Raw genomic sequence first — 72,089 nt, 5'->3', positions numbered from 1 at the left:
ATGCTTTCATAGATGCCGAGGAAGCTTTTCAAATGACTCGTAGGCAACACCTGGAAAATCATCACCCATACTCCTTTCACTAGGAAACTAGGCTACAAGAACACCCCTTATGCGGGGATCAGCAAGCATCTCATCAGGAGGCTGCAGAACTACCAGAATTCCGCAGCCAGAATCATTCTCAACCTCAACAAAATAAGTGTTGGGCAAATTGCAAGGAATGAATAGCCAATCTTCCTAATGAGAAGATGTCAAGGCTTGAGTGTGGTAACATGGACCTCTTTAAGATTATTGCACTGATATTACAACCTGCTTGGTATCCAGATGCTTGTGTTGATGTCTGGCTCGCTGGAAATTATGAAGTTTGAGGCCGACGAGTATAGACATCAGCTCTTTCTCTCAAATAACACTCTATATGCTCTGTACGCCTATTAAGAAGACTTAACAAAAATTTGCCCCATATTGGCCCACCCGAACACACTTTTGGTCCATCCAGATAAAAATGCTTAGAACCAAGACTGTTTGTAGGTGATCACAATAGTCAGATGACTTGTTCTGATGAGACCCTATAAATGACTTTAGGGTCAGAACAATTACATAAAGATCCCTTGTTCCACACTTCAGATTATGTATAGTGATTAACTGTAAATTGTAACAGGATTCAAAAGATTGTTGTTCAGACCAAGGATTCTGTGATAAGAATTGTTGTTTTATTTGCATACAGTCACTTCTTGGACCTTACGTGCGCACTCCATAGTTTGCACTATTGTCACTAAAATGCAGTTGGTTGTATGCACCTACTTGATGATAGATATTGGAATTGTGAATACAAACAACCAACTTTCAATATAGACGTCTCGTTGTCAGTATTACATTTGATCACTAAATGGTTTGAATGGCTTGATTGATTTAGGATACTTCTGATAGGCACATAATGGTCCATACATAAAGAAAGTCTCAAAGGACCATTGTTTCAGAAATATATAGACCTAGGTTCCTGGAGGGCATATTGGGTTGGTTTTTGTTTTGAATTATAGGTTTAATTTCAGTGCAGTGGGAATAACTGGAGAGACTGTTGATTTTCTGTACTATTTACATGGGAATAAAACTTTTGCCTAGTCTTTGACATAGTTGGGGTAATCTGTGTTTTACAAATAACAGACGAACTGTCCCATTTGTGTTCTTTGCTGACCTCCACTCAGTGGAACTGATACCAACAAAACCGTATGCAGTACTGTGAGAGTTGCAAGCCGTGATAAAAAAAATAAAATGCAAAAATATTGTTTACAAAAATATTGTTCCCAGTGTTAGACCATTTTATCAAGCAGTTTTGCACTCTGGCACTGCCAGATGGGCCAGCCTAAAAGGATCAGTGTTTGGGACTTGTGCTTTGAGCCTGCCACAGCCCAAAAGACCCCCCCCCCCCACACTGCTTCTTTCTATCTGGCCTATCTGGCATTGCCAGAGTGCCAGACTGCCCAGCAATCCAGTCCCACACTGCCCGCTCTAGTAGGTGCACATTTACTAATATGAATTCAGATGGGTGATATTTCAGCAAGCGACCTTTAGGACACAATATTTTTGTCAGGCAGTATTTAGTCCACAACATTTTAGTAGCAAACCATTGCGGGAGCTGCTTTTTGGTCTCTTACAGTCCATGCTTTTATTGCAACTCCTTTTGTGGTTAGTTAAGAAACTGCAGCTCCCTGGCTGGTCGCTGAAGGGGGTGTGTCAAGGCTTTCTCCTCACAGAACAACAGCTCACTGTGACTCATCGAGGATGTTGTTGACTTTCTCCTGTGCCTGCCAAACGCCTCTTCCTCGCGGCTGATGCCGTGAATGGAATGATTAGTACTCGATGGGCGTGGAGGCAAAACAAGATTTCTATTGGTCAGTTGTTATGTCAACAGAAGCAAGAACACTTGTAATGTGTTCATCCTTGAGGAGGATGACTGAGCACGCTATGCTATCAGCTCTCTAAACATGCAGCAGAGCGGACAGAATTACACGATGCGTGATTTGCAGCAGTACGATTAATTAAAAACATTGTTCACATTTAGTTCACGTTACATAGCGCATCTCTACCGAGAAATAGGTGTCAGATCGCTTTACAGACAGCCAAAAACGGAGAAGGTGGATTACCTTTTTAAAGAAGAACAAGCAAGATTTTAAAAAAATCAATAAACCGGTAAGAAAAATGGCAATAAGCCTATGTCATAACAAAAACAAAGGAGGACTGGGAGATTGACTGGTCCAGTGCACGTTCTCCCAATACTTAATGTAGAAAATATGAGTGCACTGTTCCAGAATGTAGTGGGTATTAACCCCTCTAAGAAGCAAACACACATTCAGAAGCATTCATTAAACATTTTCCCTCATTGAAGAGGTACCCTAGCCAATTTTGTTTTTTGTTTTTTTGTATCTCTCCAGCTGTTTTTTGGTAACCTGAGATCTTTGTTACTGAGACACAATCAATTTTTTAATGGCTAGATGGTCCCATGTAGGACCCCGTCAGACATTGCAATGCCAGTCTGACGTGGAGCAGAGCCGAATGATGATGCATGAGGGCTTTAGCTTCTGAATATGTGTGTGCTTCTTAGAGGGGTTAATACCCACTACATTCTGGAACAGCACAGTCATATTTTCTACAATGGGCCTCTGTCAACACACTAAATATAAAGAAGTACGGGTAAAGATTTTCCATTTATCTCACCCCAATGATCCTCCCAGGCTATGACTTTTTTCTAGTTAAACTCTCTTTAACAAGTCACAGGCAAGACATTTCTTTGAGAGCATGGGGTTTCAATGATGTCCATGCAAATAGTGACTCCAACCCAGTGTTTTAAATGGAAAAATTGAAGTTCTGATACTCCTTGCCAAGAGTATCACCTCTTTGCTGCTAAAAAGTGGTGGTACGCTCCCATTAAATGCATTGGCGCAGTGCTGAGAAGTGCCAGTACTTTCCCTTCCAAGTTAAGGAAGTGCAGGTACTGAGTACCCGATAGTGCCTGCTCATTTAAATCACTGCTCTAATAGTTTTGCCTGATCATTCGTCTACTGAAATGACCAAAAAGAAGTTAAGGTCCTGCACCAACACAAAATTGATTGACCAGGGTGAGGGAGCTACCGGCCAGGTGAGAGTGGGAGGGAAGCTAAAAGCTTAGCTGGATTCACTTTGTTGGCTCAAGATGGTGCTCAAAACAAATGCTTGACTGTTAAGCTAACATCTTACTTCTCCTAGAAAGCTTTGCTGTCATTTTATTATCATTTTGCATATTTTCACAATCATACAAGATTTGTTGGATCCTCACACGGTGAAAGAACATGCCTCAGCTACTGATGTTGTATTTAATGTGTTCTAAGTTATTCCTCCACTAAGTGAAGTGTTTACACACTCTGTGCTGGTATTTTTGGAGACACTGAGACCCTCATTATGTGTTGGTCGGATGTAGGTACAGGGATATCAGGAACCCAAATCTCCAATTCCAGAGTGTACCCCTGCCCAGGTCACTATCAGTGCATTGTACCCCAGTATAAAGACTAACTGTGCGGACCTAGAACTACTGGTCTCTGGCCAGGCTGGGCGAGCACTGTTTGGTGGTACTAGTGGGACCCGGCTGTACCTGTGCCCACACCGGAAACCCCTCTCAAGCTGAAGTTTTACTGAGTGCTAACCCGCACCAGGTAAAATCAGGTGAGTGTTTTTAAATCTGGTAATTTCCGGTCTATTAACTCCAGAGAAGTCATAATATGCCCAACACTCTTCGGCATACTTATGCTTCTCAGGAAGGACAAATGAGAAGGAATCTGCTCAGAGTAACACATTAGTAACTACAGCCAGCATGTCCACACACTTTTCTCTCACTCTCAAGGACTCCCATCCCTAGCCAGAGCAAGGATGTAGAAGTAATTGTCAAATATTAAAAAAACAAATCTAGTATTAGGTCTTCTCACTAGCCTCAAGAATTAACATCCTTCTCAGATCTGGAAATTGGAAATGTACTGATAGTCCAAGATAATAATATACGTTTTATATCAGCAGGCATTCTTTGGCATCATTGTACTTTATTATTTTAATTTATTTATTTTTGGCACTCGGCTAATGTATGTGATTAAGTTCTGTTTATCACGTTATTGCAAATTCGTGAATGAGGCAATATTCAGCTTCTGATTAAATTAGTATAGCTACCAGTGCAGGTGCAAAAACATCTTGGCACAAATTACATTGGCGCAGTGGTATAAAACAAGGGCTAGTAAGTCATATAAACATGCGTTTGCAATGCAATAAGTCTTGCATTTTCTTGAGTTAGAGCTGTTGGCATTGTAAAAACATAACTGGACTTTTCTTGTCAGATAAATTGGTCAACCCTGCCTCATAATTTGTCTTTTCCTGCCTTATAATTCCAGTGGTCCAGCATTTAACTAAAGCACTTCCATTTACCTTCTTCCTCTATCTTAAAACATATACAATTATCATATAAACCTTTAACAGCAATAAACTTTTGGCATTAGAGTGTAATGCTCAGAACACCATTACAAAAAATAATCTGGGACGCATTAGAGGGTGAAAGGAAAGAGGGAGACGAATGTAAAGATGGAGAGGACAATTGGCGTAGTAACGGTGTCATGGGCACTGGAGTAAGACGGGAAAATGGTTGACTGGAATTTTGGTAGGAAAATAGAGCAGTAATTAGAGTTGCGTGAGGTCCATAGGTCTCTGGGTCCTGGTGCCACTGCACCCCTTGCTCCATTGATAACTGTGCTTCAGGAGAGAAAGTGGATGGGGCAGAGAAAGAGACACGAAAGGAATACAACAGACAAAGGGAAGAAAGAGAAGGGGTCGCAAAGAAATAAAAGAAAGAAGGGAAAGAAAGAATGAGAAAATGAAAGCACAACTACAAGTAGAAATAGAGCACACGTGAGACAAAAGGGAAAGAAGCTAGCGAACAAAAGATAAAGAGAAAAAAATGAAAGAAGTATGAAAAGAAAGAGAAAAATTAACATTGGAGAAAAAAGAGAGATGGTGAGAGAAACACGCAGTGAAAGAACCAGGGCATGTATGTACTGACACATTTCCCACAAACACAGAATTAAAAAAATACTTTGGGTCCCCATAAGTAACTTGTGGCTTCCACATAAATACAAGAAAAAGAGAGATTTATAGTAAAACATGAATTGACAGATAAAGATAAGAAAAATACCAGAGACAGGAAGGAAGATCTAAAAAAAAAAAGTGAAAGGATGCATACCGAGTCAAAGGAAAGAGCAAATAAAAAAGACTAAGAAAGCATAAGAGGAAAAAATAGTGAAAAAAAAGAACACCTGATGAAGAAAAAAGAGAGGAACGAAACAAGGAAAGAAATAACCAAGTTTTTGCAAGTTTGAAAGATGAGGTAGCAAGAGGAAGAGGGAAATAAAAAAAAGAGAGTTGGTAGAAATAAACAGTTGAAAGAAAGAGCAAATCTGTTCAAGTGTGGATTTGAAGAGCTGGAAAGAAGAAAGTGGGGGAGAAAAATAACATTGAGAGTAAACAGAGTAAAGGAAAGAACAGCATGAGACAGGGGAAACAGACTCTCCCGAATAAAGATGGCAGCTAAGAATAGATTTAAGTGTCCCCCCACATCCTCAAACAGAAGTCAGAGTGTGGAACAGGAAGGGGCACTGCAGGACAGGGGGAGGTGCATTAGCAGAGTTGTATGTGAACCCCAAAACAGCAATATGGGGGCGCTTCAGATCAGGATTGGGGGTAATTAGACAGAGCTGTGTCCTAGCCCAGTGCTGGAATAACAGAAAGGCAACAGGTGAGGAATGAGAAATGGAGCGCCATGTAATTCCTGGTATTGGAATAATGGGGCGCTGCAGGTTAGGGTTGAGGTGCATTGACAGAGTTGTATGCGGGCTGCAGTACTGGAATAGTAACGGGCACACAAGGTTAGAAGTGAGGTATGTTAATGGAGCTATGTGTGGAACCTTGTATTGGCGTGCCAGTGTTCCTGAGTGTTAGCCTGGAGGTGCCCTGGTGAAGCTGCGAGTGGGGCCCAGCATGGGGAGTGGATTTGCCCCTGAACCACAGAAGTAAGGGGCATGTTTGTGAGCCTTGGTACTGAGAAGAAACACGCACTGAATGTTAGAATTGATGGATTTTGGCAGAGCTGTGGTAGTTCTCATCAACAGTGGCGTTGGGTGTCAGAGTTGAGGTACACTGGCTGAGCTGTGTTTTCAATCAATCAATCATTTCTAAAGTGCAGCTAATCACCTGCCACTCTTTTGGGTCCAGTATTGGCAAGCATTGGGACTGAATATTAGAATTGAGCTGCTGTAACTGAACTGTATGTGAGCGGGGTGCCAGTATAGGGAAAGTAAGTGACCTCACTGGGGTAGAACTGATGTTCAGTGATGGAGCTGCACTGGAGGTCCCAGTACTGGAAACACAGAGTGTACTGACTGTAAGAACTGAGGTGCTCTGGCAGACAGCGTGTGTGTGGTTGTGGCATGGCTGAGGGGCTTGGGGTGTGTGAACTGAGGTGCACAGATGAAGCTGCGTCCGTGGTCCCAGTACTGGAATAGCAGTGTGCACTGACTGTAAGAACTGAGGTGTTCTTTCGGACAGCGTGTGTGGGGTTCTGGCACAGGCACGGCTGAGGGACTTGGGGTGTGTGGACTGAAGTGCACTGATGGAGCTGCGCCTGAGGTCCAGTACTGGAACAGCAGTGTGTACTGACTGTAAGAACTGAGGTGCTCTGGCGGACAGCGTGTGTGGGGTTCTAGCATGGGCACGGCTGAGGGGCTTAGAGTGTATGAACTGAGGTGCACAGATGGAGCTGCGCCCGAGGTCCCAGTACTGGAACAGCAGTGTGTGCTGAATGTAAGAACTGAGGTGCTCTGGCAGACACCGTGTGTGGAGTTCTGGCACAGCTGATGGGCTTGGAGTGTGTCAACTGAGGTGCACTGATGAATCTGTACCTGAGGTCCCAGTACTGGAACAGCCGTGTGTACTGACTGTAATAACTGAGGTGATCTGGCAGACAGCATGTGTGGGATTCTGGCACAGCTGAGGGGTCTGGAGTGTGTGAACTGAGGTGCACTGATGAACCTGCGCCTGAGGTCCCAGTACAGGAGCAGCAAAGTGTACTGACTGCAAGAAATGAGGTGCTCTGGCAGACAGCGCTTGTGGGGTTCTGGCATTGGCACAGCTGAGGGCTTTGAGTGTGTGAACTGAGGTGCACTGATGGAGCTGCGAGTAGGATCCTAGTACGGACCAGAAGTGGGCATTGTCTCTAAGGATTGCTGAGCCCTGGTAGAGCTGTGTGCCTAGGCTATAACTAATTAGGGACCACAGGCAGGCACACTTGATAAAGAAAATCCAAGCCAAGGAAGGGCATGAGCCAGGCAGCTGAGAGAGAGCCCACATAGATTAAGACCCATATTTATACTTTTCCATGCACAACTGCGCTAATGCAGTTTTGCGTGAAAATGTTTACAGCCGGCTAGCGCCATTTTAAAACACCGGCGGGGCATCTTATTTATGGAATGGCGCAAGCTGGCGCAAAGGGTGGGCTAAAGTCAAAGAAAAGGACGTTAGCCGGGTGGGGGAGGCGGTATAGGAGAAGGGGGCTTTGCACCAGAAAATGACATTAGGCTAGTTAGAGTAAAAAAAAAAAGATTACTCTAAACAGGTTAGCATCATTTCTGGTCACTAAACCTACCATACCACATGATTCCTGTCTTATAAAAGACAGGAGTCATGCCCACCACCCCAATGGCCAGCACAGGGGACAAGGGTCCCCTGACATGGCCACTGCACCCAGCACCATGTAGGGGGTCCTATTTCAGGCCCCCCAATGGCACTTTAAAAAATGTAACAAAATACTTACCTGTACTTGCCTATGCTTACCTGGGATGGGGTCTCACATCCTCCGCTGTCTCTCTGGTGGGGGTGTCCCTGGGGCTTGGGGAGGGCACCTGTGGGCTCTTTCTATGGTGTTCCACCATGGAAATGGCCCACAGGTCCCCTAAAGCCTGCCCTGACCCAGGCGTTAAATAATGGCGCTAAGCAAGCTTAGTGCCATTAGTTAGGCCCCGCCTACCTCCTGGGCACCATTTTTGCACGAGAGGATAAATAACGCGCCTGGGCCTTAGAGTCATTTTTTGCCCGGGAACACCTACTTTGCATCTCATTGATGCAAGGTAGTTTCCCGCTAGCAAAAAATGACTTTAACTCCAAAACTTTGGCGCTAGAAGTTTGCGCTGAATTAGAGTAAAAAAATGAGCTAATTCAGCGCAAACAGAGTCTAAATATGTCCCCAAATGTGACCAAGATAACAGGCTGATTTATAGCCTTGTTGACATCTAAGCTCAGAGCAAGAATGCTCTGCAAATGAAAAGACAAGCTTCCCTGGACAGGAGCAGGAAACAAAGTAAAAACAAAATCCCTACAGACCAGATAAACAGGACAAAGGGTAATTATACAGTGGTTGGTTCCTGCTCCCACGCAGAAGAAGGAGGGACAAAGAGGCATGAATAACCAATAGCAAGCAAGGTTTTTTAAATGACTCTGAAACTAACAAATAACATTGCTGGCAGCCCACAGAAAAAGTATACTTAAAAGTATACAATAAGTTGTGAGCTTATGCTCAACCTAAAAAGGGCCTGAAACATGTTCCAAGGTGTTTGCAGCTATTAATTATACATATGCAAGATTTTTAAATATTTTCTGTGTGATGTTCCCATCACTGGAAAGCTGGTGGTAGCTGCATGTACAAGAGGCAAACAAGAAAAATGTGTGTTCTTCTCTTAATCGGTTGTAAGGTAAAAAAAGACAAAAGCTCTGTTTTCTCCATTTTCACAGTCGTACTAGAACTGAGGTCTTAATGATTCCATTTGTTTCTGTTAACAATTATATCCATATTGATGATTCATCTAAACTTGCAATTGTGTGACAATGGAAATAGGGGTGATGCACACCATTCATTGATGGGTGCAGCTCAATCAGTGAATAATTAAATATGCTTTCATCAACTGATATGTTGACAGAGTAAGAGCTGAAAGCATACTACAGATGTAATAACAAGCATTGGCAAAGCTAGTATGTCTGGTGTTGGCCCCCACCTTTCTGCTTTATCATAACTAGTTTTTTCCTCATGGTTCTGGCAAAACATTATTGTTGGGGAAGCTGTTACTCCTGGTTAATCTTAAAAAACAACACTGGCTAAAAGCAAAAATATTTTTGGGTCTCAAAAAGTGCATAGTGCCATAATAGTCCTTGACACTTAAGGTAGCTAAATTGTGTACAGATGTGCTTCTTAAGAATGGGCAGAATGCCATCATTCACAGTGAAGTTAGCAAGTGGTTGAAGTTGGCTGACCTGTAGCCCCATGCAGTTTTCTGTTGTGGGCAGAAAAACATGCAAAATACACAATAACAGACCAATGAATGAAGAGGGACAGCTGAAAGTATCTATCAGTAAGTATAGTATAGATGTACACTTAAGAAAATCAGGTGGTCTTGGCTGACACCTGACCTAAAAAGGAGTAGTCCAATGTTGATTGAGGTTTGAGAGTAGTAATTTGAATACTTCTGTTTAATTTCTTTCTGTGCCAACAATCAATTTTATCAAAAAGAACAACTAAAAGAATTGGTCAGTAGACATGTTTTTCTCTCTGGCAACATAAACACTTTATCTATCATAGGATTCAAGAAAATGAGAAGAATGTCAAAATGAGTGCCAGGAAAGAGAGAATGAATGTGACAATTTCTTCCCTTTGAGTTTTGAAAAGTCACTTTGGTCGCTTCATATAGTGCTTTTGTCAGAGTCCAATATTTCTGATTAGACAGAATCAGGTAGACACACTGTAGAAATGTTAATGGCACCATCCATAAGAAAGGCCAGAAATCAGTTGATTGTAGAAACAGGAGATGTTTATTTCCAACAAGACACATCACACACCTTAATACTCCCACTTGAATCTCCTCTGCAGATGCTACTGTTCAACACTTCAAAAGATGTTCCATAACTTTCTCAACATCGACACATTGTACCCTAAATTTCTGCACCTCAATGGCAAGTCCAAATATTGGTTGGATTGGGGATGGTGTTAACCTCGAATCACGATGCAATGTGTCCTAGAAACAAGTTTCAAAACAGCATTTAAAAATGTAGTCAAATAAAGAACGGACTGACTCAAAAGTGAGCTCTAACAGCGGATTTATAAAAATCATGAATGTTTATTACCAAATTCAAAAAGTACAATACAGAAATGGAAGTGCAGATGCAGCAAATCTCATTTAAATGCACAAAAACATTATCATCAAGGCTCTCAGAAATAGGAACAATGTAAAATAATAGGCAAAATCAATAATAGTGTCAAATGTGAAGAAAATTAAGTACGAAATCTGGCAGCATCCCTAGTGTAGACCAAAAAGATCTGTCTCAACCCCAAATTCAAGGGTTTCATCTTGAAAAGAAATGTATTTGGCTTTTTAAAAAACATCAAAATATGCAAAAGATCTTAGAGACAATATAACAAGTTAAAACAGACTTGTACTAGATACATTTGCATTAGCTTCATAATATCTTGTTGGTGATAGCTTGTTGTGATAATTTACTACATATGAACAATTCATTGTTGCAAAAACCGTCTCAAATAAAATATACACAGCTAAAAACAATTGTATAAAAAAAAATCAATCAATGATCTGCAGCCACAATATTTGAGTGCTGTACCTTTCAAAAATACTAAGTCCACTGTGCATTGGAGAGACTAACATCTGGAAGTCAAAGATGAAGAAGCTAAATTCAAATCAGTTGTCTTATAAAACCATCAGGTAAAATCTATTACAAAATAAAACCAAGTCATCAGTCATGTGCAGGAAAAGCAAGGGATGGTGCACTTCTGCACTGTTGGGGCATAATCTTTAGGCATGTGACCCAAACGTTTAATAAAAAGCGATTTACTGCAAAAACAGTCAGGCCTGAGGTGTCTGTCTTTAATAATCTGTATACAACCAAATAGCATTTAACATTTAAATTCAAGCATGCTGGGCATATCCATCTCCTGTTGGGATAGTGATACTCAGTGCAGAAGAACAGAATATGTTCCTCCGTCTCCAAGACCAAACCGCATGCAGGGCACTTGCCTTAAGCTTGATCTCTGGTCCAATTACTAAAAGTCCTTAGCCGTAAGCAGCCAAAACGAAATCTCACGTACAAGCTTTTGGCTAATAGTGGCGAAATCATATCTAGGAAAAGTTAAAACTTTAGGGTTGGTTTAAAACTAAGGGACTGGTTAGTTAAGCGTCCTGAAGTTGCAATTGTAACGTATTGATCATACATGAGTGCCCAGCTTTTATGCTGGCTACCTCTGTTTTACTTATTTCTGTGGGGTGGTCCCACAATCTAGACAGCCCAAGTGACCTGCACCAAGTTGCAACATGCTTCAGTCCGGGAATTTTTGTAGCACTATTCATCTTCAACAGTTCCCTCATTGCCTCTTGATTATTAATTAACTCAGGGGTGGACCATAACCAATACATCAGAGGTTTTAATGAAGCCACATCAGCGATTCTTTTGGTACCTAAATCAAAATACAAAGGAATAGGAAGTGTGCTTGTCAGAACTGAACTAGGGATCTGTCAAAGTTGTTCTTGCCCACCGCTAGTTTATGAGAATCAGCATAACTCCAGATTTCAGCTCCAAAGAGCGAGGCACTTCGGGCCTTGGCATGATAGACCTCTAGGAATTCAACTGGGTCTATTTATGGAGTCGCAATATGGCTTTAGATCTTTGAACTATTAACAAGTAGCTTTTACAGAGCTATGATTCCCAACACAGCTTATCAGTCAGTCTGACCCCCAGATAGTCAAAGTTGTGGGCCCTCTCAAGAGGTTTGTCGGTAATTTTAACTTTACTGCTTCTGGATTGCCCTTCCAAAATACCATGAATTTAGTCTTGGCTGCATTAAGTTCTAGACCCATAGAAGCACAAAAATCACAGAAACTTTTCTAATAAATTCTGAAGGCCTATAGAAGTCTTTGAGGTGAGTAGAGAATCATCAGCAAACAACAGGATCTGTATTTTCCTCTCATTCAAGACAAGGGAATTGCTCCTGCAATCTATGAGTTCGTTGACTACATTGTTTACATACAAGTGCCAGGATGCACCCCAGATGCGCCCCATGTTGAATGGGGATTCTGCTGGTTAGTTCTCCCTGTTTCCCCCATCAGACCTAAGAGTAATTGTCTTGTTGCAATCTTGCTATCAAATTACCAGATTTGCAGGGGACCCCATTCCTGTTAATACGTCCCTCAGGTTCTTGCAAGGCACAAGATCAAACACTGCTCTTGAATCAACGACTCCTATATACAATGTCTGGTTATTTAGCAGCACATATTTCCAATGTAGTAATACGAACCTGAAAACGTGATCATGTGTGCTAGTTTTGGCAAGGAAACTCTCTTGGACAGAATTAGATTATCATCCATCCAAGCTTGCATTTTGTCAAGTACTTTCCTAGCAAACAGTTTTTGTATGTCATCTATTAGGTTTATTGACCCGTAATTCAAAGGGCTAGAGGCACCTCCTTTCTTATAAACTGCAACTATCACCCCCTTTCTCCATGTATCAGGGATGTCAACCCCAGCAGCAATTGCATTTGTTAAGAGATTGATGTACGGGGCCCAGATTGAGGGTTCTGACTTTTACAGATCTCCAAGTATATGATCCAGGCCAGGGGCTTTTGCTGCTTTTAATCGGTTAATGGCTATAAAAGTATTTTCTAAGCTAAAAACTCAATATTATTTGTAGCAGATTTTTGTCAGAATTTGGGGCACTTCACTTCGGAGCACAAAGCAGGGCCGTGACAGTTTCGCTTTTAGCATGTGGTGTGTAGAAGTGATCAACCCATTTCTCTGGCTGGATATAATATCATGGAGTGCTAACGCTCTCTAGGCTCCCATGTGAAACAATGTGCCAAAAGGATTGGTTGTCTTGGACCTTGCAGCAGCAAGCTGGTCCTGCTAGTTCTTATCAACCCATTCTTTTTTAGCTTTGGGGAGAGCAGCCTTATATCTGAGTAATACTACTGATATAGCTAGATGGCTGCACTCTCTAGTGGTCCTCTTCGGTTCTCTTTTTAGTGATTTACACTCTGCATTGTACCATTTGTGTCCCCTCTCAAGAGCAAGTTTATTCTAAGCTGTTTCCTTGTAAAAAAAAAAAAAACGTGCATTATGAACAGCTAATATCAGCACTAGAGATGAAGAAGTATTTTCATAATCAGAAAGAAAGTGCACAAACAAATGATAGATATTTGAATACAGTTCATGATCGTCTAAAACCCGAGGCTATGAGATTCTTCTGAATTTATTAGCTAAAATAGGCTCCAGGACTATAGTATGATACACTGACGAGCCTCTTTTAGGGGAGTCACCTTCCAAATATGAAAGAAAGGGTTACGGTCACTGTTATGGTCACTATCTAAACGAAAGACAATTGCCATGTTCTTAAGCAATGACCAAATCCTTACATCTAATAGCATAAATCAATGACGCTTCTACTGGGTCCCCTCTTGAAAGTAGGCTGGGTCGAAGCAAGCCTGGCTGTTACAAGCCCTTAGGCTCCTCCCAACCACCAAGGATGCAAGCTGAAGAGCAGTGTTGGAAAAAAAGCACTGGACTTTGCTCACAAGTTGGAGATACTCCAGAGCTCATCTTCCTCCTCTGTCAATGCATTGATTAGGAGAGATGGCTCAAACGAAACATTGAAGTACCCTGCAGCCACAATTCTTGCCTGCTGCTGTTAAGTACTGTTAACGCATCCATCTATGTCAATTTATACACATCAGGACTCGTTTTAGGACGATGAATCTTTGGGCCCAGTGGTGAGACACCGTAGGACGAGATAACTGATCAATATATCAGTCAATATATCAATAACATTGTCAATAGTTAACACCAAAACATATCTCAATTTAGTCATTAATAAACCTTTGGCGCAATCATGACCTTTCAGTCACGAATAACCACACCTTAATGGAGTTTTATGAATTTTATTCCCTAATGATTACAATCTAATAGCAAAAGCATCAATCTCAAAACCAGGAAGCAAATAAACATAATCACAAGATGACAATCATAATATGCTTTCAATAATGCAAAGATCAGAAGCATAGACAATCAGTTAACTATAAGCAAATCGTAGTACTTAGAACCTTCTAGAGATATTAGTTCAGCATTGCACTATGTCAGTCACGTCAGGTTGTCAGTCGGGACGAATGTCTCATCTAACCTCTAATTAGCATTGGCATGTTGGGCTTCATGCAAAACAATTTTGAACACCAATTTAGAAAACATCTAACTAAGGTCTCTAATCAAAAACGTACAGCAGTTGGTACCTAGAAAGAAAAGGCATATGAATGCATTTCCATTATCAATAATTATATTTACCCTCCTCAGAATAGGACAGCGTACAGAATCAGTCTTCGTCTTCAGGACATCAGTTAGTTCACCATCAGTCTATCTTAGTTAGAGGCAAGGGACACTCTCCTCATAAGGAGAAAAGTGTAATGGGGCAGTCTATGGATGAGGATGGTTTTGTCTAAATCTCAATCACCAAATAAAGTGACAGAGTTTCTGGATGCAATCGATATCATTCCCTACCTAATGCTGCTTGTCTCTTGTGTCATGAGTTTTTAAACCTTTGTCGTAATACATTCCCCCAAAATTCTATTGGTCAGTCACTACACCCCACTATCGGTAGCCTATTAAATGATACATTAAGTAATGCATTTGTCATTTCACGATAATTCCTTAGTTCCTAATTGGTCTTCATAATTGACGTTTTTCGTAGGTGGCACATCCGGGGTTACTTCATCGTCTTTTGTACATATGAGGTCAAAAGTTCTCTTCTTCTCGCTTCACCGTCCTTGGAAGTGTCTATTATTGTTTCGAAGCACATATCTTTTATATGAAAGCTACTAGCATGCGGATGGGAAAGATGGGTGATGTTGCAAACTAGTAAGAGAAAAGAACAATCGCTGGGTCATGGTCTTTTGCAAGTCAGCACACTGGAGAAACAGAAAAATATGCTTTAATATGAGAGTTACACAGCTAGTTTTCGACTCACGCTAACTTAGGATATATGGTTCCAATGAATGCAATTTTATACGTGTTAGTGTGCTCAGTTAGGCAAACTATAAACGATTATTTCTTACAGTCGACATTAGTTTATACATGTGAACAATTCTCCACGTTTTATGAATACGCTTCAATGAATATTTTATTAACACAGCATTGTTAGACATAAGCATTTCACGTCTATAATATGTAATATTTAAACTACGCTCTCTCAGTACCAATCAGATCATCCAGCATGGGCAATACTGGTGAGTCAGTACCCGAAGGAACAGATCTAGCATTGACATTAAATACAAGAAAGGGTAGTCCTGAAGGAAACTTAAGCTGAAGCCCTATTAAATCTGGGGAGTAATTTTTTAACTGCTCGTGGGTATAGGCAATAGCGTGTTTGACTATAATTATCAAACCCCTAACCGCTGTCACTGCTACCTTTGGGGTGTGAGCTCCAACGCTGCTATTGGTAGAGTAGCCATTGACAAACACTTTACCCACAGATCATGTCTCCTGAAAAACACAGACATCATTTTTCCCAATAAAGGTAGTCCACTCCAAGTCAGAAAGTTTAGAGTTACCGCCAAGTTCCGTTAGATCATAGCCAGGCCCTCTTACACATCATTACTTTCCTCAGCTATACACCCAGCAACCCCCTCTATGGGCAGAGAGTGTCCGAATTAAAAGTGTTCTTTCTTGACTCTGTCTCTGGGCTCAGAGCCTCCTCTGGGCATTAGGGACATGATGGGTAGTAACAAAAGTATCAGCACACTTGACCTTATGGTCATGGAGAAGTCAGTCAACCAAATTCGAGCCACAGTCCTAGTCATGGCTCAAGCTCGCAGGTACTAGGCCTCTGTATAATCTGATGGGCAGTCTGCTTCTGGGCAGATTGGTGAGCAGTGGTGACTAAGTGCAAAGGTGGAGGAGAAAGTTTTAACTGAATTGCGGAGGCTGTAGGACCCTTAAGATTACTTGTGCGGAGCTCGAAATTAATTAGGCTACCTATCAGTGATGTTTTACAAAATTACACCATTATGTAATCGGAGTTAGATGATCCATTATTGCATCTTTTAACATAATCAATGTTGGATCGCACCACAGATGTATACCCACACTTGACCCTGATCCATTGACTGACCTTATAAGTTAGCAATGTTATTGGCACTCACAATATGCCCGATTGCTCCCAGATGGGGGGGTGTTGATATAATGGCAGCAGCACGTGATATTAGCAGAGTTACTGTGACCCAGATTGCTCTTCTCGACTAATATAGTAACCAGGTGCAAGGGCATACTTTCATCAGCAGCCACTTGGTGGGGGAAATTATTCTTACTGGATGTAACAGGGCTGGGAGCAGCAGTCGTTTTTTTGACAAAGATGAAGCTGGGGTCAGAGTCTCAGTGGCAGCAGGAATGTTGCCATGTCTCAAATACCACTGGGGAAAATCTATTGGTACAAGGGAAATTTAAGGCGAACACAATTGTAGGTGACAGAGACAACTCAGCAGCATGCTGTAAGACACCATCAACATGAGCTGGAGTTGTTGTTATTTTCGGGGTGGTTTTAGCTTTCGATAAATTCTTTTGAAACCATTTTCGGATTTTTCTCTGATGCTGCAATTCAGCATAAGAAAGTATACTGCTGGCCAGCGCCATCCCAGGACGCCTGCCCGGCATCATATTTATGGTATGACGTTATCCGGCGGTAAGGCCCGGCTAGCGTCTTGAAAAAGGACACTAGCCGTGTGGGGGAGGCGTAAGGGGAACAGGGGGTTTAGCGTCAAAGGATGCCGCCAGTATGAGCAGAGACATAAATAATGCCTCTACCCAGACTAATGTCATTTATTGTAGTTAAAACCATATGGACACGACTATTTTCTTAGTTAAGACAGGAGTCATGCCCCCCAGCCCACTGACCATGCCCAGAGGACTCAGTGCTGAATTAGCATTAAAAAAATGACGCTATTTCAGCGCAAACGAAGGATAAATATGCCCCTCAGCATAGTTACAACCTCTTATATTAAATGGTCTATGGCCTCCATTGTACTTGTCCATCTAGCGTTGCTGTACATGATCCTCCCTCGCTAGGCCTTTTTGACTTTTTGACAATTTTATTGAGTGTCTCTGAGGCTTTACGCTTTCCCATACCAACCTCGAAGTTCTGAGCCGTTGTAGGCCAGCTTAATGAAAAGCGCTTAACTTGAAATTAAAAGGGCAGTTAAACCAAGTTAAAAGTATTCACAATGATCCAGGTGGCAGCAATCATAGAGTGTAGGTGTTAGAGAGTGGGCCCAGCCTCTACCAGGCGATGGCCAGTGAAGACGGACCCGGTCTGCAGTCAGTGGGAGCGCTTTTGTAGGGCTTCAATGATGTGGCCCCTCCTTCTGGAACTGGGGCAGAGTCAGGTACTGGAAAAAAGGCCTGCTGGGGGTCGAAGTCCCACCCCAGCAGGTCAGGAGTCCCAAAGTGCACATCCTGCGGGAGCACTTTCAAAGCACTTCAATGATGTGACCCACCCTCTGCCACTCGGGCAGAGTGAGGCACTGACAGCAAGGCCTGATGGAAGATGTAGTTCCACCTCAGCAAATCAGGTGCCCCAAAGTGCGCATCGCAGGCTGCAGTCAGTGAGAGAGCTTTTGTCGAGCTTCAATGATTTGGCCCCTCCTCCTGGTACTGGGGGAGAGTTAGGAACTGGCTGCAAGGCCTGCTTGTGTCGCAGGCCCACCCCAGCAGGTCAAGAGTCCCAAAGTACGCGTTCTGCGCTGCGGTCAGTGGGAGCGCTTTTGTAGCACTTCAAAGATGTAGCCCCTCCTCCTGGCACTGGGGCAGAGTCAATCACTGGCAACAAGGATGGGTCTGTGAGGGTTTGAAGATGAAGATAACTGCACAGACAGAGGGCGGGGGAAGTCCTCCTCTGCAGCAGCAAAGGTTTATATAGCCATTTCTCCATAGGAGAGCATTAGAACTGCAAACTCATTGTATGAGTGAAGAATTACATTTTCTTCAAATCAACTTACGGAATTATAAATCATTATATACACCTACAACCTTAGCACTAAAAACTACATGAATATTGATTCAACTCCTCTGACCTAATGTGATCTGGAGGCGCCGGTGAACTTTTGTGAATAATGCACTACTGCATGCAAACGGAAGATCCTTTAGAAACGTACAGTAGGCCCTCTAGCGGGCTTTCCTCGAGAACAGTGCAATTCAGAAATAAACAATTCCATAATTTACTGCATGTAGTGTCAGGCAGAAACATAAAAAGAGAGTTAACATTATGATGAGCCATCCATTTTGGACAAGATGGTATCAAGGCCTAACTGAGGGCTAGTTCGCATAAGCCAGGAAATACACTTTAACAATTTATAGCAACTTTGTTTCAGTTGAATCAGGCCCATTCCATTATGCATGTTAATTTGAGCATAGCTTAATTGTTCTGCATCCTGTCAATAATGCACATTTTGATTTAAAAGCACAAAATCTCTATCATAATAACATCACTACATTCTCTTTGTGAATGATCCAGTACTCAAGGTCCAGATTACCACATAGCTCCCTCCTATAAAGACAGCAGGCTATATTACTGAGCATACATTGTGTGAAGAATATTTGGGAAATTTATTGTACAAAAAGAAGAAAAATAAGCATAATTGGGACTGCTCTCAGGATTTTCATTTGTTCAACTCCAATACACCCTATAATCTTGTAGGAACAGAGGAGCTTTTTGACTTTCTGCTGCTCTTCAATTTCGTACCCATTTCCAAATCTGTGTTGATTGCAGGAACAAGAGAGGTAGATCCCAATAAAATGCCTCATCCACTGTAACGCTTCTATTTAAAGCAGCCCTCCAGATGCTACTGCCAGGGCTTTAAGTGAGCCGGGTCCCTCCAGGTCTCAAGGCATGGTAGTATTTTAGAACGTACATTGAAAAGGGTCCCTTTCGGGCCAGTATTCATGTCCTCGACTTTTCAAGCAAATACACAGACCAAATTCTTATCAATGAGTGCAATAAAAGGTCAAGGTAATGCATGTGATTCCTACTTATATTTCACATGGTTTACTTAATCTTGCATTCACTATGAGTGTTTGCTCTTCTCTGGTGCATAATTGAAATTGAGTGTCATCTCGTTTTTTTTAACGGGGAGCAATTGAGTAGTGGCTGAAGGCAGTGCGAATTTCTCTCAGTGCCATTCAGAGGCAAAAAGGTGTTTAGAATATGTGGTCATCTAATCCTTGGCTTCCCAACAAAGTGCCCAGTGCCAAGGTGCCCAGTGCCAAGGCCACGTATTCTTGTTGCACTTGAGACTCTATGCAAATGTGGGGGGGTAGGGTGACACTATGCAAATATTAGTTGACATGTTTAAGCCATAATTGTATAGGCCCGGCTTTATACACACTTCTCAGATGGGACTTTGAAGGATCAAGGCTGTTTGTCCTGTGGTAGCTTCCTTGTGTGTGGATCAACGCCGTGACTTATTTCCCTGTGCTCTAGGACTACGTAAAGGCGTCACAACTCTCCCATATTTTGTTTTTATCTCTTTTTCTCTGCCCACCTGCGAGTTTTGTCTGTGTTTCTTTCAGGCTGCACGGAAATATGGAAGGGAAGATTATTTCCAAATAAAGGGTAGCAGGCTAGCTGTGAATTAAAGGAATTTTACAAATGGAAATCACATTCTATCTAGCTACTTATAAAGACCCTTTGATTACCAAAGTTATTAACCTAATATAATTCCGATTTGCTTTCTCCACAGCATACATATATTGTTCGTACACCCTCAGAGCTCGAAGCAGAAAAGAAACCAAGAGCTGTACTGGGACACTTCCCTCGTGAGCATGTCTCTTAGGATTCCCGACCAGATTCCATCGTATCTAAATGTCCTTGTTCTGCACATCACGAGCAGCCTGCTGGCAGAAGGTTGAAAGCATGGCTATCAGTCTTTGGCAAGTTAACGATACAGTTACTAGGAGACTCTAGGGCACGGAAGAGAGCTTATTTTATTTAACTCCTAGGTATCTTGTTGCACTTCTCGAAGGAAAGGCCACATTTCACACTGTAAGCAGGGCTGCCGGTCTCAGGTTTTATACGCAGCACGAGCTGCTGTGTTACTTGGGACGGCTGTCACGAACCCCTGGGGACTTCTGGGGAAGCCATAACTCACTGTGACGCATTTACCGACGGGGGCCCCGCTGAAGCTGTGACCTTCGCGATGACGTATTATTACGTTCCACTACCTTTGTGGCCCCAGGTGTTAGTTATAAACCATCGCAGTGTCATATTTGTTATCGGCCACGCAACAATTAAATATTAGATGGACCAGGCAAATTCAAACCTGTGTTTTCTAGTTACTTGCATATCTCTACAATGGATGCATTAATCCACTGAGGTAATATGACGTAATGGCATCTTATCAACTAATTGTTTGTGACATAGTGCTTTAAATGGGAAAAAATAAGTGCAGGTACTCATGAACATGAGCTTGTAGTGTGGTGGGTGGGGCAAGGGGCGGGTCTAAGAGCAAGACATGAGGATACTTATGACTTGTATACCAGTTGCAGCACATACCAAGACATATGAGAAATGTGTTTAAATAAAACAAGTTAACTCGTTACACAAAATGAAAGCGAAACACAATTATATTTTAACATTTTTTTTGTTTTGTAATATTTGCAGCTTCCTAATGCCATACTGTTATTTGCTGTCGTTTTACACAATACTATACATTCTTGAGCAAACACACACACACACACACAAAGAAACAAGCAGACACGCACTCACAAAGCATTCCACACAGTCCTCCTTAAAGTGTCCCGATTCTCTCCTTCTTTCATTCGCTTTTCTCTCACAGAAGAACACATGCATACAAGCAGGCACACACACAGACATAAGCAGACCCTCGTTCAAAAGACTCAGAAGGAATTAAAGCCATTTTAAACTTCTTTCCTCCCATAGCTTTCTTAAATGTCGCTGTTAGCGGGGATCCCTCCATTCCTGTGTTTGCAGAAATGCATACAGTAGTGTGAATGTGATTGACAGCACAGGGCCTGAATGGGCCCTGTTCTGTCAAACACAGCGTGATGGTGAATACCCGGACTTTAGGCAGATAATCCCTGCTGAATAGCTCAGCGGGGTCGGCTCAGGGCTAGAGCAGCACCTTAGGTGTCAGAGACAGGTTCAACTCTGACAGCCTAGTGCTCAGCAGCACTAGCAGCTAATGAGACTACCTTTCATGAGTACCAGTACTCTACTTGGCAGCAGAGAAGTGCCGGTACTCAGAGTGAGAAAAATAAGAAGTGTCGGTACTCAGTACCTGTGAGTACTGGCCCATTTAAAGCACTGGACATAGTGTAAATTAAAATAATGTATTTTTTTCTTTAAACCAAACGTATGTGACATATTTTTCAAGAAGGGTGTCCACGTGTGAGGTAACTGGGCTTCTGGCACTTTTTCAAGAGCTTTGGGCATGCTCGTATTTTTATTAAGCACAAGGCCTGTTTGGTTGCCCACTGCTGAAGGGTCTTGACTGGAAGACTGAAAAGCAGTGGTGGCTGGCAACTATGGCAGAGGAGGAGTGGGTACGTAAAATATATACTTTAAAAAAAGAAAAACTAATAAAAAGTCACTTACCTACTTGCGCACACATGTCCTCCTCGCTCTGGTTCTCTTCTTTTCCTTAGCTCACGTCCTGAGCCACAGATAACCTACTTAACCAATCATGGTGCTGCTTTCATGCTGTTAACCAGCATGAGAGAAGTGGCAGGATTGGAGAAAGTGGCCTCTCTCGGTGCTCCTGAGGGTGCTGTAGGCTTCTGCAAGCTCTCAACCCAGCTGTCTGGGTAAGCCCACCACTGCTGCCACTCAGCAGGCCCGGCCCTGTCCTGACACTCAATTAAGGACGGGTTGCCGAAAAATAAAATGGTAATGCATTAACTTAATTTCCATTTTATTTTTTGTCTCTGGGGTGCCTCTGGGGTATCTCTAGGGGCATTTTAGTGGGGCGCTGCTCCCTGGCTCAAATGGAGGAGCCACCCCTGCTGAAAAGGCCTCTATTTTAGTGTCTGTGGCAGAGCGCTACATGAATATTGGCCTTTGGGAAGCAACCTTCAGGTATATTTGGCCTGAGGCCCCCTTGAATAAAAACATTTTTCCATGGGACCCTCAACTGATGTGACTTATGAAAATGTTTCACATTGTACAATTAAATATACGAGCGTATCATGGGAATGAAATGCATAGAAGCCTGGCATAATTGAGCACCCGTAGGACACTGTGCAGCCATGATACACATGATAAACTCGCTTCTGTAGTGGCTTGAGTAACAATTCAGGGAGATGTGACCTTGCAGTAATAGGTGTAATATGCCCTTTGAGCGTGGACCACAAATGATTTGCATATGCCTTCTCCCTCTCTGTAACAGCAGAGTGACTAAAAACCTATGGAGTGCAAGGCTACACAGAGCAATGCCATAGGTTCTGATTGATTCATTTATTCAGTCTATCATGTTTTGGGGCTGGTATGATAGTACAGATATCTGCATCTCCAATATACAGAGAGACATTTCCTTATTTGGTTCAGTCCCCATCATCTATTGCTTGAAGTTTTTGACACTCACATATTGGATCAGCCTATTGGCTGCCCACATCTCACAACTTATGCTGTTGGGTGTTCAGCAAGTCATTCTGCTTCCTAAGAAATATTTCTCCTGCGAAGCATGAGAGACTATTTTACATCTGAATAGTACACACTTTTTGTTTCGTTCAATCATTTATCTCATACAGCCATTTTATACAGAAAGCAATCATATATTTTTATTTCAACTGAAGCAGAGTTTTCATTTCTTTTGTCAGGACTAATGTTCCAGCCTGGTCAGGACATGACCTCCTATTTGCTTTTTATCATATCCGGACAACCTGACCCCAAAATAATGATCTTAGGCCAAATTCACAAACTGCACTTTGTAGTTCTACAAAAAGTACTACAAAATGCAATTCACAAACTATGTGCAGAGTTTTACAACTCTATCTGCCATGTCTTTATATGTGCAGAGATCTCCGTATACGCCGCGGTCAGGGCGGAGATCTCCAGACACAAAAAGACAGGACACGTGGAGTTGTAAAACTCCTAATGTAGTTGTGAGTTGTACTTAAAGTGTAAACTTATACAAAGTGTAAGTTTACCTTTGTGAATCAACCAAGTCTTGCAAAAAGTGTGCACACGCACAAACCCACAACAATCAACTCCCCAACTGATGTACTACAACAGTTGCAAAGAGATGACATGTTAATATGTGCTCTAAATTCCAGGTCCATTTATTACTCGAGTTATGAAATGTAATATTAGACAGAAGACTAAGAGAGCCATTCTGTGAATAGAGCTTATGTCCTCTTTCCAACACCTCGCATTTTGCCAGCAGAGTAGTTTCAGCTCTGAGCCATCCTATTGGCTCACAGACCACACCATCATTTCAGCAGGAGAATCTGAGAGGGGTGCACTTGGGATTGCAAGGGCCACATTGTCGACTTTGTTACCTATGCTGGTTCAAAACTAAAATAAGTCTGTTTGCTACACAATCTGCCATTTAAACATGCCTTGGAAAAACCTGTGTCTGTGGCGACATTTCCGCCGATTTACTGAAGCGTGAGGCATTTTGGGTACACATTGTAACCACTTAACTATACTCAGCCCAGCGAAGCTGCTATTGTGTGTTGTCAGACAAGAATAGCCATGCCTTGCCCTTCTCTTTGAGATTCTGGAGACCGTAATGTACAGAACCCCTGCATGCGGAATCTGAACACAGAACGCCGACCGCAGTGCTCTTGCCGCCGGATTCAAGCCGAGCTCTTCAGAATGCAAGTTTTCAATAGTTTGTGCGATCTGAACCAGCTACAAACAGCATGTGTTTGTGTACTGTAAACAGTTGTGACCCATTTGAAGGTAGTGGCTGTAATTTCACCCCGTGACGTCATAAGTCATGGTAACAATTGGAGCCATTGCTGTGTCGACGAGCACTGTAAACATTTACAAATGAGCTCTCAAATTATTAAACACACGTGGAACTACTGGAACTTATCCAGTTGAAGGAATTGTGAAATCAAGCAAATCAACTATGTGTGCAGGTGGCCGTGGGGCGGGGGTGTTGGCAAAGTTAATATGTCTAGTTTTAAACTATAACTAGCTACTATAGTCAAGTAAAGGCTTGGGCAAAAACTATTTGCATTTTTTAGCTCACTGTACCCTGTTGGCTTTGCAAATGGTTATTTAGACTGATGAGTCTTTTCCTTGGCAATGTTATGGTGCAAGGACTATGAACCAAAGAAGCAGTCAGCAGTTTAGCATACAAACAGGCATGGGAGGGAGGAGCCAGTTGGAGAGGCCTGGCTCAATAAAAGGAGTTTCTCTGGGGGATTCACTAAGGAGCCTACCAAGCCTTCAAGATGTTCCCATATGCAGCATTGGATTGCCTTGCAGAAATCTTCAACGCTTGTCTCGAGCACCAGCATTTCCCTAAATTCTGGAAAGAAGCAAGAGTCATTGTATTCCCTAAGGCTGGGAAGTCACTAAGATATCTTGCAAACTACAGCCCTATAAGTCTGCTATCTGGACTATCAAAGCTCTTCGAAAAGGCAATTCTTGCATGTCCCAGTAACTTTGCATCAAGCAAAAACGTTCTTGCCAAAGAGCAGTTTGGGTTCCAGAAAGAACACTTCTCAGAGTTGTGGACATTATTAGTCATGGATTCAACATCAACAAATCAACTGGAGTGGTCAAGGGTCTATACATCTTTTTGAGATGTGTTATGTGTTTCATGATTGGTTACCAGATGTCATTTCTTTTGAAACAATTGCAGCCCTGACAAAGTCATTGGGGTATCCCCCAGATGAAACACGTGTTGGCTGTGGAATCAAGTTGGATCAACATCTCTGGTTATCTCTTCGAAAAAAAAGAACCCATTGGAATGGATTTGGACATTGACACTTGATTGTGGGTTCGAATTGGAGTATTACCCATGGCACTAAAACTTTCATTTGATTGAACTCACTTTCTTGGATGGAGATATTGCCATTAAATCATAATTATTCGTGGAATATAATAGTGACTGTCTCGCCTCTTAACTTTGCATATTGATACTTCACACACTGTGACTTGGCATCAAGATACACCGTATAGGATAAATGTGATAATTTTCTGCATAACACAATACTTTCTGATATGTCATTGTTGATTTAACGAGTGCCTCTTGTTTGTTTTCATATTGTAGCTGTTTGGATCTCCACACAGTTGGGGAATAAGGGTGTAGTCCCCTTAGAGTGCACCGTATTGTTAATTGTTTTGCAGTTTTATTCGCCTTATGGTCTAGAGCGCCACTTCATCCCACAAGCAACACCCTCACAAGACAAAGGTAACGTTTTTATTTTGCTCAGTAGTTGAAAAACACAAGGACCTATTGAGCAATATACTATAACAATGAGTCTCGCAAACATATTTGTGCAGAACCACTAATTGATAGGGCCATCCTATCCTTTATCAACAGCATCCTTATGCTTAAAGGAGCCATGGTACGTTTGAGCACCAGCTGTCCTATTGTAATAGGCTCATTGGCATGGGCACCTACTCTCTGATCCCTCAGGGCACTTTAGCATTAAAGAAGGGGTAGCAGATGCTTGCAAGGCCCCTCCTGCAATACAGATGGACCTGGTGTATATGTAACACCAGCACTATGCCAAACGGGCATTTCCTCATTTGCATAGGGGCATGGCCCATGAAAATGAGGGAAACACTTTGACTCTGCACCTCTGCACACAAGTTGTATTATGGATGCAGATGCATAGACAATGCGGTCTGCAAGAGATGCACTGATTGCACACCATAAAGAGTTGTTGCTCAGTCAGTGCATCCCCTTAGGGAGCCCCTGAAAGGGGACAAGTGGGGTCCCTTAGACCCCACCAGATATCTCCCTGTGGGTGGTGGAGTCATTTACTGCACCCTTCCTGCAGGGGACTCGCTCTTTCCTTTGAAAGTGCAGGCGGGGTGTCAACTGCACTGTGAAAGTCCGACTGACTCCTTAAATCATCTGGTCCATCTTTCACTATTTCACTGTCCCAGAGCAGCATAAGTTAATGGATTACCTCTGGTCAATGCATTATCAGTGAAATAGTGCACGGTCCCTGTTTGCAACCGGCACACAGCTTTGCAAACAGAGCAGTGCATCCTTACTGTAATATGATCCTGAGGCTGTCTCATGATGTGATTTTCTGGCGCAGCAAAGCGCAAGTCACCTATTTTATCTGCCTGCAATGCTTGAAGTGAATCAGTTTAACCTTATATTCATCAGAGTAGAGCACTGGAACAGTGAGTAGGTTTTACCTCTTTCTGTTTTTGAGCGGTGATGAAATAACTTACGCCCTTGTCATGCACAGTGTTGTCTTAAATGTAATTTCAGATGTCATCAGTGAGGCTAATGATGACATAGGACATGTCTTGAGTGAAGTAATATGTGAGGTCATAGCAGTGCATGGCAAGGGAGCGACCTATAGTTACTTCAGTTAACTATGACTAGTGAATTTAAGTGGTTAAGTGGTTTTTAGAGTTTGAAACATTATGTCACCTAACTATAACAACACTTTAACCCTTTTTTCATTGAATTTCTGAGTTTAAAAAAAAGTAAAGTTAGATATTATTAGCAAATCTAACTATAAGTTCACTTTAACCTTTGTTTTTAGTGAATAACAGAGAATTTATTTTAATGTAAGGTAACAATATAAAGGTGTGTCATTTTAAGTAAGGCAAATCTACTGGTTTTGTCTAAAGGTCAGAATGCCAAAATATAGAAAGCAAGTCAATTGGCTTTATCAGGAGTTGAGCACATCAACATATGTAAAACAAACCTATTGACTGTGTCAAAAAGCTGTCAATACCTACAATCAAATAAATATTTCATAAATATGCACACTGCAATGTTTAATAATATTTATTATCACAAACTATTTTCAATAAAGCATTTCTAAAACAACCATAGACATATCTTTGTGTTTAAAAAAAAAACTTTTCAGGCCAGGAAGTGTAGCCGTAAAACAAACCAGAAGAGGCCCATGCACTCCAGTTGAAGAGCATAGAGCTCTATCTTGGAGTGCTTTAAAAACATGATAAGCTCTCCTGGGTTTATGAATTCAATAACAGAGTAAATTATTAAGCGGCTGCTGTTCTTTGCAGCCTCCTCACTGTATTTAAAGCAATGCTTGGTGGTGCCCTGTCCCTTCTAGGGGCATCACCATCACCATGACCAATAACATAACTTAAAAGCCCTCTCAGGACATTATAGGGGTGCTTCTTGCCTGAAACAGTAAATATTATTTTTGTCGGTGTCCCATTCCCACAAGGGTGGTATACAATTGGGAGCTACAGGGGAACCCCCCATAGCCTGCCAGTTCCCCAGCCTGCACCCATCTTGTGGCGTGAGCATGAGACAGAGACTTTTAAAATAATTTTTGGGGTACTCACAGCTATTCTGGCCGTTGCCATCTCAGGTGCCAGTGGGAGCCAGCTTTGACCTTGCCCGGCAGAAGCAGCTTTTCTATCTGCTTCTGCTGTGTAGATGCAAAACCATGTTCCCTGCCTGCAAGAGGTCGGGCAGGGAGTTGAAGTGCTTCTTGCCCACGCTCTTGTGGACAGGGAACATCACAGTATTCCAGGCAGTAGGGTCTCTGGGACACTGCTGCCATTGAACCCTAGGGAATGGGGACCCCAGCGCCACTAGATGGCTCGGGTAGGGGGTCCCCATGCTCCTCTTCCCCCAACAAATATTGCTGCCCTTAGTGATGGGGACTTCAGGTTGCTTACGAGGCCCGGGAAAGGGAGCACCCTTGTCCCCCCCCCCACAGAAATGCTCAGCCACAGGGGATGGGTTCCTCCCCAAAATAATACAAGCCTGCAGGGCTGTGATTCATGGATACTTCACAAGGCTTGGTGATGGGGGCCGCATACCTCCACCCGTTTAATAATTGAATAGGCCCTGGGTGATGGGGCCCGAGGGGCCTTTTAATGGCTAGTGGAGATGTGGTGAACACCCCCTCCCCTTTAATACTGTAATTGGCACTGGGGTGTGGGGGTCCCTGGGGCCTCCTAATTGCTTGAGGAGGGGAGCCCCATGCCCCTTTTCCTTTAATAATACTTTCTGGGCAACCTCCGGCCCTGACCCACCATGGGGGCTTAAAATTGAAGATGGTGCCCTCCTTTTTTTTTCTTTTTACTGGTACCTCAGATATGAGTCAATAATGTTAAGAGGGGGGGTGTATCTGAGATTTCCCAACTACTGGCAACGAGGTGTACCACACTAAATATATATATATATATATATATATATATTTATATATATATATATATGCATATATGCAAAAAACAAAGGAGAAGTTCCCAATTTTAGGTGGAGAGCCGCTCTAGTAAGGAGCACCCTGCAACACCAGCGACACTCTAGATTTGCTCACCTCAAATGTCTGCTTATCTAGCAACGTTTTTAAGCATAGGATCAGCACAGTGCTGTCACGTAGGCTCTCATTATTCTAATGAGATTACTGGATTTTGAGCGTTAGAATCGCCTGCGTCGTGGGAGACTTAGTCTAACCCACTGCTGGTGACACCTGTCGCTCCAATCCGGGTTTTGCTCCGGCTAACTAGCAGTGCTTCATCTCTACCCAAGGATAGGGATGACTGGGCAGCTGAGTGCATGACATATTTGGCTTCTCAGGGAAGTCGTGGTCACTCAGGTCACATCCGTTTCTCTCACTTACAATTCAGTCTCATATATAAATGACAAACAGAAGCAGTATATGTTCCAATAATTTTTTAATAAAACAACTGCATCTTAGATATCAAGGTGTGAGCTGCAATAACCAGGATGAAACAACATGACAGTATTAAAATTGTAACAAGTAGAGTGAAGCATAAGAACAACGCTATCATGTTGTCACTATTGTCAATGGACTAATCCCTACCTAGGCTAGGATAGAGCACAGCATGTTAAGCTCTAAGTCAGCCCTTCAGGTTCCCTTGGGAAGACATCAACCTTTATACCTGAGCAAAGGCCTGCGGTCTGCGTTAGGATCTGTAGCGAAGCATTCGGCAATCAGCATACATTTGTGGTTCCCTGGCTGGAATCTCCCTCTAACATATAAGGGACAAGGATGTGTTTTTATAATAACACAGTTGATATTCTGAGAAAGTGTCCCTACGCAAAGATGTGTATTTTCTACAAATGTTGGAGACTAAACTCCTACCACGTTCACCGGCAATGTACTGTGCTGTAGCCTTGGAAAAAGCACAGAGTGATCAAGAATGCCTTGTTTGAGAACAGAGTGCTGGCCTAGGCAAAAACAGTTAGATAGACGGAAATAAAACAAGACCGTAAAAATGGTTATTGTAACAATAATAAGATGAAGCTGAATAAAATATATCTAGGTTAAAGTGCACAGCGGCCTAGTGTGTTAAAATAAAGTGCATGGAGCTATAACTAAAATGGATACACAACACCCTCCCCTTGTCGGTTGAAAGTGGTTCAAAGACAAAGATGTATACATTTATTGCTAAAAAGCCCAACCTAAGAAATATATAAAAAAGCAATGTCAATGATGACAAATCGAAGGGACACATGAGCATCCAACGTGACAATTTAAAACCTAAGCATGTGGCATAAGACCTAATTCAAAAGGGCAAGTCAATTTTGAAAAGTTCCAATTGATTCCTCAGTCATGGATAATAGGAGATCTTCCACTTTGACCAATGTTAAGGTCGCAAAGTTATCGCCAAGACGGGTCAAGGAGCAGATGTGTTCCGTAGCCTCAGCCTCAGCCAAAGCGGCTTTCCGTGGTGTGCCCAGTGATGAATTGTGAGCTACGTTCTTAAAGAAGGATAACTCATAAGTAGCTTCTCGTTGCAAACGCAACCTCAATGCTCATGTCCGGTAATTAACCCTCAGCGAGAACATCAACAGACCAGCGTCCAATGTAGGCAAGCACTGCGTTGAAAGACAAACTTCCAGTGCATGTTCAAAAGAGCACCAGAGGCACCGAAACACGGGCTGCACACAATGCAAGACCGGTCTGAGTGACAAAGACCAGCCACACTCCAATTGCTCCAGGAGTGTTGCTCCAAAATATTGCATCATGTGTTCACGGGACAGCTGTGCTGATGGGAGCGCCGTCATTCCTGCTCGTTGTGGCGGGACAGCCAGTGCGCATAAAAAATAGCAACAGCAAGATGCCAGCTAATAAAGCAAAAGTTATCGGAAATCCCCCGAAAATTCTAGAGAAAATTGAGTGGATTGCTGATGGTATCAAACCGAATATGGAGGAGAAGGTGTGAATGAAAGCAGAACCAACAGCTTTGAAAAAATGTGCGATTCCAGTTGACTGGATGCATTAAATATTCGTCCCACGAGCTCAATAAAGTGTCTTGGAAAGTTTGTATTTAGTAGGGACTGTCTCTCTGCCGACGACCTTCCCACCTGAAGTGAGTAGGTCTTGCGCGCAGATCTAAGGGCCACATGCTTTTGAAACAGTAAAGGCTTGAGTCTGCTCAACTTGTCAAAATTCACAATTGAAGTAGCGATGTGAGGCCAAATGTCAGCTACCTCCTTAATTTTAGTTGGGGGAAAAAGTATGTTCCCGCAGCATGTAACGACCTTAGAGACCGAAACAACGTAAACTATTCCGGCTCGCATGCCACAACAGTCTTCACCATTAAGGAGGATGCAGCTGCCATTTGAAAGCACCTGGAACGTAGGTCTAATCAAGGGGACTGGAACTCCCTTCAGATAACAAGCTAAGTTTGCAGCACAGGCGTTACACGCTCTATGCAAGGACAGCTGTTTACAAACCATTGAATGGCTGACTGAAGTCTTGCATTCACTACCACTAAGAAAGACTTCTTTCATGCCACTGAAACATTTGTACGAGAAGGGAAGCTCCCACACCTCATGAATGTAACTACCTCCCAGCCTTTCATATCTACCTACCGGAACTTGTTTTAAACAGGAGGTGAATTTTAGTGTAGAAATAGACAGATTAATGACCCTGTGTATTACCCACTCAGCAGATGGTATTTCAGCCACAGTAAAAGGCAACTTTTCGAATTTCTCGATGTTAAGTAGACATAAGTCACATCCTTTTTAGCCATCAGTTGTTGCTGTTGCGTCAAATTAAAGGAAGAAAATATCTCCCTCGCACTGACATGCTGCCAGGGAAAGTGACCCGCCTTCAATGTTTGAAGTGTCCTACCCAACTGCATAATGGACCTTAGCTGACTCTGTCCATGGTGTAAAGAAGACATATCTGTTTGTATAATGTATAGTAGAAGAGATGATATATTCAGGATGACAACTTTATCAATCCCCTGTAATCAATACAAATGTGCTAATCCTGTCAAATGTGAATGTCCATAGGTGCTACAAATATCAGCCATTGTCATAAACATTAGGAGGTACACGGCACTAATGTCATACCAATGCTGCATATGTCAGGGTCCACCCTGTGCCTGGATCACAATAGCTCCAATGACACCATGCAACATCCCAACTGCTATACTGCTCAGACAACAGCATTGAGGGGGAAGGACATATGTCACCGGCTAGTGAAATACGCCCGCACAGTCAGAAGAGGAAATGGAACACGGCTAGGACCATCAGTGCAATCCTATGTAGCACACATTCCCCAACATCAACACTACACACTAGCAATGCTGACATATGTAGTGTGCCATGCCAACGTAATACATAGTATGTGCTAGGTCTCAGCAACATATAGCTGGATGTGAAATATCTGAGACTGGGGCAGTTCAAGATTGTTAAGTGTGGTGCAAGTGCCATCAGAACACCCACAGCCAGTGCAAGGCCTCACCATGAGAATGGAAGTAGACTGAGGGTTGAGTAGGACAAGAAGGTGGCAATATACAGTTTGGGCAGAACCTATACCTAGAGGATGTGATGCAGACAAGTCCCCAAACTGACCACAATACATGTGACATGCAGGTGGGGCATAGGCCTGGGAGAGTGGGAATATTAAAGACAGGAACAATGAACAGGAACCAAGATCACAATGTGCAACTAATAGGAAGGCAGGCACGTCACATTACAAATGCCACAACACAGACACACTAATTGTACAATATCTCATTGGAGAGGATGATGGCTCTCCTGGGGATATGCCTGTCCTTGACTTCCCTGATGACATGGATGACAAGCTGACAAACATCAGCCAGCAGACCCTCCAAGATGTCCTTGGAACCCTCCAGACCCCACCTTCAGTCGCAAGGAGGAGCACAGATACAGCAGCCATCACAGAGGACACACCCACCACCGCAATTGTACGACCTGCCAGCTCCATCCCAGCTGAGAACTCTGACGACACTGGCACCAGCTTTGAGAGAACTGTAGTTGGAGTACAGCGTGAGCTGGCCAAGGAGGTGCGCTGGGGATGGAAAATATGGCAGCTAGCCTAGAGGGGGTGCGTTCGTGCATGATGTCAACTGCAGAACAGGCAGCAGCCATGCAAGGGCAAACATCAATCTTGCAAGAACTTGAAAAAAGTGTGAAGGAAATCAGCACAGCTGTAAGAGAGTTAACACAACACCTCCAACAACAAACCTTTCAACGCGTGCATGAATGCAATATTGAATCCCTCAGGGCCGACCTGGCTGCCTACCACAGTGATGTGGCTGCTATGCTTAAGAACCAGCAGCTCCTCCTTGCTGCATTACTGCCCTTAATAGCCCCACAGTTGGCAGCTACCGGGATTTCTGAATCCACATCTTCAAACACTGAGGTGTGTGTTGCCCCTTCACACCAACCACCACCAAGGGCAGAGGAGACAACACACACATCAGAAGATGAAGACGTGAACAGGTCACCTTCACCTGTAAGGGTACCCAGTAGCACTAGTCCCTGCTACCTGGCCACTTATAACCAAGGTCATGTGCTTTGTAACATGCCAGTCTTGCAACATCTGCTCTCAAGCACTGTTCTCCAGCCCACTGTTTACCTTGTCACAATGCCCTGTGATTGTCTCTCACTACCTCATTGGCAATTCATGTCCCTCTGGACTGTATGACACTTCACCCCAGCATGTCCAATGACATGTCCATTTGCACTTGTGTAGGATCACAATGGAAGGTGTCACACTAATGGACTCACAATCATGGACAATGTAAATATAGCACTACAGCACTTTAAAATAAATATCACTTCCACAACCACTTTGTCTCTGTGTAATGTGACACATCAAACGTGAGGGAGATTAGTGATGTCTACCTCATGTCAATGCCCATAGAATGTCAATACAACTGCCTTGAAAGTTTGTGGGCTGATAACTATGCACTGGGGTCTGGATTGTACCATCATCTGCCCTTCCTGAGGGTTAATTCAGAGGTAAATAGAACATACACATTATAATGCTGTGCCGGACAGAATAAGGTGGTCATTCTGACCTCGGCGGTAAAAGGCGCCTACCGCCGGTCAGAAATCCTCCATAATCCCGCCGCGGTCGCGGAAACCCGCCACGGTCATTCTGACCCGCAGAAGGCAAACCTCCGAAAATCCGACCGCCACAACAGACCGCCAGACCAGCGGTCGGCGGAAAGGTGGAGGTGACCAAACCTCCACCGCAACGCCAACAGAAATACGCCCATCCCATTACGACCCACGAATCCACGCGGCGGTCATTCAAACGCGGTATTCCATTGGCGGGACACACCGGCGCGGTCAGAATACACACAAACGAACAAAACTCACCCACATTGGACGATTTGAATCCCACACACCTGATACACATACACACACCACTCCCACACACACAATACAATATAAAACACCCACCCACATCACCCACAAACCCCTACGCTTACAAATTTGTAAAGAAGGCAAGAGCGAGACACCAGCATCCAAAACATAACAGCCACAGCCACTCAACACCATCACCCACACACTATCCACACACAAAACAACACACACCACCACACTCAACTCACTTAAATACACATACTCCACCCCACACATCATACACACCACCCCATGGCACCCCAAAGACAACCCCGCTTCACAGACGAAGAACTCAGGGTTATGGTGGAGGAAATCGTTTGTGTAGAGCCCCAGCTGTTCGGCACACAGATACAATACACCAGCATTGCCCGGAGGACGGAGCTATGGCAGAGGATTGTCGACAGGGTGAACGCAGTGGGACAGCACCCCAGAAATCGGGAAGACATCAGGAAGCGATGGAACGACCTACGGGGGAAGGTGCGTTCCATGGTATCCAGGCACAACATCGCCGTGCAGAAGACTGGCGGAGGACCCCCACCTCAACCCCCACAATTCACATCATGGGAGGAGGAAGTCTTGAACATCCTGCATCCTGACGGCCTCGCAGGAGTCGGCGGAGGAATGGATACTGGTAAGTTGAAGCTTCAATACTGCTTCCCCCCCACCTGCATGCCAAATCAGACCCCAACCCTCACCCCCATCCTCGAACCCCATCCTCACCCCCACCCTCACCCCCACCACCATCCTCACCCCCACCACCATCCTCACCCCCAACACCATCCTCACCCCCACCCCCAGCACACCTATTCCCCGCCAATGTCTCACCATCACAACCCACACATCCCAAAACCTAGGCCTGCATGCGTCCACTAAGCATGGACACCCATCACCAAAGCATGCCCAATGCATATACACATCCCCCCCACAAGCCACCCTCACCAAAGCCCCCACACACGAATGCCAGCACTTGGGGACACGAGAACCCACAGATACACCCATATGCCACACATTTAAACTATAACCATACCTCTATACCCCTGCAGGACCCGACCGTCAACACACCGCGGCGGAGGGGCCAGAATTATCCACACCCCCCACCCAAGAGGCCGTCAGCGATGACAGCAGCTCTGTCGATCTGGACACCGATGACCAGCCCAGACCATCGGGGACCTCTGGACAGTCGGTTCCCCTCACACAGGCACAGGCCACTATAGACCCTAACCCCTCTGGGAACACCAGCACAGCTCCCACCCAGCGGGCCCATGCCTCTGTCTCCAGGGCGCGTCAATCTGCGGTGTGTCTACCACTACAGGGCACCCAGGATAACCCACCACCCCAACAACAACAGGGACCTGGGGGCAGTGGTAGTGGGCACACCGGCCAGGGGGCAGAGGCCCAGGGAAACAGGGCAACTCGGCGGGCAGCTGTGCGACAGGGGGGGGAGGAGAGGCCCAGGGAACCCACTCTCCACGAGGTCCTCACCACCATCATGGGAGCATACAACCGCTCCCAGGAGACGATGGCGACGGTACTGGCCCGGTTCCAGGAGATCCAGGTGCTGCAGGAGGAACACTATCGGGGGTACAGGGAGGACATCCGAGCCATCAACACCACCCTGGTTACCATGGTAGGGCTGCTGCAGGACCTCGTAAACAGCAGGGCGGACACTGAACAACACCCAAGGGCCCCTGCCACTAGCCGGGACCAAGAACAGCCATCCACCTCCGCCGGCGCTAGTGGACAGGAGGCCCCCGCACAGCAGCAGCCCACCAGACCCCCACCTCCTGCAGGAGAAGAACCACCCCGCAAGAGGGCCCTGAGATCTCGCAAGACAGAGTAGGATGTCAAGACCCCCGCCAGCAATGGATACCACCTGATGTCATCCCACTGTCCCACATTGTCACCCTGTCCATCCTCGAACTGCCCATGCTCCATCTCTCCACAGGCCTCTGGACAATGCACCTGTGTGACTGTTACTCTGGACTCTGCCATGGACATTCCTTCACCATAGCCCCCACCCACTTGAAACCACCCATCCCATTTTGAGCACTTCAATAAACACCTATTTTGCACCAAAATATCAGGAGTCTGGCTGTGATTTCAATAGATTGTAATTGACATGACAGTGCAAATATGTCCTTGTACATGGTGAAGTCAACAAACAGCTGCCACAAAGCTGTAGTCCATGGGGAAACGAAGCACAGGACTCGTAGTGGGGACCCCAGATCTGAAATAGGGAGGGAAAAGCCAAAACTCAGTCATCATACACTGGGGCAAATAGACAGGCAGCAGAGATGCTGCAGAGTAGTTAACATTTACTAAATTATATTTGAAATGTTACCTGTGTCCTATTGGAAGTACTGTTCAATGATTCTGTCCCTGTTGTCTGTTTCAGCCCCGTCGTCTTCCTCCTCGTCACTCTCCTCAGGTTCCACCGCTGCCACAACACCACCGTCTCGACCATCCTCCTGCAGGAAAGGCACCTGGCGGCGCAAAGCCAGGTTGTGAAGCATGCAGCAGGCCACGATGATGTGACACACCTTCTTAGGTGAGTACATTAGGGATCCACCGGTCATATGCAGGCAGCGAAACCTGGCCTTTAGGAGGCCAAAGGTGCGTTCGATCACCCTCCTAGTACGCCCATGGGCCTCATTGTACCGTTCCTCTGCCCTGGTCCGGGGATTCCTTACTGGGGTCAGTAGCCACGACAGGTTGGGGTACCCAGAGTCCCCCACTAGCCATACACGGTGTCTCTGTAGCTGTTCCATCACGTAAGGGATGCTGCTATTCCTTAGGATGTAGGCGTCATGCACTGACCCTGGGAATTTGGCATTTACATGCGAGATGTACTGGTCAGCCAAACACACCACCTGGATGTTCATTGAATGGTAACTTTTTCTGTTCCTGTACACCTGCTCCCTGTCTCTTGGGGGAACCAAAGCCACATGGGTCCCATCAATGGCACCAATTACGTTGGGAATATGTCCAAGGGCGTAGAAATCACCCTTCACTGTAGCCAGTTCGCCCACCTCAGGGAAAATGATGTAGTTCCTCACGGATTTCATCAGGGCAGACAACACTCTGGATAACACCTTTGAAAACATGGGCTGAGACATCCCAGAAGCAATTCCCACGGTTGTCTGAAATGACCCACTTGCCAAGAAATGGAGTACTGACATGACCTGCACCAGAGGGGGAATCCCTGTGGGTTGGCGGATGGGGGACATCAGGTCGGGCTCCAGCCGGGCACACAGTTCATGGATAGTGGCACGGTTAAGACGGTAGGTCAGGATAATGTGGCGTTCTTCCATTGTCGACAGGTCCACCAGCGGTCGGTACACGGGAGGATTCATCCGTCTCCTCGCCCAACCCAGCGGACGGTGCCTAGGAAGGACAACATGGAGCACACAGTCAGGCAACCCACAGGTACGTACTCACAGCTAGCACAGTATACGATTCTCTATGCAGTGAATGGCGTGTCTGAGTGGCTATGCAAGGCCTAGGCCTGTGTGACGCAGTTGAAATTGAGCCATGTGGGCCCTGGAAATGGCGGCTGCCTGACCTGTGAAGTGTGACAATGGGATGTGAGGTCAATGCGCTGGCGTGGCACACCGCGGCGGGCGGCGGCCGAAGACCGCGGCGCGAAGCCGCATTGGTTAACATTGAAGCCTATGGGTTTCAGGAGCCAATGGCGAAGGGCGCCGGCGGTGGCGGGACGCACCGCCGCGGTACGCACCGCCGCGGACGTGACCGCCATTTTCTATCTACTTATCCACTTGCGACTTGAACTTTCACAGGAGAGGACCTATACTGCAAGTGTTGCTGTGACCTCGGTCTGGAAGGGACAATGGCTGCTGCGACTGGGGAAAGGGCCCCTGCCTTCACTGGAGAGGAGTTGGAGAAACTTGTGGATGGGGTCCTCCCCCAGTATGCGCTACTCTACGGTCCTCCAGACCAACAAGTGAGTTTAATTCTATCTGGATTTGGGGCCACTGGCTGGCTTGGGGGCCTGGCGGGGATGGGGGGCATGTTGGGCCTGGCGGGGGGCCTGGCGGGGATGGGGGGCATGTTGGGCATGGCGGGGGGCCTGGCGGGGATGGGGGGCATGTTGGGCCTGGCGGGGGGCCTGGCGGGGATGGGGGGCGTTGGGCCACTGGAAAGGAAAATGCTGAGTAACTTGAACGTGGTATTTCTCCCTCCCTGTACGTGTCACATAGGTCCGCGCCCATGAGAAGATCGGGATTTGGCGTGCCATCGCCAAGGAAGTCCGGGCCCTGGGGGTCCACCATCGACGGGGCACCCACTGCCGCAAGAGGTGGGAGGACATCCGCCGTGGGACCAAGAAGACCGCCGAGTCTCTGCTGGGGATGGCCTCCCAACGTAGGCGGGGTGCCTGCCGTCAACTGAGCCCCCTGATGTTCCGGATCCTGGCGGTGGCCTACCCTGATTTGGATGGGCGCGTGAGGGCAGCACAGCAGACACAAGGGGGTGAGTCCAAGCATTATCTACTCTGTTGTTGCGCAGTGGAGGTGTCTGGGTGGGGGAGGAGGGCTGTGGGTCCCCCTAGGCCAGGGCGATATCTGTAGCCCCTGTGTCCCCAGCCACCACCCTCAGTAGTGTGTCAGTACAGCCATCCCTGGGCCGTGTCATCCATGGGTGCAGTTGTCAACTCTAGGCGTGTAGGGCATGTTCCACGGAATGCGTAGCGGACCCCAAGTGCGCAACTTAGTGCAGGGGGCATCTGTGTCTGTCATGTCCGCTAACTGTACCGGAGATCCATGTAATCAATATCCCTTTATTTCTCTCTCCCCCCCCCTTTTTGTTTGTCTTTCTGTGCTTGTGTGCATCAGCATCATCAGGCGGAGGAGAAGTGGCATCGGGGCAGGAGGGAGCTGCATCTCACATGGCCCAGGAGGGCCATGCCACAGAATCAGACTGGACCAGTGAGACGGAGGGCGAGGGGAGCTCCACGACGGGGACGACTGGAGCCTGCAGCGACACGGACACGTCCTCGGAAGGGGGCTCCCTTGCGGGGGTGGCACCATCCGTGCCCCCCGCCATTACAGGTACAGCCGCCACCCAGCGCACCATCTCCGCCCTCCCAGCAGCCCCTCAGCGTTCGCCCCGTGCCCGCTCTGCCAGGAAGCCGGGCATCTCCTTCGCCCCAGGCACCTCAGGCCCTGCACCTGTTACCCCCGCTGCCCTCAGTGAGGAGGTCATTGACCTCCTCCGAACGCTCATTGTTGGGCAGACTACCCTTTTGAATGCCATCCAGGGGGTGGAGAGGGAGGTTCATCGCAGCAATGCGTACCTGGAGGGCATTCATTCGGGTCAGGCTGCCCATCAGCGATCGTTCCAGGCTCTGGCCTCAGCACTGACGGCAGCCATTGTCCCTGTCTCCTGCCTGCCTCTACTAACTCCCTCCTCCCAGTCTCCTGTTCCTCTGCCTGTTCCACCCACACCATCAGACCAGCCTGCACACACCTCAACACCCAAGAGAAGCTCATCCAAACATAAGCACCACAGATCACGCATACATTCACACACGCAACATTCCGATGCAGACATGCCAACAGTCACTACCACCTCTGTGACCCCCACCTCCTCGTCTCCCTCCTCCCTCCCTGTGACGTCTACACTCACACCTCCATTCACCTCACCATCAGCCAGTGTTTCCATCACCAGCACACCCTCCACTCCAGTCCGCACACGTGCAGTCACCACCCCCACTGCCATTTACACGTCCCCTGTGTCCTCTCCCACTGTGTCTGTCACCCCCTCTTCCACACCACACAAACGCAGCCACCCACCCACCCAACAGCCATCCACCTCACGACAGCCTATCCCTCCTGCACCTGCACCCAAAGAGAGCAAACGTGACTCACCTACAACCACATCCTCTCCCTCCACTCCCATTCCCACTGTACCTACCACTCTCCATTGTCCCAAGAAGCTCTTCCTCGCCACTACTAACTTCTTTCCTGACCCTGAGCCCCCCCCTCCTTCTCGTCGGGGTAAGAAGAGCACCTCAGCCACCACCAGCCCTGCAGCCCCCTTGACAAGGGTGCAGGGGTATTGGAGCCCGCCAGCCCGCATGTCTGGATCTTCGCCCAGCAGCAAGGGGACAGCCAGCCCACCCCCTGGGAAGAGGAGCAGAAGGCGGAAGGGGCGCCGCAGGAGCCCGCCTTCTACATCCCCCCCGGACACCACCCAGAGATAGTCACCAGCCACAGCTCCAAAGGGAGGAAAGGGCCACAGGCCCACGACTAAGGAGGGCAAGGGCAGCAAGTCGGAGAGGTCAGGCAGCAGGCCTGCTGCCCAGGAGGAGCCCACAACCCCCATAGCCGCTGCCCCGGGAGGAACCGGCACAGCTGCCCCGGGAGAGCCCACCAGCCCCATAGCCGCTGCCCAGGGAGGACCCAGCCCAGCTGGCCAGGAGGGCCCCACCACCCACAGCCCAGGTGGGCAGTGAAGGAGCACCATCCCCGCTGCCCAGGAGGGCACCACCAGGCATTTAGCAGTTGGCCATAGACCGTCCGCCGTCTCAAGAACCGCTGAACTGGGCCCTTCAAGGCAAGAACCGCTGAACTGGGCCCGCCGTCTCAAGAACCGCTGAACTGGGCCCTTCAAGGCAAGAACCGCTGAACTGGGCCCTTCAAGGCAAGAACCGCTGAACTGGGCCCTTCAAGGCAAGAACCGCTGAACTGGGCCCCGCCGTCTCAAGAACCGCTGAACTGGGCCCTTCAAGGCAAGAACCGCTGAACTGGGCCCCGCCGTCTCAAGAACCGCTGAACTGGGCCCTTCAAGGCAAGAACCGCTGAACTGGGCCCCGCCGTCTCAAGAACCGCTGAACTGGGCCCTTCAAGGCAAGAACCGCTGAACTGGGCCCTTCAAGGCAAGAACCGCTGAACTGGGCCCCGCCGTCTCAAGAACCGCTGAACTGGGCCCTTCAAGGCAAGAACCGCTGAACTGGGCCCTTCAAGGCAAGAACCGCTGAACTGGGCCCCGCCGTCTCAAGAACCGCTGAACTGGGCCCCGCCGTCTCAAGAACCGCAGAACTGGGCCCTTCAGGGCAAGAACCGCTGGCCCTTTGGCAGACGTGCCAGGGCAGGATCTATCTCGGGCAGGGCTGCAGGATGTCCTCTGGCCAACTTGCCTCCTCCAGTGGCAGTGGGGTCTGTTATGGACTGTATGGACTGTGGCTTTGCTCTCCCCAGGATGGCCCAGTGGGCAGGCCACCCACTGTATGGACTGTATGGACTGTGGCTTTGCTCTCCCCAGGATGGCCCAGTGGGCAGGCCACCCACTGTATGGACTGTATGGACTGTGGCTTTGCTCTCCCCAGGATGGCCCAGTGGGCAGGCCACCCACTGTATGGACTGTATGGACTGTGGCTTTGCTCTCCCCAGGATGGCCCAGTGGGCAGGCCACCCACTGTATGGACTGTATGGACTGTGGCTTTGCTCTCCCCAGGATGGCCCAGTGGGCAGGCCACCCACTGTATGGACTGTTTGGACTGTGGCTTTGCTCTCCCCAGGATGGCCCAGTGGGCAGGCCACCCACTGTATGGACTGTATGGACTGTGGCTTTGCTCTCCCCAGGATGGCCCAGTGGGCAGGCCACCCACTGTATGGACTGTGGCTTTGCTCTCCCCAGGATGGCCCAGTGGTCATGGAGTCCCCTCGTGGATCTGGCGTCGTGTACTCAAGTGGCTGAGGTGCCCCCCCTTCCCTTCCCCCTGAGGTGCCTGTCCTATTTTCTTTCTGATGCCCCTGCAGTGTTCTCTCCGTGGAGTTCTTGTCGTGGGACTGGGCCTTGCCCCTTTGCACAGGACCCCTGTGATCCACGGACAGTGGTTGGACTACATTTAGTAGCTGTATATATTTTGTACATAGTTTATTTATTTTTTGGGATTAATGGCGTACATATTTCAATATATCTGCCCGTTTATGATCTCTTCTTTTGGTCTTTGCATTATTTCGGAGGGGGGTGGTTTGTGGGTTGTGACAGTGATCTGTGGGAATGCATTGATGTGTGTGTTGTAGTGGGTGTGGGTGGGTGGGTGTGTGCCGGTAATCTTTTCCCTCCCCTGTGTCGTAAGTGCAGTACTCACCGATGTCTTCCGCGCCGCCGGGCGTGCTCCTGGTATATGAGGAGGAATAGGAGTGCGGGGATGACCTGTAACTCTGGCTCCATACTGCCGGAATCTCGCGTGGAGTGCGTAGAGGTGAGCGTTTTCCCGTTCGTAGTCTGTTTCCGCCGTGTTCTTATCGGCGGTGCTCCCGCCCCGGAAAAGGTGGCAGATTGGTGGGTCGTAATAGGGTGGGCGGTACTTTGTCTGCCGCCGGGCTGTTGGCGGGAACCGCCGCGCTGTTTGTTTGTACCGCTGTGGCGGTCGGAGTGTTAAGTTGGCGGGCTGTGTTGGCGGTTCCCGCCAGGGTCAGAATGCCATTTTTAATACCGCCGGTCTGTTCGCGGTCCGACCGCCGCCTCTCCGCCGACCGCCAAGGTCAGAATGAGGGCCTAAGTCTTCTTCAATGGATGTCTAAGCAGAAAAATATTGTGTAATATTTTTTCTTCCAGCCAAATCTTTACGTATGGGATATTTCACTCACATTTTTCAACACACACAACATACAGCAGGAATGGATGTGTATGAGTGTATGTACAAATAAGTAACCTGGCTGTACAATGTAACAAATGATAGGTGTTAATCATGTATACTATACTACATGAGACTATACCACCACTCACCTTATCAGGGTTCATATGAACATCAGGCAGTCCTCAATACCAAATCTGGCCTCAAAGTATGTCAGATCGAAAACATACATCATACATCAAAACCTAACAACACATTGGGATCCATAGTAACCTTGAGTGGTGGGTGCAATGGATGGCGGATTCCTAGCGAAGTAGCTTTGGTGTAGCTGCCAATGTGACAGCTCAATTGGGATTTGGATGCAGGATGGAACACAAATGCAAATACTAAATTGACACTTTTCACCTATGCCAAGGCCCTAATCCCCAAGCATATGACACATAGGGCCTGATTCTAACTTTGGAGGACGGTGTTAAACCGTCCCAAAAGTGGCGGATATACCACCTACCGTATTACGAGTTCCATAGGATATAATGGACTCGTAATACGGTAGGTGGTATATCCGCCACTTTTGGGACGGTTTAACACCGTCCTCCAAAGTTAGAATCAGGCCCATACTGTAAAGGATTACCCTACATATTTATTTAACAGTAAAAAAGGATAATAAAACTATGGGAAACATCTTAACTAACCTAACCTATCCTAACTGCACATTACCCACAACTGGCCCTAACTAACTTAAGCTAAACTTACTTATCACATTTAACTAAACACTCTAAACATAAGCCCCCCCCCCACCCCCCTTATAAGACGGGACACATGGAGGACAACATACACTAACCTAAACACATACTATATTATACTAAACAAATATATATTTTTTTGTATTTTTGTTTTATATATATATATATTTTTTTTAAACACAAAAACACCAACATCATCCCCCACCCACCCACCCACACACACAAAAAGAAACGTAAAAATATCATACCCCCACCTCCCAACTCACTACTACTAACTAAACTAACAGCCTATACTAACCTAAAACTAAGCCACTAATTAAAAGAACCAGGAAAGAGGAGGGAGGGGAATGAATCATGGGTGAGAATATTATAGTCACAAGTTCGCCCTCCGCAGGGTCTTCTTTATGGCACGCACCCTCTTATTGATTTGTGACACCTCCTGCTGCAGCCTGTCCAGTCTGCGCAACATACGTTGCATGTCACGTTGCATTGCTCTAAAATCACCAGGGTCAATAACTGCAGCAGGGGTGTTCTGAGTGAAAGTTGTTGATGTTTGTCCAGTTGGTGGTGCCATGCTTGGAGGGGGAGGTGCAGGTGCTGCTGTCAGTGTTCCTGGAGCTGAGGAAGTCGATGGTCCTGCAGTGGTGGCTGTCATCCTTGGTGCCACCTGGGTAGTAGTGGTGGTGCTGGTGGTGGCGGCTGTTGTGGACACCGAAGGGCCCCCTTGGGCAAATGCCCTCCACATCCCTGAGGCTCTTTCATAACGATAACGCCGTGTGATGTGGCGGAACCCAGACTCCACATCCAGAATGTGCCGGTAACGCATCGCCCACCGCTGAAACTCACGGATCTGGCTGGCTTACACCTTGGCTGCTGTTAAAAAAGATAAAGCCAAACATTAGGTACTTCATTGTGTGATATAGCTACTGATGAGAATCAGACCATACATCTAATGTAGCTGAAACAGGCCATATCACCATACAGATCACAGATTCTCCCTGACGAAGTACATGCCAACAAAGCCTACACATGTCCTATCTAACAGCACAGCAATGCTCTAAAAGATGTGTACCAACTTAAATGACCTATGCATAATTGTTAAGCCATTAGTCACGTAAAAAATGCTGCAAGTCCTCCACATGTGACAGGCCAACTAATGACTATCTTCTGGATGACAATCAATGGCCACAAGATCTGTGATTTGTAAATGGAATTGCCAGGATGGTATGCAGTTGCTACTCAAGAGTGGGTATCCTAGGTTTGGGCAAGTGATTTACAGATTTACATGTCTGTGTACCAAACTTGGATCATAACACCTCGGTACACATATTTAATAAACCTAAGCCTGTGTCTCAGGGGGGGATGGACAAGCAACACATACTTTCAAACATCAAGGACACCCAGGAAGCTTTGGACAGCTGTCCTGCCACAGGTAAGGAGGGTGTCCAACTAGGATAGACACAAACCTTGGACAATCCTATCCACATTTATGTTTGTAATTGCAGACAATTGTCAACATCATTTGATACCACTAATACCTGCCCTACAACAAGCAGATAGATGCAAGCACAAATCTGGCCATGAGCTGCATGCACACCTATGACATAGTACTCAAGTGCCACATACACGTAGCACAACATGTGGAGCTAGATGCTGCTAGGAAGTCAAACATACAGTCCAACATGTTCATTAGTGAACAGGGAGGCTCAAGTATGTGGGTGAGACTTTGGCATCCCTATTCTGTGAGATTCAGGGTCTGACTTGCTGACTAAAACATGAATATGGCCCTCTGCTAAATTTTATTTATAACATTTTTAACAACAAATGTCACCCTATTCACATGGCCATGCCTACAGGGCTGCACTACAATCCCAAAATATGACTATATGCTACTGATTGTCCAACTCAAATATGGAAAAAAGTGAAACTCCAGTCAAGTTACATATCAGATCATGTGCCAGCACATCATACCTTGCTATGTGTCCAACACACAGGAGTCAATCACACAACAGCTGCAAAGACAACACAGAACGGAAATGTCAACACTTACTGGATATGTCTGGGTCCACAAATCAAGCCACTTCTCCGATTGTGTAAGGGGCAGGTCCACCTGTAAAGCATGGAAGGGTGAAATGTGCTCAATGTCTGTGCACGGTACAACACTTTCAAATATATTTACTGTGTGTAACATTATATCTGAAAGTCCAGCCTCTCAGGCATGATGATACTCCAACATGCATACCACTGCAAACATGTATAGAGCCTGTCACTCCAGTGAGTGATACACACGCATCTGCACACATGCAGTGGCCCTAACTATCCTGTGGTGACAAACATGCTCCATCAGTTGTTTGCAGACTCATTTGTGGAGTGTACTCCTCATCATTTGTAGTAATGAGAGACATGCAAAGCCACATTCCTGGAGCACTGCAAGACCAGTCACTCAGGTACTGTGGCTTGTGCGTCAAGGGACAATCAGTTACTGTGTGATGCTCCTGTGGGTTGATTGAAGGTCATGATTTATCATGCTTTCTATGGTCCCTTACATGTAGGGCCTCTGTTGCGTGTAGGTTACATCTGCTACATTAACAGTGTACCCTGAGCCACATATGCCCCCTATGACACCATAATGGCAGGGATCCTGTGCGTTAATTGTTGACAATTTAAGGCAAGACATGGATTGGCCATTTTTTATATTTTAATACAACAATGAGATATATGCTGACAGTGCATATTGTGGTCGTCCATGACAGAATGCATGGGCACAGGTGTAGTCATTGCACCTGAAATGTATCAGTCATTGTCCTGTGTACCCATAATGGGTTTTGGAAATCACAGTTAGCCGCATTCATCATCTTACATTTGCCAAGATGGAAGATCAGCGGGTATACAGCAAACTGACACTGTCACATTATTAAAACATGGTTTAGCAAATGTACCACTGTGTCAATCATGATGATGTAGGTTTCAATTTGTATGTACCTTCGGAATGGCAGCAGTCACAGGATTGCTGGTCTTCTGTTCTTAGCATACACACGTCTGTTATAGCCTCCATACTAGGAAGTTAGTTATTGTACATATGCTGCATTAGATCAGCAAGGGTGTACCAAACGAAACTAGCAAAGTATTCGGGAACTTTATATGTATGATGGAATTGGTCAGGGGTCCCTTGCACAACATCATGTATGTAATACATTGTGACCATGCATTCTCCAATGTCAGGTATCCCATGATGACCCCATAACTTATGAGAAGTGCATGGCTATAGAGTAACGCAGATGGGAAATGCATTAGCTCTGTTCCATCTATTGTGCCCAAGGCCAATTTAAAACACACAGGTACAATGAACAGAGGGCCATGGATAGTTGTTATCCCTCAATTTGTATCATTTGCTTCATGTTATATGCTACAGCTATGAAAAGTAGCACCAAACATTTAGATCTGAACCCGTGTGCATTACTTTGGCATCCATTCCTAATTTAATTGCGGCACAACCAAGTCAAACTATCAGCCTAAGATATTACCAGAGGTTAGAAAGAAATTGGTACAAATGGGCCAGAATACAGTTCAGGCATGCATTTGAAATAATTGGGGAACACATTAAATCTTGGAATTAGCTGGTGAAAAACATCTCTTTCCTGGTACACTCACAGACCATGGATAAAACACATGTTAGAGCTGCATTAGATTAATCTATTGACGTGAAGGCAGCACTAATTTACAAGCTCCAGTTGTGGTTTGTAACTTAGTGTAGCTGTTGCGTCAACAAATGACGGTTGCTGTGTGTACATGTCTGACTTTTGGGACAAAAGCATCTCCCATGACAAACTATGCACAGGATAGATAGAGGACAGTTGATAATTGCAATGAGTAAGCCATCACATGTACAGGAATTTTGGATACCACATTCTGGTCACTTGTTTGTTTACTAGCCATGAGTCAGTCATTCGAAAATGCTATGTAGGTACAGTGTTTGTGGCACAGAGTCGTAAAAAAATCCAAAAATGTAATGTCACTCCACAGTTTTAGTCCTATATATGACCTATGTTTCTCTTGTGGCATTAGAGGACCAGCAGACCAAGCTGCATGTGTTCACATATTTTCAGTGGTTAATTGCACAAAGGTGCACAGTTCAAGTGTGTGGCCATGTGTACCCGGTGTCCTTATTGTCCTCCATGTTGTCACAGTTACGTGCATGTCTACTCATGAGTCTGTGGGTCCATTCCCTGCTTTAACAGAGTACACTTCAAAGCAGAATTGACCGAAAGCCATAGAGGAATCGACAACACACATGGGGATATTTGAGCTATGGCACTGCAGGAGTTTTATGAGGCTGACAACAGGGTAACCTTGGTGTGCTCACAAATGTAATGGGTCAGTAAATAGAACCCGGCAGCTTTCATCACAACATTTGTACATAGTGTGGTATTGTGAAATTACCACTGCAACAGGGAACATCAGTGCCTCTGTGCTGATTAATCTCACAGCTAGTCACCACACAACCACCATCATTGGGTTGCAGCCAATGTGAATCTGTGTGTGGACCGTGAGGGCACAAACATGTTTTGTCCATTCATGCACATTAACAAATGTTGTTTTTTGTGCTGGAGGCACCATTCCCAATCCATGCATACAGCCATGGTACACTGTCACTGTTTGTCACTCATGCATACATGAAACACAGGCAAGGGATAGTGCCTGGATTAGGCTATTTGAATACATGTCGCAGACCTTGATACCATATGTAAACGGATTAAACTATACATTATATTTGTAGATTCATCGTAGACCTACCAGACACAATACCCCAGGTGGAAAGTGAGGAAATGGAAAGCAAATATGAGAGGAATGTAGCCACAGGGAACCTCTATGGTAACACAAAGACAGGTAACAATCAGGCTAACAGGATGCACGCTCTGTCAGGAACTAACATGAACAAGGCAAATGCCCAGTGAGCATACTCAGACTGGGAAATGGCTGAATAACACTGTGGAAAATTAATACTGGATTTGTGCTATCGGCTGCAACGTTACACAATAACCCAAGGGCTGTGTTACACAAGTGGTTTATAATGCAATGCACAACAAGGATATACATTAAATGGCAGATTCTAAGCCGTTCCAGGCAGTAGCAATGGCAGTGCAGGTTGAAATGGCTGGTCTGCATGGAAGTGCTCATAGGTGCAGCTTCAGTCTCTCACAAGTCCTGTAGGTGAGAATCAAGTTCAAACGGCCAACAGTACCTTTCACATGGGAAGCAATGGACAGGTGATTACAGGTCCTCAGACTACCAGGCAGTGAATTGTCTGACCTGCAGTCCATGTAGACAGATGAACTATGACTATGGCATGCCATACTAAAGAGGGAAGCACACTGGAGTCAGAATGTGAGTCTGGGTGTGTGTAGATGAAGGATAATTGGGGTACAAAACGTCCATTTCCAAGGCCCCCCAGACAAGGGTGGGGAGAGACTGAAAACATGGCAGTGGCAGGACTTATGACCTGGGATGGACTGCGCAGGGCATGTCTTGTGAGCAATGCTTGTCATACCTGGGGCACTCGTGCTATCCATTTGCAGTTTACATGCACTTCTTGTCACACATACTCCTTGCAGAGATAGCTGATGTCACACTTACTGCTGTCAAGGGTCTGGTCATACATTCCTGTTACCAATGCAATAGCACATCCACTGCCCCATGTATGAAGCAGTTTATTACCTTATGAATGATGGTGTCTTAGTTGTGTGCCATATGCTGCAATGAACCATGTTGCCACCATGTATGTGTGCCATAGCTGTGGTCCTCTGATATTGACCTTCAAATGTGAAATGGACAGGATATATGCCATTTACACTGTGTGTGAAGTTGGCTGTACATTCACACCCATCAAATGTGATGTGGATTTTTCAGGATCCTAATCTGCTTATCTGCAATGCGCCATGAGGTTAAACTCTGATTATGAATCCTAGGGATATTGTGATGCATAAATAATTACCCAGACCATGATTAGTTGATTAGACTAGGTGTTTAATGACATATGGTAAGACAGTGTTGATGGTGAGTAGCGTTAAAATAAGTTTTGTACAATGTGTTGTCTCCGACGCAATCCTGCTGCAGTGTTTGGATGGTCCCCCTCATGTTGATGGACAGCATCCTCCTCTTCCTCCTCTTCAGGCACTTGTGGGTCTGGTTCATAGAGGGGAATGTTCCTCCTTACACAAATGTTGTGCAGAATGGCACAGGTCAAAATGATCTTGCAGACCATTTCAGGTGACTATAGGAGGTTGCATCCGGTGATGTCGAGGCACCTGAATCTTGACTTCAGGATGCCAAAGGTCCTCTCAACTATGGTGCGTGTCCTCCGATGTGCCTCATTATAGGCACGCTCTGATGCTGTGCTTGGGTTTGCAAATGGGGTCATGATCCCTGGCTGGATCCCATACCCCTGATCAGCTGAAAGAGAAAATGAGTGAAACATTTTGATGGTGCTTGCACCATGATTATCACTTTGCATGGCAGTTGTTATCTTGTGTTGTCTGTGAGTCATCTGTGTTTGTGTTGTGTGGAATCCTAGGCTTCTAGCATGTACCATCGGCATTGGGATGTTTCATTATCTGAACTGGTGTTTGTAGGAGGCTGGACTGGCTTGTAGTGAGTACCAAGGGGTACTTGCACCTTGCACCAGGCCCAGTTATCCCTTATTAGTGTATAGGGTGTCTAGCAGCATAGGCTGATAGATAATGGTAGCTTAGCAGAGCAGCTTAGGCTGAACTAGGAGACGAGTGAAGCTCCTACAGTACCACTAGTGTCATATGCACAATATCATAAGAAAACACAATACACAGATATACTAAAAATAAAGGTACTTTATTTTTATGACAATATGCCAAAAGTATCTCAGTGAGTACCCTCAGTATGAGGATAGCAAATATACACAAGATATATGTACACAATACCAAAATATGCAGTAATAGTATTAGAAAACAGTGCAAACAATGTATAGTTACAATAGGATGCAATGGGGACACATAGGGATAGGGGCAACACAAACCATATACTCCAAAAGTGGAATGCGAACCACGAATGGACCCCAAACCTATGTGACCTTGTAGAGGGTCGCTGGGACTATTAGAAAATAATAAGGGTTAGGAAAATAGCCCACCCCAAGACCCTGAAAAGTGAGTGCAAAGTGCACTAAAGTTCCCCAAAGGACATAGAAGTCGTGATAGGGGAATTCTGCAGGAAAGACACAAATCAGCAATGCAACAACGATGCATTTCCAGTCGAGGGTACCTGTGGAACAAGGGGACCAAGTCCAAAAGTCACAAGCAAGTCGGAGATGGGCAGATGCCCAGGAAATGCCAGCTGTGGGTGCAAAGAAGCTGCTACTGGACAGTAGAAGCTGGAGATTCTGCAGGAACGACAAGGGCTAGGAACTTCCCCTTTGGAGGACGGATCCCCCACGCCGTGGAGAGTCATGCAAAAGTGTTTTCCTGAAGAAAGACCACCAACAAGCCTTGCTAGCTGCAAATCGTGCGGTTAGGGTTTTTGGGTGCTGCTGTGGCCCAGGAGGGACCAGGATGTCGCCAATTGCGTCTGGGGACAGAGGGGGCGTCGAGCAAGACAAGGAGCCCTCTCAGCAGCAGGCAGCACCCGCAGAAGTGCCAGAAACAGGCACTACGAGGATGCGTGAAACGGTGCTCACCCGAAGTTGCACAAAGGAGTCCCACGTCGCCGGAGAACAACTTAGGAGGTCGTGCAATGCAGGTTAGAGTGCCGTGGACCTAAGCTGGACGGTGCACAAAGGATTTCCGCCGGAAGTGCACGGATGCCGGAGTAGCTGCAAAAGTTGCGGTTCCCAGCAATGCAGTCTGGCGTGGGGAGGCAAGGACTTAACTCCACTAAACTTGGACTGAAGAGTCACTGGACTTTGGGAGTCACTTGGACAGAGTTGCTGGATTCAAGGGACCTCGCTCGTCATGCTGAGAGGAGACCCAAGGTACCGGTGATGCAGTTCTTTGGTGCCTGCGGTTGCAGGGGGACGATTCCGTCGACCCACGGGAGATTTCTTCGGAGCTTCTAGCGCAGAGAGGAGGCAGACTACCCCCACAGCATGCACCACCAGGAAAACAGTCGAGAAGGCGTCAGGATCAGCGTTACAGAGTTGCAGTAGTCGTCTTCGCTACTTTGTTGCAGTTTTGCAGGCTTCCAGCGCGGTCAGTAGTCGATTCCTTGGCAGAAGGTGAAGAGAGAGATGCAGAGGAACTTGGATGAGCTCTTGCATTCGTTATCTAAGGAATCCCCAGAGACAGAGACCCTAAATAGCCAGAAAAGTGGGTTTGGCTACTTAGGAGAGAGGATAGGCTAGCAACACCTGAAGGAGCCTATCAGAAGGAGTCTCTGACGTCACCTGGTGGCACTGGCCACTCAGAGCAGTCCAGTGTGCCAGCAGCACCTCTCTTTCCAAGATGGCAGAGGTCTGGAGCACACTGGAGGAGCTCTGGACACCTCCCAGGGGAGGTGCAGGTCAGGGGAGTGGTCACTCTCCTTTCCTTTGTCCAGTTTCGTGCCAGAGCAGGGCTAAGCGGTCCCTGAACCGGTGTAGACTGGCTTATGCGGAAATGGGCACCATGTGTGCCCATGAAAGCATTTCCAGAGGCTGGGGGAGGCTACTCCTCCCCTGCCTTCACACCATTTTCCAAAGGGAGAGGGTGTAACACCCTCTCTCAGAGGAAGTCCTTTGTTCTGCCATCCTGGGCCAGGCCTGGCTGGACCCCAGGAGGGCAGAAGCCTGTCTGAGGGGTTGGCAGCAGCAGCAGCAGCTGCAGTGAAACCCCGGGAAAGGCAGTTTGGCAGTACCAGGGTCTGTGCTACAGACCACTGGGATCATGGGATTGTGCCAACTATGCCAGGATGGCATAGAGGGGGCAATTCCATGATCATAGAAATGTTACATGGCCATATTCGGAGTTACCATTGTGAAGCTACATATAGGTAGTAACCTATATGTAGTGCACGCGTGTAATGGTGTCCCCGCACTCACAAAGTCCGGGGAATTGGCCCTGAACAATGTGGGGGCACCTTGGCTAGTGCAAGGGTGCCCTCACACTAAGTAACTTTGCACCTAACCTTTACCAGGTAAAGGTTAGACATATAGGTGACTTATAAGTTACTTAAGTGCAGTGTAAAATGGCTGTGAAATAACGTGGACGTTATTTCACTCAGGCTGCAGTGGCAGGCCTGTGTAAGAATTGTCAGAGTTCCCTATGGGTGGCAAAAGAAATGCTGCAGCCCATAGGGATCTCCTGGAACCCCAATACCCTGGGTACCTCAGTACCATATACTAGGGAATTATAAGGGTGTTCCAGTATGCCAATGTAAATTGGTAAAATTGGTCACTAGCCTGTTAGTGACAATTTGTAAAGAGAGAGCATAACCACTGGGGTTCTGGTTAGCAGATCCTCAGTGAGACAGTTAGGCATCACACAGGGAACACATACCTACAGGTCACAAACTTATGAGCACTGGGGTCCTGACTAGCAGGGTCCCAGTGACACATAACAAACATACTGAAAACATAGGGTTTTCACTATGAGCACTGGGCCCTGGCAAGCAGGATCCCAGTGAGACAGTGAAAACACCCTGACATACACTCACAAACAGGCCAAAAGTGGGGGTAACAAGGCTAGAAAGAGGCTACTTTCTCACACAACCCCCCCCCCCCCCCCAAACGAAGGACAATAAGGCTAACCTTGGCCAGTTGAGACTTTATTTTCTAAGTGGTGATAAGTAGAGAGTAGCTCTGCAATAGACTGGTTACTCCCTTTATCATCCACTATATGGTTACTTCCCTGTGGGGATGTAAACCACCCTGTTTGAAGTTTTTTAGCTAAGCAACAATGTGAAGATGCATTGTCAGAGTTTCTATCAGTAAGTTTTAATTTAGAGCAGTGGGAATTGTCCACTGAACCTATTTGTAGTGATGGAAATGCCAGACAGGGATGCTGTCTCAGAAAAGCCATAGCTGGGCAAACACTTTGTCCATATGGCTGGAAGAGAGAACAGGGATGCTGTTTCTCTTGAGTTGGAGCAGGGCAGGGATGCTGTCCTATGAGCTCCACACTAGGGCAGGGATGCTGTCCTAAGTGTTGTGAGGCAGTGCAGAGTTTCTGCACTAAAGTTTCTCTGGGAGGGTTGGAGGGATGCTCAATGTTAACTAAAATGGTGCTCTTTTTCCACCAATGTTAGTTATCCCACAGAGAGGTACTTCTACCTCAGGGAGTACAGCTTTGCCAGCTGATGCTTCCCTTGGAACAGATGCCACCCCAGGAGAGGTTTCTCCCACCACAGGAATGGTATCCTGAATGGCAGGGTGGTTAGGGGATACTGTGATACCCTTTTTACCTGTTGATGGAGAGGGATCCTGAGTTTTCAGGCCTTCTCTCCTTTGCTTTTTCATTTCAGTAGAAATGAGAGGGAACAATTCCTCTGGGATGCCCAGCATGGCTGCATGGGCATAAAACTCTACATCAGCCCAACCTGAGGCCTCTAGGTCATTACCTAAGAGACAGTCTACAGGTAAGCTAGGTGATACCACCACCTGCTTAGGGCCAGTAACTCCACCCCAACTAAACTGAATTATAGCTAAGGGAAGAAACTTAGTGGAGTTATGGACATCAATAATTTTATACTGTTGTCCAATGATGTGTTGTTCAGGAGGCACTAGGTTTTCAGTCACCAAAGTGATACTGGCACCTGTGTCCCTGTAGGCCAAGGCCTCAACACCATTTATTGAAGCTGTCTGCCTGTACTTATCCATTGTAAGGGGACAAGCAGCCAGTGTGGCAAGGCCAATGCCACTAGGTGTGACAGAAACTGTCTTGGGACTGACTACCCCAGTTTCTATTATGGACCCATAAGTGAACCCAACTACACCCTTAACTTGACTGTTGCCAGCAGTCCCACCACTAGTACCACTACTGCTAGGGGCACTAGAGCTTGATGTATTAGTGGTGGTAGGCTCAGGGGGTTTACCTGGACAGGACTTATCCGAAGAATTTGTTTTATCCCCACCCCCTGAAGAGTGTTTAAGATTTGAAGTGGGATCTTTGGTTTTACCCTTATCCCCATGCTTATCTTGAGATTTTTCACCATCTTTCTTCTTATTGTTCTCTTTGTCACCCCCTGTATGAACTTTTCTGTTCACCCTTGTTCTGACCCATTTGTCTGCCTTCTTTCCCAATTCTTGGGGAGAGGTCAGATCAGAGTCCACCAAGTACTGGTGCAACAAATCAGACACACAATTATTAAGAATATGCTCTCTCAGGATCAAGTTATACAGGCTGTCATAATCAGTAACTTTACTGCAATGTAACCACCCCTCCAAGGCCTTCACTGAATGGTCAATGAAATCAACCCAGTCTTGTGAAGACTCCTTTTTGGTCTCTCCGAACTTTATCCTGTATTGTACAGTGGTTAAGCCATAACCATCCAGGAGTGCATTCTTAAGAACTTTGTAATCATTGGCTTCACTTTCTTTCACAGTAAGGAGCCTATCCCTACCTTTTCCACTAAATGATAGCCATAGGATAGCAGCCCACTGCCTTTGAGGGACATCCTGTACAGCACAGGCCCTCTCAAGTGCAGCAAACCACTTGTTAATGTCACCCCCCTCCTTATAAGGGGAAACTATCTTATGCAGATTCCTGGAATCATACTCTTTTGCAGGATGACTATGGGGAATACTGCTGCTGCCACCATGGGTTTCTAAACCCAACTTCTGTCTTTCCTTCTCTACTTCCAAGGTCTGTCTATCCAAATCCAGCTGTTGCTTCTTGAGCTTCAGTCTGGTTTGTTCCACTCTCAATCTATTGAGCTCCCTTTCTAACAATCTGTCATCAGGGTGGGTGGGAGGGACAAGCCTTGAAACAGAAGTATGATGAGAATGGACAGAAGGAGACCTGTCCCTTACAGAAGGCACCCTAACAGCTTGGTTAACATTCTACTGTGGTGAGAATGAATGCTCTTGCTATGATGTGAGACAACACTATCTGTATGGTGTGACTCAACCTCAGTACCAGCTATGCTAGACTGTCTAGTAATGGTCAGGCTATGAAGTTTCTTTCCTGAATCTTTTCCTAGGGGAGTCCCTGGATCAGATTGGGAACCATTAGCTACTTTTTCAACAGATGGGGCCCTTTTGGCCTTATCTTGTTCTCTAAGCATGTTAAGCAATAATTCCAAGGAAGGATTCTTCCCTACACTCAAACCTCTTTCTACACAGAGACTCCTTGCACCTTTCCAGCTAAGGTGGTCATATGCAAGTTTGGACAGATCAACATTTTGGCCTGTGCCAGACATTTTTAGAAAGAGTTTAAGTGATAGAAAAAGAGAAAAAACTTTTCAAAACTTTTAGAAAGACAGAAAAAAAACTTTTAAAGAACTTTTTATAAAGTTTAGAGGTACTTTTCAGCACTTTAGAAAAGAGGTGAGAAAAGAAATGCAAAACGTTTTGGTTAGGTGTACATACACTGAACTTGTTTTGTATATTTTTCTCTTATGAAAAGTACAATGACAAAAGTGGTAAGTAGTCTCAAAGCACTTACCCCACCGCTGCACAACCAATGTAGGAGGCTGGACTGGCTTGTAGTGAGTACCAAGGGGTACTTGCACCTTGCACCAGGCCCAGTTATCCCTTATTAGTGTATAGGGTGTCTAGCAGCATAGGCTGATAGATAATGGTAGCTTAGCAGAGCAGCTTCGGCTGAACTAGGAGACGAGTGAAGCTCCTACAGTACCACTAGTGTCATATGCACAATATCATAAGAAAACACAATACACAGATATACTAAAAATAAAGGTACTTTATTTTTATGACAATATGCCAAAAGTATCTCAGTGAGTACCCTCAGTATGAGGATAGCAAATATACACAAGATATATGTACACAATACCAAAATATGCAGTAATAGTATTAGAAAACAGTGCAAACAATGTATAGTTACAATAGGATGCAATGGGGACACATAGGGATAGGGGCAACACAAACCATATACTCCAAAAGTGGAATGCGAACCACGAATGGACCCCAAACCTATGTGACCTTGTAGAGGGTCGCTGGGACTATTAGAAAATAGTAAGGGTTAGGAAAATAGCCCACCCCAAGACCCTGAAAAGTGAGTGCAAAGTTCACTAAAGTTCCCCAAAGGACATAGAAGTCGTGATAGGGGAATTCTGCAGGAAAGACACAAATCAGCAATGCAACAACAATTGATTTCCAGTCGAGGGTACCTGTGGAACAAGGGGACCAAGTCCAAAAGTCACAAGCAAGTCGGAGATGGGCAGATGCCCAGGAAATGCCAGCTGTGGGTGCAAAGAAGCTGCTACTGGACAGTAGAAGCTGGAGATTCTGCAGGAACGACAAAGGCTAGGAACTTCCCCTTTGGAGGACGGATCCCCCACGCCGTGGAGAGTCGTGCAGAAGTGTTTTCCTGAAGAAAGACCGCCAACAAGCCTTGCTAGCTGCAAATCGTGCAGTTAGGGTTTTTGGGTGCTGCTGTGGCCCAGGAGGGACCAGGATGTCGCCAATTGCGTCTGGGGACAGAGGGGGTGTCGAGCAAGACAAGGAGCCCTCTCAGCAGCAGGCAGCACCCGCAGAACTGCCAGAAACAGGCACTACGAGGATGCGTGAAACAGTGCTCACCTGAAGTCGCACAAAGGAGTCCCACGTCGCCGGAGAACAACTTAGGAGGTCGTGCAATGCAGGTTAGAATGCCGTGGACCTAGGCTGGACTGTGCACAAAGGATTTCCGCCGGAAGTGCACGGAGGCCGGAGTAGCTGCAAAAGTCGCGGTTCCCAGCAATGCAGTCTAGCGTGGGGAGGCAAGGACTTACCTCCACCAAACTTGGACTGAAGAGTCACTGGACTGTGGGAGTCACTTGGACAGAGTTGCTGGATTCAAGGGACCTCGCTCGTCGTGCTGAGAGGAGACCCAAGGTACCGGTGATGCAGTTCTTTGGTGCCTGCGGTTGCAGGGGGACGATTCCGTCGACCCACGGGAGATTTCTTCGGAGCTTCTAGTGCAGAGAGGAGGCAGACTACCCCCACAGCATGCACCACCAGGAAAACAGTTGAGAAGGCGTCAGGATCAGCGTTACAGAGTTGCAGTAGTCGTCTTCGCTACTTTGTTGCAGTTTTGCAGGCTTCCAGCGCGGTCAGCAGTCGATTCCTTGGCAGAAGGTGAAGAGAGAGATGCAGAGGAACTCGGATGAGCTCTTGCATTCGTTATCTAAGGAATCCCCAGAGACAGAGACCCTAAATAGCCAGAAAAGAGGGTTTGGCTACTTAGGAGAGAGGATAGGCTAGCAACACCTGAAGGAGCCTATCAGAAGGAGTCTCTGACGTCACCTGGTGGCACTGGCCACTCAGAGCAGTCCAGTGTGCCAGCAGCACCTCTGTTTCCAAGATGGCAGAGGTCTGGAGCACACTGGAGGAGCTCTGGACACCTCCCAGGGGAGGTGCAGGTCAGGGGAGTGGTCACTCCCCTTTCCTTTGTCCAGTTTCGTGCCAGAGCAGGGCTAAGGGGTCCCTGAACCGGTGTAGACTGGCTTATGCAGAAATGGGCACCATGTGTGCCCATGAAAGCATTTCCAGAGGCTGGGGGAGGCTACTCCTCCCCTGCCTTCACACCATTTTCCAAAGGGAGAGGGTGTAACACCCTCTTTCAGAGGAAGTCCTTTGTTCTGCCATCCTGGGCCAGGCCTGGCTGGACCCCAGGAGGGCAGAAGCCTGTCTGAGGGGTTGGCAGCAGCTGCAGTGAAACCCCGGGAAAGGCAGTTTGGCAGTACCAGGGTCTGTGCTACAGACCACTGGGATCATGGGATTGTGCCAACTATGCCAGGATGGCATAGAGGGGGCAATTCCATGATCATAGACATGTTACATGGCCATATTCGGAGTTACCATTGTGAAGCTACATATAGGTAGTGACCTATATGTAGTGCACGCGTGTAATGGTGTCCCCGCACTCACAAAGTCCGGGGAATTGGCCCTGAACAATGTGGGGGCACCTTGGCTAGTGCCAGGGTGCCCTCACACTTAGTAACTTTGCACCTAACCTTTACCAGGTAAAGGTTAGACATATAGGTGACTTATAAGTTACTTAAGTGCAGTGTAAAATGGCTGTGAAATAACGTGGACGTTATTTCACTCAGGCTGCAGTGGCAGGCCTGTGTAAGAATTGTCAGAGTTCCCTATGGGTGGCAAAAGAAATGCTGCAGCCCATAGGGATCTCCTGGAACCCCAATACCCTGGGTACCTCAGTACCATATACTAGGGAATTATAAGGGTGTTCCAGTATGCCAATGTAAATTGGTAAAATTGGTCACTAGCCTGTTAGTGACAATTTGTAAAGAGAGAGCATAACCACTGGGGTTCTGGTTAGCAGATCCTCAGTGAGACAGTTAGGCATCACACAGGGAACACATACCTACAGGTCACAAACTTATGAGCACTGGGGTCCTGACTAGCAGGGTCCCAGTGACACATAACAAACATACTGAAAACATAGGGTTTTCACTATGAGCACTGGGCCCTGGCTAGCAGGATCCCAGTGAGACAGTGAAAACACCCTGACATACACTCACAAACAGGCCAAAAGTGGGGGTAACAAGGCTAGAAAGAGGCTACTTTCTCACAGTGTTTGGCTGATTGACTGGATGTCAGTGGTATTGTTGTAGACTTGCAGTACATTGTGTACTCCCATGCATTATGTCATATGAAAGAGGTGTCCATGTGTCTTAACTGGGGGTGACATGATACTTCCATACACATAATCAATTCCACAGTGGTGGTAACACGGTTTCATCTATATGGCCTGAACATCCTATCCAATTTAGCATATGCAATAGAATTTGTTAAACATCAGTGAGCCCCTTTGATTTGGCTAGGTGCCAATGTACAACACATCTCCATAAATTGGCAGCACTGACGTGTTGACAATTGACAATGTACAAATATCCCATGTGTGACAAGTTCTCTGAAGACCTATTTATCTGCCCTTACTGAGTTGACTCATGTTCATACGTGTACCTACACTACTCCAGGTCAATTGGCTAACTTGGTTGTGGGGTTGACTGTTTAAGTGTCAGAACGTTCATATGCCAGTACATCTGTTGTGTATATGTATAATTGTCTCAAATCATATGTGCAGGAATGTGTACTTTGCAATATTGTCACATCAATATGTGTTCTTAGCACAGTCCACTTGCTTATTGGTAGTGGGCAATGTCAGACCATGAGTGATGTGGAATGTTGGTACATCTTCAATGATTCCATGTCCCATTCATTAGAATCATCATCATCATCATGCTGTGTGTGTCATGGTGTTATACTTGCAGCAAAACACACTGCATACCCCTTACACTGTACATATTGTTTGGAAGGGTGTGTGATTGAGTGTTATTGATTGGATATTGTAAGATTAATCTTCCAAGTTGTACTGACAGTTAAGGCCATGTCATTGTCACTGTGTGGTTTTAAATTGTTCCCTTGTGTCTGGGGCTTGGCATCTATTGTTATTTGCATCTGTCATTTGTCCCTAGGTGTGTATCCCATTGGGTGAGGATATAACACATGACTAGCAGTGTCACAACCTCAGTTTCTTCCTGGCCATGTTTCAATGTAGTGGTGTATGTGTTGTATGTCTTACAGGGTTGCTGTGCTATGTGTATATAAGTAAGTTTCTGTACTTACCAACAAGTAGCCCATTGCCATATCGTCCATCCTGGAAGTGTTGATTGATGGTGCAGTGGCAGAAAATAAATTAATCATGTACACTTCCAGGATACTTTGCCATGATGTTGACGATCAAACCCCGGTGATCGACAATGGCCTGCACATTGATGGAGTGTGTGTGCTTCCTGTTGCGGTATAGATGTTTGATTGCAGCAGGTGGCACAATGCGTATATGTGTGCAGTCAATGGCACCAAGCACGTGTGGGAAGCCGTTGATTTGGTAGAAGCCCTGTTTGGTCCCCTGCTGCTTCAGCTGTGTGTTGGGGAAGCTGATGTGGCGGGGTGTGAGGGAGATGATGGCATCCAGCACCTTGGGTAGGAAGGCAGAGAATGAGGGCTGTGAGATTCCGGCAACCAGAGCACCAGTGGTTTGAAACGAGCCACTTGCCAACATGTGGAGGACAGCTAGCAGCTTGGTCTCTGGTGGAATGGTGTGGGGTGTCTGCAAGCTGGGTGCCAACTGTGGCTCAATGTGGCACAGCAGCTGCTGAATGGCTTGCCAGTTGAGTCTGTACCTCTGGATGATGTCTTGTTGCCGGAGTCCCTGAAGGGTTGTCCTGGTCCTGAATATCCTCTCCTGCTTTCTGCGTTGCCTTTGGGGTCCCTGCTGGTGTGGTGGAAGCTGCTGCTGTTGATCCTGTGCTCTGCGTCTTCGTGCATGCTGGATGAATAGAACCTCCATGTCTTCCCTTTTTGAGCACTGCTGTTGCTTCTGTGTGTTTTCCTTAAGTACTGGTGTGTTTGCCCCATTTTAACACCTGCCATGACCCAGGTGTTATTTGTTTACACAAATTGGGCTGTGCGTCATTTTTCGACTCTGCCTCCCAGCCGTGCAGGATTTTTGCACGGTTGGATAAATATGGCGCACGGGTGTTTAAGTCATTTTTTGGACGGGAACGCCTACCTTGCATGTCATTAACGCAAGGCGGTTTCACGCATCCAGAAAATGACGCACACAGCAGAATTTTGGCGTTCGTGGGGTCGGGCATCAAAGTATAAATATTGTGTAGGGTTTGCGCTGAATGTGCATCAAAATGTTTGATAATGTTTGATGCAAATTCGGTGCAGGCAGAGTCTAAATATGCCCCATAGTTTCCCTACACTATGTGTCGTGACTTTACCCGCATGTTCAGATGATATATAGCGAGGGTCCGGAATACTAGTTCTAAAACCCCCCCGAGGAGTTGATAAAACTCTGGTGGCACCCATTGGTATCTACTTGCCACAATAACCACCCATCAGGACGTGGCAGTGAAACATTAACCGTACCATTCAGGACCCATTCATTGAACTGATCTTCAGTTGCATTTGTATATTTTTGCCACTTATAAAATTTTGCAGGGGCAGGTATACTGGGCGTGTTTAATTCCTTAATTTTAGGTAAGCCTAAACAACTGGTTTGTTGTACCGTTTCATTTAAAAAGATCATTTGTACGGGAATAAGGCTTGCTCTAAACAAAGCTTCCCTTCCTCTAAGTTGCCAATTTTTAGTTCCCCACACACTTTTCAAATCAATCGACTTTAGCCAATATTCATAGCCTTCTATAGACAATCAGGAAACAAAGGATTCTGAATATATACATTTCGTATTCGTCATTAATATATGTATATCCTTAGTGGTGGTACCTTAAAATAATATGACTCAGCATTTTTTACATTGTGCCCAGAAAAATATGTAAACTTTTCAAAATATGTTTTAGAACTCCCCTGTGGTGGAGTCGGACAGTGTTCCCATTGTGCATAATTAAAAACAGGTTTGGGATCGCTCGCTCTATGTATGAAATGGTGCCCATAATAATTATAGCAAAACATATCAACATAATTCTCTTTAGATTGATAAACGTCTTTGTTTTCAAAGACAGTATAATACTGTAATTCAGTCATCATAGAATCAACTGTTTTCTCATCCCAATCATCAGAAACAATGCCTGGTATTACAATATCATTCATTGATAATTTGAACACATATGGTATTTGAATTACTTCAATGGGACCATATATATCAAATATTACTTTGTCCCAAACAATCCCATCAGGAATTGGTACTGCAGAAATGTTCACAAATGATAAGTCTCTTCAGACCTTTTGTGATAAAAAATGTGGTTTTAAGACCTCCTCCACCAATTCAACTGTTGATTTCTCAGGTAAAAAATGACCATGTATTAATAAGAAAAAAGTAATGACAAACCAATCCATAGTAGGAAAGTTAGGACAGTCAAGGAGAGCCATAGATAATTCCATGGAAAAACAAAATATGTTTCTTTAAGCCAGTTTTTTAGCTTATGTGCACTTGACAAGTCAGGTGTTGAAGAAGCGAACGAGTCTGAGAAGTCGTCATTGAAGTCAGCAAAATATCCAGAAGCAGTTCGTGCAAATGGTGGGGCCGTGGTCAGTGGTGGAGTTGGTGTTTCCCTTGGTGGCACACTGTAAATTGCACCATCCGGCTGTGTTGGAGATGATTCATCTCTGTCAAATGTTTCTAAATTGTTTGATGTTAGTGAAACCAATGCTAGATCATCTTCCACCCTCCCCAAGCTCGGAGAGGTGTCGGTGTTGGTATAAACGACTTGTAGAGGAACTTCTTTGCCAGTAGTGAGAGGGATTATGGAGCTACTGGATGTTCCTCTTGCTCTGCAGGATCGGCCACATCGTGTAATTTGACATTGTCGATGGAGACAAAATTATTTTCTTTGGCACCTGCCAACGGTGGTAGAATAACTGTTCTGGTACCGTGTATCCCTACTACTGGGACTGGTGCTCGATATGAAGGGCCAAATTCCTTTTTTTACAGCGACTTTTTCACGTACAGGATCCCCAGCTTTGGGAATCCAGCCGGTAGATGTTACTGGCACATCCTTGATTCCTGTGGAGGCAGCACTGATGGAAGGATTGTCATCATGGAACTGTTGCAATTCCTGTAAGACAGTGACACGTTCATTTATGTCAAATGGTGTTTCTGCTGCCTCCACACCAGGACCATCAAGATCCGGAACATACATTTGAGTTCCGAACAGGCACTCATATGAAGTACGTCCCCCCAGGGACGTTCTAGGCAGATTATTAAGGGCTCTCTGGACTCCACATAGGTGGTTAATCCAACTACGACCCGTGCCTAAGACTCTGGCTGTTAAGGATTGCTTTAAATCACAGTTTAATCGCTCCACAACACTATTTCCCTCGGGATGAAATGGAGCCGAGTACTGGAGTTGGACCCCCAACGAAGCCATGGCATCCCTGAATGCCCTTGAGGCGAAAGCAGGGCCCTGGTCTGAATGGAAAGCCGCAACCACATATGTACCGATAAAGACTTGCAAATCTTTAATAACAGTCCGAGGATCAGCCGAGCGTTGTGGCCACACCCATAAAAATCTGGAGCATGAATCAACAGCGACTAAAATATACCTGTATGCACTGTCCAGTGTTAGGGGACCACAGTGGTCCAAGTACACACATTGAAACGGTTTGTTTGAAATCAGGAGAGGTGTCTGTGGCGGGCATTTTGCAGTGGAAACTTTAATTTGTTGACAGATGTCACAACAAAGGACATACTGTTTGGTCTCTTTATAGAGACCTGACCACCAATAACAGGCCTGCAAAATCGAAATTGTAGCCGCCACACCAGCATGGGTAGAAGCCACCCCCTCATGCCCTGCTTCAATCAATTGGGATCTTATATCTCTACTGGGAATGTCTCGTACCCCTACGCCTGGTATCTTAACCTCAGTGTTCAGCATACCTCCCATTCGGTAGTGATACTTGTTAGGAAATTCTTTGGGATAGAGCGTACCATCAGCCGTAGCTGTCACGGCAGCCCGTATGTCTGCGTCCGGTTTTGAACTCAAGTGAGTCACTGCAGCTACAGCAGCCATGGCCACAGCTGACTTTGCTGCTTCATCAGCCAATGTATTTCAAGCAACGTGTATCCCAACGCGCTGGTGTCCAAGTGTATGTACAACATGGAAATTTGGCAGCGTCTCCTTCAGATCTGCTACTTTTCCCCACAGAAGTCTGTGTTTGATGGTGTTGCCTTTGGAATCTCTGAACCCATTCTGGCGCCAATAATGCAGGTATTCATTAAAGGACTGGACACAATAATATGAATCACAAACAATCAGCGTGGGCTGTGAAGGATCCGTGTGTTCTAGTGCCATCAGCAGAGCCTTTAGCTCTGCCAACTGTGCTGTGCAATCCCCTAGGGTTTGCGTAAAGGTATGTAGGGGACAAAATTTATCACCCTCCATATAGCCACTTACGACAGCGCAAGCACAGGAATATTGGGGTTTTGTGCCTATTGCAGGTTGTGTGGAGCCATCGGTGTACATGACTCTATGATATTGTTCGATAGGCAATGTACTTTCTGGAACTGGGTACTCTATTTCGTACTGTAAAAATTCTTGAGTTTGTAATTTTGGGTCAAAAATGTAGTCTACATCAGTGGCTGTCAAAGACACAGCCCATTGTGATCAACGTGGATGTAATGCTTTTGCGTTTGGAACGCTGGCTTTTGTAACAGCCTCCAGGGCTGGGATTGGAGAAACAACAATAATGCGTTTTTCTTGGGCAGGGCGTCTTTCTTTAATGACCGCCATCTGTACAGCAGTGAGCATTTTCTCAGTGGGAGCAAAGCGTTGTTCTGCCGCTGAATATAAGTGTGATTTGTCTGCAATCGGGACTGTCTCACCTTCATTAAATGTCACATAGGTGAAACCGATGGCACCAGCTATTATTCTGATGACCAAATGTGTTTTGTTGTCCCTCGTATGTAAGTGTTGTGCTGCAAGCATGTCTGTTTGCAAATCTCAAGGAATTTGTGTGTGTTCAATTGTCCAAAATTTACTTGGAAAATCAGGACGTATCAGATCATATAGAGGTTTTATGCGTGTAGCATAATCTGGAATGTAAATTCTGTCAACATTTAGGAAACCCAATAGAGATTGGAGTCTTTTAATCGTGTTCGGTGGTTGTAACTGTGCACATTTTTCCAAGAATTGTGGCCCTAGGCTCTTTCTTTCATTTGATAGCTCATATCCCAAAAACAGGACGCCAAGAAAGGCAATTTTTTGTTTTTTTAAATTGAATTTGTAGTCGAATTCAGCAAATCCTACAACAATGCGGGCTACCCGTCTTAGAAGTTGTAGTAGTTCATCATCCGTAAGATAGATATCATGTACATAGGACAATGCTTCAGGATCAATCTCATGCAAAATTGCAGTCACATGAGCTGCGAACAGTTCTGGACTGTTCTTATACCCTTGAGGTAAACTACAGAATTTTTCTGGGAGCCTAGTGCGCTGAAACTTGTTAAGTCTCTACTCTCAGATCCTATATTCTGGCAGAAAAAAAAACATTGGCAATGTCCAGTGTTGTTTCGTATTTTTTACGCACTATATTGTTCATTAGTGTGGTGCTATGTGAGTTCTGTATAGCATAAGTGCGTGTATGACTGTTTAAGTGTCTGTAGTCTAAGACTATTCTATATGAATGGTCCGGTTTGGCTACTGGGAATAATGGATTATTCACTGAGGAGACACAGGGTTCGATTACACCCTGGTACTCTAATTGTGTGAGTATTTCTCTCACAGGTGCTTTTGCTTCATGTTTTATTGGATACTGCGGTTGGGGTTGCGGTTCCTTTTTTATTGGAATTACATGGTAGGGGGGTTCTCTCTCTCATTCTACATGATTTCTGTATAATGCAGGAGCCTGTGCCAAAGCCCAATCAATGGCATAGGATTCAGCGAGTTCCTCTGGAACAAGGGGCGAGAAGGAAGACTTAATCACATCTTCCCCATATGGGCAGGTACGGACGAAAATCAGGTGGCCAATCTTGTTCGGCCAATAAAACATCGTATATGTTTACAACGCGATCACAAAAGATTGCGTCTGTTATGCGTTCAATGTCTCCTTTTAACTGTAACGTTACTTTATACACCCTATCAGGTGTGGAGACACGCATGTCTGCAGTTTCTACTTGAATAAAGTCATCAGTTGCTTTCACCTCCAGATGCTCTAGAAGATTCTGGCGAACTATTGTGACCTATGCCGCGCTGTCTAGCAGTGCTAGAGCCCACTTCTTGTTCTTCAAGAGGATCCTCTTCCTGAGTGGCATGTCGAACTGTGACTGCTGCCACTTTTTTCTTTTTGAATTGTGGTTTTTGTTGAGCGAGTTTCTCTTCCTACTTAACAGAAACCTTCGAAGAGCATTGTGATTCCTGTCTCGGTTTCACGTACTCTGTCCTTCGCTCTGATCGCCCACCTCTCTCATTTAGTTTTTCTGATGAGTCCTGGAAGGAACGAGATTGGCATGTATCAGTATATTGATATCTATCAGGCGTTTTTATATTATCTCTATTTCTGAGATAAAAACTGTTCTCTGGGGGTCTCCATACGTGTAGATTCTCCCCTCTCTTTTTTAAGAGTATGTTGTTTTTTATCCCAGCGTTTCTTATTACCCTCAGGAGCCTGCTTGGGAAAATCTTTAGTTGATTTGCCCTGAGGTTGTGGTTTAGATGGTCTGGCCCTTAAACTGTCTCGACCTATGCTAGAATAAGTCTCTGCGATTATTTTAGGCAGCTCGCATTCCTGGTCCTGTAACGGAACGTCACGGAGCTGCATGCGCACTGCAAGTGCGACTGCTTCCCCTTTAAGCTTACTTAAAATGATTGAGGAAACTGTTGCAAAATTGCCCATCAATTGCATCCCCAAATCCAGGGCCGGGGCAGCCCCATACTCATCTTGAGTTTGTTTCAACACCTCCGGTAAATTGGCAAGTGTCGGTGTACCATGCGCAGCTGTATAGAGCGTGGCAAATATCGTGCCCCAAGTATTACAGTTATCCACTGTAGGGACCATCCCAAAAGGCAAGCACATCGTTAATATTCTATGTTTATCCTGAGATCCCGTATGGGGAAATACTGCCTTCAGCGCATTAATCTTTTGTGCTAACCAAAACGGAGTTTCCTCTCGTTTGGTGGGTACCTTACCCATAATCTAATGCACAGTCGCAGGGTTTATACCTGGTGTTACTGCATGTGGATATGCTGGAGCAGCACGTGCTGGGTTTGTATTTAATCTTTCATTACAAATTGTACTAATCGTCTATATATCACTGTTAATTCTATATGTAAGCGACAAACCTCAGCTACTGCTAAGTTTGCAATTGCAGGATGTGGTATATAGGTGGCCAATAAAGGCCAGGTAGGACCATTGTTACTTAGAGGACCTAGCCTTACTGGTAAAATTGCGTGGGGTAGGGCACCATCAAGCCAATTTGTATGTTCTTGATAAGATAGAGGTATTTCTGAGTATGCATATGATCTGTATTGTCCGGGCGCAATTGCAAGTGTATAATAATGAAATGTATTTGTGTTCCCATCAACTGCTGGAAAAGTGACCCAAGAATAAAAAAGTTCTGTTCTATAAGCGGCATGGGCAAATGTGACTGGACCCCCCTGGGGCGTTAAGCCGTTCGCTAATAAATGTGTAGTTAGAGGTTGTCTCATTTTAACCGCTATCTGTACCTGCTGTGGATTCGCCATTATAAACCAACTGTAAGTTCAGAGAAGGACACACCAAATTGGGTTTCCCTTTTAAAGTTCATGCTTGAACAAACTCCAGCTCCAGATAGGATAACCTATGTAGCTGAGGGTGGAAGTCCTCAGTACAACGGACGTCTCTGTATATGTTACTGAGGTGTCATTATATATGTTGAGACAGAGATACCCCGGAGTCCCTGAAAGTTAGAGCCTGACCAAACGTCGGTGGCGCTATGTCGCGTAGGCTCTCATTATTCTAATGAGACTACTGGATTTTGAGTGGTAGAATCACCAGCGGCGTGGGAGACTTATTCTAACCCACTGCTGGTGACACCTGTCGCTCCAATCCAGGTTTTGGTCCAGCTAACAAGCAGCGCCTCATCTCTACCCAAGGATAGGTGGTCACTCAGGTCACATACAGTTCTCTCACTTACAATTCAGTCTCATATATAAATGACAAACAGAAGCAGTATATGTTCCAGTAATGTGTTTTAATAAAACAACTGCATTTTATATATCAAGGCGTGAGCTGCAATAACCAGGATGACACAACATGACAGAATTAAAATTGTAACGAGTAGAGTGAAGCATAAGAACAATGCAATCATGTTGTCATTATAGTCAATGGACTAATCCCTACCTAGGCTAGGATAGAGCACAGCATGTTAAGCTCTACGTCTGCCCTTCAGGTTCCCCTGGGAAGACATCAACACCCATACCTGAGCAAAGGCCTGCGGTCTGCGTTAGCATGTGTAGCGAAGCATTCAGCAATCAGCATACAGTTGTGGTTCCCTGGCTGGAGTCTCCCTCTAACGTGTATGGTACAAGGAAGTGTTTTTATTATAACACAGCTAATATTCTGAGAAAGTGTCCCTACGTAAAGATGTGTATTTTCTACAAATGCTGGAGACTAAACTCATACCACGTTCACTGGCAATGTACCGTGCTGTAGCCTTGGAAAAAAGCACAGAGTGATCAAGAATGTCTTGTTTGAGAACAGAGTGCTGGCCTAGGCAAAAACAGTTAGACGAAAGTAAAACAAGACCGTAAAAATGGTTATTGTAACAATAATAAGACAAAAATGAATAAAATATATCTAGGTTAAAATGCACAGCGGCCTATTGTGTTAAAATAACGTGCATGGAGCTACAACTAAAATGGCTACACAAAAATGTGTGCTTTGGGCGTGAGGAGCCCTCCATACAAATTCATTATAATCCGGTCAGCTTTGCAGCATATGCACTTGTTGAGTTGCCAAACTCAAAATGTATTTCTGTCTTTTTACATCATATGTTGCATCCATCTATAAATATCCAACACATTTAAGCCCGCAAATCCTTGATCAAGGATTCAAACATATCTACTAATCCCTTAAATTAGACCTAAACAACAGACTCAGTGCTCCACCATAAGGCCTCTTGAAACACTACAGCTGCCATCATAAATATAAGTAATTCCAACATTTCCCTGCCACAAAATGTGAAAATCACAGATCCTGCTCAATATATCCTCATTACCAAATATCAACACATAATGTGATTATAAGTTTGTTTCTTTTCTTTGTAAATTTATTTTAGTGTCCAAATCTTTTTATTGTTGAGATACTAAATCAGCATTTATTATGTCATTGTATCCCAGCTCAAGAGCCTTACTTTGCATAGTCAGTTATGTCCGAATTCATCAGTAATATGTGTCAATGAGTTCAAACATATGGGGCCTGATCACAAAGATAAATTACATTTTTGAGCAAGTTTAAACTTTGTAGAAAGTTTATTACTTTCGGTATTCACAAACTAGGAGAGTAAATTTACTACAGATGTGTAAGTTACATATCTCCCCCAGAGTAATGAAATTAGCTTACTCTTGTGTGGGTGGGTGATGCCCCTCCTTGACCGTCCTGAAACCCCTCTTACTCCTCCATAATCCCATCCCCTCCAGTAGTAAACATGCCCCCTTTCCCACCCACTCCATGGTGTTCCTGCCACATTTACTACTAAAATGTATACCTACATGTGTGGAGAACTACACACATATAAGTATAGGTAAAACTTACACTTCATATTACATTTTGTAAAACTACAAAACATACTACAAAGTGCAAAAAAAAAAACAAAAAAAAAACACAATGAGGAACCCCAATAGCACATATAGAATACAAAAATATCTAATTCACAAAAACTTGGTTGCAAAAATCAGTCCATGATGTAACCTGTAGATTTTCAAGTCACTCAGTGCAGATAATTTGATCAGTTCAAAATTTATTACGAATAGGATGTCACAAGAGTAATCAGCAATCCAAATGAATTTGTGCTTCCAATTTTCCAGCCAACACGTGTTTCGTCTTTGGGAGTATTTTACAATCCCTCTACGACTTCTTCAGGGCTAGAAATCACAAATAACACATACGAGTTAAGACCAATATGCTCAATCGTCAAATACACATTAGAATGTGCCAAAGCCCCAAGGGAGGTAAATAAGAAAAACACCCACACACTGTGAAGAACCACAACACTCAATAAAAGTGAGAAACCTATCACAACCAATGTACCAATGCCCACAAACATAAAGTGAGTGGGAAAACTTATACACACGATATACGTGATCAATCATCATAACACTCCATTGAAAACACCACTAAGTTACCAATAGTGCTCAGTCACTACTAAAATCACCAAAATTGTGGCTCAACATAATACCTTATAGATCCAGTAATAATTGAGAATAAATGATAATATCAGTTAATCAAGCAACCGAAATGTTGCTGTGTAGATAATCTCCGAATGGAAGTTCAAACCACTGTTAATAAAGAACAGGTGTCACTCAAGAATAAAGTTTCAAAATATATACACATCACAGCACCAGTTCGTCAAATTATTACAGCAAAATTCATAACATCCCTAACCAATACTAATTGAAGCTCCAACTCGAAATACGTGCATTCTAATAAAATTCGTTGGAGAGAGACTCGGTTCTCAACCAACTAATGCAGTTATCCCATGCACTCACCAATTGTAATCTTGTAAAAAGTCCACGTATTCAAAGAGCGGCGCCTCCGTGTCAGGGCGCCTCGCGAGTGCGCTAGTAACGCGCATGTGAAATCCGGAAGTTAAAGTACACTTCCGGGTTCATCCCTTTCGAATTCGGAGCAACTATAATAAATAACGGACACACGCTGCCCGGTAATGATTATACGTCTCAACCGCACATTAACCCTTTATGCCACTAGCTTTACCACGAAATAATCAGCAACCATGTCATACGGAGGTGTGCCAAAGATGCCCCCTATTTCACCACACCGCAAAAATTATCTAAGTTGTCAAGATGGATAAAAATATTTAAATCAATAACCAATATACACCACTATACACTTTTATTTAGTGTAATAGGGCAAACCTACCACCCATAAAGATGATCAACCCGACTTTAAGTAGATATAAATATACCAATTGTCCAAAATTTCCACATCTGAGATTAAATTGTAACGAACACAATATTACTCAACTGTCCTATTAATGCACAGCATAGGGAGGAAGATCATACAAATAGTGAAAAAGTCTAAAGGATTAGGAGAACCCTCCAACTAAATACATTTCTGACGTTTGAGAATCTTGGCATAAAACTCGTATAGACCGATGGAGCTTAACATCATTAAATAGAAATATACCACAGCACAACAATTAGTAATACAAATGCAAAATTCATGCATTTTATACAATTAATGAAAAGCATAATAAAACACATTGAAGTCAGGAATTAGTCCCCCCAAAAAAATTCCAATTCTCTATCAGTGTTCAACCCTGATTCCACTGCTCTTAATCTCAAAATCCAAAGTGCCTCTTGTCTGCGTAAACGTAATTCTCTATTCCCACCCCTAGGGTCACGGGGGATATGCTCTAGTCCAAAAAATTCAAAGCTTTTGTAAGTTGATTGTGCTACACAGGAAACCATATGTGCCACCAAGGGATATCTCAGATCACCATTTTTGAGTGCCCGCATATGTTCTCCTATTCTTATTCTAAGTGGTCGTATAGTACTTCCCACATATATTCTAGAGCACTTGCAGCGTATTATATACACAACAAAATTAGAAATGCAATCCATGGTATAACATATCGAATATGATTTACCCTCATGGGAATATTCCTTAAGCTTATTACAAGCCCAGCGACACACTCCACACGAACCACATTTGGAAAAGCCCACTTCTCTCTTGGATAACCAAGTTATCTTGGGGGAGCTAGTAGTATAACTAGGACTTAACATAGTTCTAAGGGTTTTGCCTTTACGAAACGATGTCACTACTGTTCCAGAAACTATATCCTTGAGTGATGTATCCTGTGACAGTAAATTCCAATGTTTAACAATAATTTTTTTCAAAATCAAAGAAGCCTCATTATGATCAATTATAAGCCTTAACACATCGGATGCCAAATCAGTCTTTTTCTGTTCTTTAAGTTTTAATGTTGCATTTCTATCTATATACTTCACC

This window comes from Pleurodeles waltl, chromosome 1_2 (assembly GCF_031143425.1).
Source record: "Pleurodeles waltl isolate 20211129_DDA chromosome 1_2, aPleWal1.hap1.20221129, whole genome shotgun sequence".
Taxonomy (NCBI): Eukaryota; Metazoa; Chordata; class Amphibia; order Caudata; family Salamandridae; genus Pleurodeles; species Pleurodeles waltl.
The sequence above is the reverse complement of the archived record's forward strand: the minus strand, read 5'-3'. Positions refer to the sequence as shown.